General features: G+C 42.3%; 1 protein-coding gene across 1 annotated transcript; it reads left to right on the forward strand.

The window, feature by feature from the left end:
* The first annotated feature begins 7,096 nt into the window (after positions 1 to 7,096).
* On the forward strand, positions 7,097 to 53,716 carry LOC126412481 (uncharacterized). Its single transcript, XM_050082101.1, has 6 exons — positions 7,097 to 7,115; positions 17,760 to 17,870; positions 26,529 to 26,665; positions 38,990 to 39,054; positions 40,092 to 40,175; positions 53,532 to 53,716. Exons 2-6 carry the CDS (start codon positions 17,760 to 17,762, stop codon positions 53,651 to 53,653), a joined length of 519 nt encoding a protein of 172 aa, XP_049938058.1. The 5' UTR covers positions 7,097 to 7,115; the 3' UTR covers positions 53,654 to 53,716.
* The last annotated feature ends 18,373 nt before the right edge of the window (positions 53,717 to 72,089 follow it).

A 72,089-nucleotide genomic window follows, 5' to 3' on the forward strand; every position in this document is an offset into this window, starting at 1 on the left:
CTAGAGAACACCAGTCTTTGTGACAGTCCGTCCAGATGTAAAGTAACACCATGATAGTACAGAAGCGATCAGACAGTCCTTAACGTTTGTAAACTGAACTTAATTACAATAATTGTCTTTCAAATGTTATGGGACAACTAATTTTGTCACATAAATCGTTCAGTAATCCTTAGGCACAATTAAATATTTGAGACACTATATGGATTTATAAAGTTGTATGGCAATTGGAAACAAGTTCTTTGCTGTCTAAAAGGTTTATACAACACATGCTGAACGTCGTTCAACGTTCAACGGGTAGTGGGTTCGCATCAACTTTATGTAATACTAAGCAGTTAAAAGAAAACGTGATTAATGGCGGCAAGCACTCTACGGAAATCCCAATATTAACAGCGAATCACAAGTAATATCATTGTTCGCATTACTCATCAACAGTTACTTGTACACATAGTTGTACTTTAAATGACATGACCAACATCTTCGTTCTGGATACGGATGCAAACCCAGAACGTAAACCCTTTGTTAACCAAGTAATGTTTTGTGCCTTATGGAGTCTCGATCATGAGGCAGAAAGAGACGTCAAATATTGACGTTTGCTCCAGTATCAGTTATCAATTCTCAACTGAACGTAAATTACGATAATGCTTGTACAAAACCAGGAATCCTAACATGACAATTACCTTCTTGGTAATTAACCTCGAAAGAAGTGGTATATTGTTGCATTGTCAAGGAAAAAAGGATGCACATGTTTAAAACTGAAATGCCATAATGTAATGCTGGTGACAAGGATGCGAACCCAACACCTAATCGGGTTGTTGAATAAGTACGTAAAATCAGAATGTAGATATCACAGTTTGTCACCAGTAGAGAGGTTGGAACCTTAAATGACGACTGAAGTTGTATTGCCTGACCGATATTCGAACCCGGCGCCTACCGCCGTCGTTGTCTAACCAGGAACAGACAAGAAATGCCCAATGTTGGTCCACCATTAGCGAGATGTGCGCACGTGTAACTGGAAATAAAGCGACGAAAACGTCTATGCTGACTGAGAGTCGAACGCCGCACACATGGTTATGAAGACACATTAATAATCTAATTCTTATTCAGTAGTAGGTAGGAGTAGCATGTTTAGTTGCAAACCTTAAGACCTTTCTCGTCCCTACTAACGTGTAGCGTAATATCTGCGATATCATGGTGTTAATTTACAAGTGGATTGACTGCCGTAAAGAACAATGTTCTCTAGTAGTCGTGTATCATTGAGATGTAAATGAAGTGCCTCAGCAGAAAGTAATTTCCCTCGCGCAGCACGTATTGTTTGAGAGACACTGAGTACATGTTATAAGTGCACAAAACTTGTATTATATACTACGTATATACTATTATTTGGAGAAGCTGCCGCCAAACCTGTTTACTTTTACGTTCCCCTTAGTTGTCGTGGTTGAATACACGTTTCCTTAAGGCTACATCTAATGCAGAGCGCTTGCAAGAAACAATGGTTTCCTGTGTCATGCTATTGCTAGCTAGGTGAAATATTTTATAGTAGCTATGTTTAAAATGAATGTATTTTTGGACGTATTGTTCGTCAAATATTTGAATGAATCGTCAACTGTAGGTGTGCCTGCACATGTTATACATAATAGCTGTAGCTGCGTTAGTTTATACTACAGAATTGGGTAGGTTAGGTGTAACTTTTGATCCTTCAAGGGGTGATCGTGGCCTTGCGGCCCTGGTCTGTACTAGCCGCGGCTCGCGAGCTACGGGCCAGCCAGGCTGGCCGAGACGAGACGGAAGTGAGCGAGCTGGCGGTGGCGTTGGTGGGCCAACAGCCCGGGACGAGCCAGCACGGCTGCGCCGCATGCCTCTGCCTCTGCCGCTCTGTTTGACGTAAATACACTCCTGGAAATTGAAATAAGAACACCGTGAATTCATTGTCCCAGGAAGGGGAAACTTTATTGACACATTCCTGGGGTCAGATACATCACATGATCACACTGACAGAACCACAGGCACATAGACACAGGCAACAGAGCATGCACAATGTCGGCACCAGTACAGTGTATATCCACCTTTCGCAGCAATGCAGGCTGCTATTCTCCCATGGAGACGATCGTAGAGATGCTGGATGTAGTCCTGTGGAACGGCTTGCCATACCATTTCCACCTGGCGTCTCAGTTGGACCAGCGTTCGTGCTGGACGTGCAGACCGCGTGAGACGACGCTTCATCCAGTCCCAAACATGCTCAATGGGGGACAGATCCGGAGATCTTGCTGGCCAGGGTAGTTGACTTACACCTTCTAGAGCACGTTGGGTGGCACGGGATACATGCGGACGTGCATTGTCCTGTTGGAACAGCAAGTTCCCTTGCCGGTCTAGGAATGGTAGAACGATGGGTTCGATGACGGTTTGGATGTACCGTGCACTATTCAGTGTCCCCTCGACGATCACCAGTGGTGTACGGCCAGTGTAGGAGATCGCTCCCCACACCATGATGCCGGGTGTTGGCCCTGTGTGCCTCGGTCGTATGCAGTCCTGATTGTGGCGCTCACCTGCACGGCGCCAAACACGCATACGACCATCATTGGCACCAAGGCAGAAGCGACTCTCATCGCTGAAGACGACACGTCTCCATTCGTCCCTCCATTCACGCCTGTCGCGACACCACTGGAGGCGGGCTGCACGATGTTGGGGCGTGAGCGGAAGACGGCCTAACGGTGTGCGGGACCGTAGCCCAGCTTCATGGAGACGGTTGCGAATGGTCCTCGCCGATACCCCAGTTGCAACAGTGTCCCTAATTTGCTGGGAAGTGGCGGTGCGGTCCCCTACGGCACTGCGTAGGATCCTACGGTCTTGGTGTGCATCCGTGCGTCGCTGCGGTCCGGTCCCAGGTCGACGGGCACGTGCACCTTCCGCCGACCACTGGCGACAACATCGATGTACTGTGGAGACCTCACGCCCCACGTGTTGAGCAATTCGGCGGTACGTCCACCCGGCCTCCCGCATGCCCACTATACGCCCTCGCTCAAAGTCCGTCAACTGCACATACGGTTCACGTCCACGCTGTCGCGGCATGCTACCAGTGTTAAAGACTGTGATGGAGCTCCGTATGCCACGGCAAACTGGCTGACACTGACGGCGGCGGTGCACAAATGCTGCGCAGCTAGCGCCATTCGACGGCCAACACCGCGGTTGCTGGTGTGTCCGCTGTGCCGTGCGTGTGATCATTGCTTGTACAGCCCTCTCGCAGTGTCCGGAGCAAGTATGGTGGGTCTGACACACCGGTGTCAATGTGTTCTTTTTTCCATTTCCAGGAGTGTATGTTTACCTCCTCTCCTGGCATCAGTATAAGAGCGGCAGGTAAAAATACACATCAGGCTGTCTGCCGTAATGGCTAACTGGGAGAGTTCTATTCGAGATAGTCGTCGCTCTCATTGAAAAAGGAGGATGTTCCATCAGAGAAATTGGCAGACGGTATGGCGTACCACATACCACTGCAACGAGATGGTGGAGGATCTGCCTCGAAAGAGGCACCACGAACAGGGCTCCTGGCTCAGGCAAGAAGAGAGTGAGCTCACAGCAGGAAGACAGGGACCAAGTGTCTAGGAGCAGAGAAAATCCCTTTCTGAACGCGAAGCAGTTGCGGCGGGAGACCAACTTCCCCGGCTCCAGTGACACGATTCGCCGAAGGCATGCACGACGATCCGCCGTGAAACAAGAGCTCAGCGAAGACAACGTTTTGCACCGGCTAGCGTTTGCGGAGCTCCATCTGACGGCGTCGTGGGACAACGTCATTTTCACTGATGAGAAGGTGTTTTCCATCAGTAACGACGATCCACGAATCGTTTATAGGCCGCAAGGGACTCGCCATCGACGCGAATATGTAACCACGACGAGAAGAAGTGGCCGGCTACCTGTTACCTGCTGGGGTTGGATTTCTGCGAGAGGGGCGGGAATTCTTCACAGGATAGAAGGAACTATGGACAGCGTGCAGTATGCCCACATAATGGAAAAGGTTATGCTTCCGTCAGCGCGAATGCTGTACGCAGAAGGGGATGTCACATTGCAAGAGGACCATTCTCCCATTCAAGTCTGCATTTGTTTAGCAGCGGCTCTCCAAGATTGGCGTCAACGTTGTGGACTAGCCGCCACGCCTTCTGATATCAACCCCATGGAAAACATGTGGGCTGAGGTCGCCAGAGCATTAACAGAGAACTGGCCACGAAACCAACCAACTACTGCGTACGCTCTTTGGGACTGCGTCCTTATATTTTGCAAATGGTTCAAATGGCTCTGAGCACTATGGGACTTAACATCTATGGTCATCAGTCCCCTAGAACTTAGAACTACTTAAACCTAACTAACCTAAGGACATCACACACATCCATGCCCGAGGCGGGATTCGAACCTGCGACCGTAGTAGTCGCGCGCCTCCGGACTTAGCGCCTAGAACCGCTTGACCATATATTTTGCACTTCTGCACTTTTATCCATTCCTAGATCCCGCCCTCCTTCCTGTTGTTACCCGTCCCTTGACATCTGCATCTACATCTAAATGAATACTCTGCAATTCATAATTATGTGCTTGGTTCTGTGGTCTGGTGGATTAATCTTGTATCGATGTGTAAATCGTGTAGGTTCACATCTCACGTCAGACGTAGATTTTTAACACACACAAGTAACTCTCCTTCACCCCTAGTAACGCCAAGTGCAGAACGCCAGTAAGCTCCGTAGTTCAATATCCGCAGTAAAGATAACATCCAATCGCTGCCGACTGGGGCAGAGCGGCATTCGTTTGAGCTGTGACAGATGGAGAAACCCCGGAAGGCAGAGACTCTGTCACCAGCAAGCCGTCGTAAACTACAAAGCGTATTTCATTTAATCAACCAATGGCCATGTAAGTTCACAAGGCTCTTACTTTATTTGAAACTGAGACGTTGAAAATTGTGGTGCTGGACTGGGATTCGACTTCGATTTCACTGTGTTCCCCAAGACTGCAAACTCTTCTAGGCCTCCTCGAAAGGCACGTATCTGGATTCGAATCCTGATCAGCATTAAATATTCATTATTTCATTTCAAGCCCTAGCATGTGCACTCCGAACTACCAGTGAAAAATAATTGTATTTTCAACGTCTCTTCGTGCGTTGTCAGCTGTTACGTGTTCGTTTCAACTCACAGCCACATGATGAGCTCTTTATCACAACATTACAAGATCTGTTATTGAAAAAGAATTTGATAGTAAAAGTGTCTTCATGACCACGTGTGCTGGGTTTGAATTCAATTCAGCACAGAACATTTCGTCGCCTGATGTCTAGGTAAACATGCGCACATCTCGCTACTGGTGAACCAACAATAGCTATTTATCGTCTAATCCTGGCTAAAAAACGACGGCGCTAGATGCCGGGTTCGGATCCTAGTCAGGCAAAAACAATTCTATCGTCATTTAAGGTTCCAACATCTCGCTATTGGTGAAAACATTTGATATTTAACTTCTGATTTTACGTACTTCGTTAACAATCCGATTAGGTGCTGGGTTCGCATCCCTGTCGCAAGCTTTACATCATGGAATTTCAATTTTACAGATGAGCATGCCTTGTTGCTTGTGAATGACACCATATTAAACGTCGTTGGGGGTAGTTCCCAGGAAGGTAACTGTTATGACAGGATTCCCAGTTTAGTACAAACATTTTCGTGATTTGTTTTCAGGATCTGAATTGATAACTGATACTAGTGCAAACGTCTATACTTCACGCCTCTTTATGCCTAGTTATCAGGTCTCAATAAGGCACAAACAAAGCTTAGCTTAGTTAGCAATGGCTATAGGTGCTGGGTTTGAATCCAGATCCAGAACGACGACGTTGGTCAGGCCATTTAAAGTTCAAATTTGTGTACACGTAGCTGTTGATGTGTTACGAGAAGAATGATATTGCTGGTGATTCGCTGTTAATGTTGAGATTTCCGTAGAGTGTTTGTTGCCGTTAGTCGCGTTTTTTTTTTACTGGTTCGTCCCATATCCAGTTTCCAGAGCCACTCGCCGTTGAGCGACGTTCAGCACGTGGATGGAAAACCTTTTCGAGAGCGAAAAACGTTTTTTCCAATTGCTGTACAGCTTTGTAATTCCATATATTGTCTCAAGTATTTAATTTTGACTAAAGATTACTGTATGATATATGGAAAATAATCCGTTTTCTCGGAACTTTTGGAATGTCACTTGTTGTAATTAAAGTTAGTTTATGAGTGTTATGGGGTGTATCATCGCTATGAATGCGTTTTCTAATATGTTTTGTATGACGATATCTATTGATGCTTAGACTGACTGCCATAAAGACCTTTGGTCTCTAGTAGTCTCTAGGGGTACCCATTGTGTGTAGTCAAACGACTGTACTCCACAGGGTTTTGGTGTTTAGAGGACCTGCAACACAGCTACGTTATGTTGGTCGTATTCGGCAGTGACCCATTTTTTTTTTTTTTGCTGTCAAGTGTACGTGGAACTTTTGTAGTGCACAGTGCGACGAGAGAAAGTGATCAAACATTTACGGTTCATTTTTAACAAGCCACGCCGCAATAAAAGTTTGACACGGAAAAGTGTCGCTGAGAAATGGTACCAATACATGAGTGTTGCTTGCACTGAATTGCTTGAAAATGGTACAGTACTGTTTTGCCATACCTGTACATAAAACAGCCGTAGAGTTAATATTTTCTCGGCTAAATGTTCAGTAGACGAATGAGCGGAATAAGCTCTTTCAAACTCGTTGTTGATTGTGGTGTACGACATGAGAAATGTAACGTGTGTTTAGTACTACTACAGAATTATAGGTAAAAAAAATCCTAAAACGGATTCAAGGAAATGAAAAAAAAAGTCAGATAAATCACATTATCTGATTTCCCTCAGTGTTTGATCATGAAGATATGGTAACCCTAAGACTGTGAGCCAGGCAAACAACGGAAGCGGCTTTGTCCCGTGTGTAACGGTGTCTGTGAAACAACTGCAAATCGCTTGGCCTTGTTTTGACAGCTTGTCTACATGCGCCGCACATATGGAGCATCACACCGACCTTGAATACTACTGTATAAAAGAGAACCCTCGCACCCTGTCAAGCACAGAACAACGCCCAATCACTAAAAGTAAGTACTTGTCTGCCACTGTCTGCCTCATGCACTCTACCAGCTTCCCGGAATAGTGCACAAATAATCGGTACGCATGCGACAGCATTGCTCCTGATATGTTCCAAAACGCCACGCATAAAAATGAGATTTTCGGTGGCTCATAGCTCGAATTCTCTTGGTGACAGAAAGGTAGGATAGAGCGTTCTGGATAGCGCTTGTGCTAGGGACCATTTGTATACTCGTCTTACCGTAAGTATCCTACAGTACACGGTTCAATTTTGAGTGTAACAGTCTTCTTCTCCAGTTTAGGGGAATGGAGCAAATCGGTTGATTCTCTTTTGCATTAGACGTGGTCTCCGCCGCGCCTTATGAGGCTTATGGAGACATTATTTAGTTCATAGGCGATTCCTGAGAAAACCCGAAAAACATGATTTTCGGGTACCACAACCGCGCCGAGGATTCAAGGATGGCTATGCACAGCAAATGGCTGAAATTTTTGCGTTAGTTGTGGTTTCTGGTGCATCATATGGGGCTTATGGAAGCACTGTTTAGTTCATAGGCAGTTCCCGAGAAAAACACGAAAAACATGGTTTTTGGGTATCAAAACCGCGCCGAGGATTCAAAGACAGGTATGCGCAGCGAATGGATAAAATTTTTACGATATAATCCTGAGTTCCCTATCTCGAACAGCTTCTAAAACTGTTTCTTTTCTGAGATACAGAGGTTCAAAGTGACCCTACTTGATACATAAAATACGCACGTACAATCCGGTGGGGGGGGAAAACGTAGTCGTAGTTTATAAAGTGACGTACCACGGAGAAATACTCTCTACAGTGTCCCCGTTACCGTCAGAAGTGTTCTGAGAACACTATGATGATGTAGTACTGAAGTACATGCAAAATTATTGTGCACATAAAATCCGGTCTGAGCTGTAAGATTATATAGTTTTGCGTTATTTCTATTTCACATAAGTAAGCTATCAAAATTTTACTGATTCATGGAGTTCTTCCATATGAGTGACATGCCGTGCTGTATCAGGGAAAAGAAGGGAACCAGTGGAAAATGTTCCTGTCGGAACACAGGAAAGGCGAATATGCTCATGTTTATTACAAGAGAGTTGGGTACCAACTGTTTCATTCCACATTGCTCTGTTTCTATAAAAAATTTCCGAAAGCTCTGGCACGCGAACGCATTCGCGCTTTTTTATGTTGAGGGAGGAACAGGTAGTGGAAAAGAGAGGGAAAGTAATGTGTACTGCTTTATGTCTAAGTGGAGTGGCAAACGTAAGTTGGAATTGGTAACAGGACGTGACCGGGGTGTGACGCAAGATCTCATGGCCGAGAAAAGATTAGTCTCAAAGTGAGGCGCCAGCGATCAGGAAGATTACTTATCTTTATTCTCCATACTGAAGCAGGCACCGACTACTGCTCTCATAGCAAGTAGCTACGTAATTAGGTTCACAATACAAGTCACAAATCCACAGTGCAATCCAAATCGTAACTAAGTTCTAAGCCCAAGGTTGTCATATAAGATCTATACAATATCACTTCGATATTAACACAGCTAGCGAGCAAGAGCGACTGGTCATCGTCAGGTCTGTGCTCCCGTTATATCTTGTGGCCATAGAGGGAGCTTCAGGCAGGAACCATTGAATGGCGCGACGTCTTCAGCCGGAGATAACGCCAAGAACCTCCGGCGGCCGCGACGTGAAGCTAAGGCCGACCACCGCGCAAGTGCGGCCGGGCTGATCGACGGCAGGGTGCCGGTGATTCGGTTAGGTCCGCGGATGTAGCATACTGGATGATAATAGACAGTGGTTGTGGTAGAGAAAGAGCGAAGGAGGCAATCGCTGTGTGAAAGAAATAGAGGGACGCAGTGGCAGTAGGACACAGTTGACAGTCAGAGAATAGCGCTAGGAAAAAAAGTGAAGGAGACAGTGCCAATGGGAGACGAATAACAGTGACAACGAGGAACAGGAAGATAGTGACAATGAGAAGAGATAGCAGCAGCGGGAAGCAAGGAATGAACGAGATTTTAGTAGTAAGAGAGAGCAAGAGGGAGACAGCTACAGTGAGAGGAAACTGTAGCAGTAGGAACAACGAAGGAGACTATGACTGTGATGCAGGGGACAGTGACACAAAGAGATAACGAGTTGAGCTGAACGAGTGAGAGGGAGTGGGAAAGTAGTGGTGGGTGGGTATGAGAGACTTACAGCTCTGGACTAGTGGGTATGAGCAAGTTACAGCTAGGGGACCTTGTGGAAGTGAGAGCAGAGTCGGATGTTAAAAACAGCGCGTACAAGTTGGAATACCAAAATTTTGGGAAAACTTTTTAAGACGCTGAGGATGGTAGAAAGAGGCAGCTGGTACCCCACTTTTCAGTCACAATCTTTTAAATGAACAGGAACGTGTTCGCCTTTTTTGTGCTCCGATAGGAGCATTTTTCCGCTTGTTTATGACACTTTTATATTTCCCACTTCCGTAGCAGAGGTCGCTAACGCACGCCGCAGCTACCTGATTTGAATCTTAGTTCTGTATGAAAATTGTCCCCACCATATTTGGCCAGCATAGAGAGAAGAGGCTGTACGTTAAGTTTCCGCATACATGCCTTAGTGTCAGTGCTCTCGGTTAAATTCCAAATCTCTCAGCACCACATCACTGGGTCACGACTCTTGGCGCTATCGATTTACATGTTCAGACGCTGTTCGCAAATCCTTTTTTCGTAAATCAGTGTCCAGTACCGCTTCTGGGTGGTCATATAAAGACTCCAATACAGATGTCACAAATGCAATATTTGCCGCAGGATTATCTCTCCCACAATCAAAATTCGCTCCCATGTAAACGCTTACCGTTTTTGATTAACCGCAGCGACTTCGTCTCCATCGAAGGGAATGACGAAATATCGCTCTGAGCAAGAAATTATCCTCCTCTTACATTTAACTTGAAGATAAACGCGCCGGCCGGAGTGGCCGTGCGGTTCTAGGCGCTACAGTCTGGAACCGCGAGACCGCTACGGTCGCAGGTTCGAATCCTGCCGCGGGCATGGATGTGTGTGATGTCCTTAGGTTAGTTAGGTTTAAGTAGTTCTAAGTTCTAGGGGACTGATGACCTCAGATGTTAAGTCCCATAGTGCTCAGAGCCATTTTTTGAAGATAAACACTCATCGTTCTGAGTAACTTTTAAACCGAAAGAGCTGATTTTCAGAGGTCATTCGTGCGAAACAGCTATTGGAAACTGATATTTGACTCTGCTAGTAAAAGCGATTCAGGATTTAACGCGTAATCTCGTCAGAGAATATTGGTTTCCGGCGTTTGGTTTAAGTCGTCCACAAACTGTACTGTGGATAAACGTAGCAGTGAAGACTTCAAGCTCGGCGTTCCCCTTGGTGCTGTTCGAGAGGCATAGGCTGCGTGCTGGCACTGAAGTTCATTCACTCCCTTCTCTCATAATCATACAAAGCAAACGTCAAACGCCACTCACACCCACTTAAGCAGAGCCTTCCTTGTGCGTTTGAGAAGAAAGTCCTCTATAACTAGAGGGTTGAACCTATCCCTAAAAGCTGTCGACACACGGAAAAAGTTAGGTAACGTTGACGCGAAGCTCTACTTGTTTTTTGACGTCACTTCCTGCTATTTCTGGCCGGCCGGTGTGGCCGTGCGGTTAAAGGCGCTTCAGTCTGGAACCGCGTGACCGCTACGGTCGCAGGTTCGAATCCTGCCTCGGGCATGGATGTGTGTGATGTCCTTAGGTTAGTTAGGTTTAATTAGTTCTAAGTTCTAGGCGACTGATGACCTCAGAAGTTAAGTCGCATAGTGCTCAGAGCCATTTGAACCATTTGAACCTGCTATTTCTGGTTGAGATGCCACTTCGTAAAGTGAAACACAAAACAAGTTCTGCGGTATTTCGGCAGTGTCCCATGTAAAGTAGAACCAACAGTAAGCAAGAACGCTCCCTACGTCACGAGCAGAAAGCAAGACGTCATACTATACCTGTCGTGTTCAGAAGAAGCTCATATTCGATACACGTTACACCCTACGAATATATGCTGTTTCTAGTCACCAGCACGCTGATGTGTCGACGACGTATCGTTCTTGATACGATTTGTTGTAACAGAATGACCGGAAATGTCATATTGGTAGTTAAAGAATTTTCACATTTACTTATTCTCAACTCGTATGTAATGAGAATAAGCCCTTTTAAGACGATGACCCATTTTAGTTTCATGAAAACATGTCGTCCTTATTATGATTTGTTATACAATTCTCAATAACATTTCGGGAACAAAATTAAAGGTAAAGAGAGATGTTTAGAGACGACTTGCAGCATACCGTAGTAAATAAAAAGCTAATAAAATGAAATCGGATGACGGTTCTCGTCCCGGTAGGTCGAATTTTATTTATTTGTTTGTTTTTTCACCTTCGTGTTTCCCGAAACGTTGTGAGAGTTTCACATGAAACCACTAGAAATAATTTCTGTAATAATTGATGTTGTGTGAATAGAAGTGCGTTCTCTGTCAGGAATGACAGTGATTTGATGAAGCTGACGGCTTTCCTGAGTGGACACGGATCTTCCATTTTTATCTAATTACATGTTCACGGACGTTAAAGTTTTTATTTATATGTGCCACAGAGAGAACAACGGTACTACCATACGGTCAGGAAAGGAAATGTTCGTTTTAACAGAGCTAACGTAGGAATTCTACTCACTTCAATTTTTGTGAACTAACTGTATGGTTTGCGAGTCAAATACGTGCGACAACCACCGCTGGAGAGAGTGCAAAATCACGTCAATAAACGCGTCCCGTGTGCCGACGGCTTAAGATGTCTAGTCAGCCACGAGATACACTTTCTTCGTAACAGATTTCCCACTGTGTTTGCTACCTATTTATCAATTTTTGACTCGAACAGTATTCTGCCATGCTGCAGGAACCAAATTTTTCATTTGTAGTAGTCAGTTGCTTTCGCATTTCAATTGCAGTTGCTTAAGCTAGTCTAAAAATATAGCACAGTCTTCAGTTAGTCCTTCCCACAACTTTAGCTGTGTGGTAGTTCTAATTTAAGTTGCTCGTAATTTTAATGCTAAGGTAATAAGTTGAAGATAGAGCCTTTAGATTTGTGTAATTTATCGCGTAAGCTGCATTTTGGTGGATTCCTTTTAGTAGGCCTACTCATGTAGATGACCTCATATTTTTCATTATTTAGAGTCAATTGCCACTTTTCGCACCATACAAATATCTTGTCTAAATCATTTTTCAATTGGTTTTCATCTTCTGATGACTTTACTGTATGGTAAATAACAGTATCGTCTAAAACAATCTAGGAAGGCTTCTCACATTGTCTCCTAAATCGTTTATACCTAATTTGAACGGCATAGGTTCTATGTATAACAGTTCCTTGGGGAATGTCAGACATTACTTCCGCTTTATTCGATGACGTTCCGTCTATTACTACGAACTGAGACCCTTCTGACAGGTAATCACGAATCCATTCGCACAACTGAGACGATATTCCATAGGCACGCAGTTTAATTAGAAGCGGTTTCTGAGAAACGCTGTCAATAGCCTTCTGGAAATCTAGAAACCTGAAATCAATTTGAAATCCCCTATGGATAGCACTAATTACTTCGTGTGAATAAAGAGCTATTGGTGGTTCACAAGTACGTTATCTATATGCAATACTGGCCATTAAAATTGCTACACCAAGAAGAAATATTGGACAAATATATTATACTAGAACTGACACGTGATTACACTTTCACGCAATTTGGATGCATAGATCCTGAGAAATCAGTACCCAGAACAAACACCTCTGGCCGTAATAACGGCCATGATACGCCTGGAAATTGAGTCAAACAGAGCTTGGAAGGCGTGTACAGGTACAGCTGCCCATGCAACAACAACAAGATACCACAGCTCATCAACAGTAGTAACTGGCGTATTGTGACGAGCCAGTTGCTCGGCCACCATTGACCAGACGTTTTCAGTTGGTGAGAGATCTGGACAATGTGCTAGCCAGGGCAGCAGTCGAACATTTTCCGTATCCAGAAAGGCCCGTACAGGACCTGCAACATGCGTTCGTGCATTATCCTGCTGAAATGTAGGGTTTCGCAAGGATCGAATGAAGGGTAGAGCCACGGGTCGTAATACATCTGAAATGAAACGTCCACTATTCAAAGTGCCATCACTGCGAATAAGAGGTGACCGAGACGTGCAACCAATGGTATCCCGTACCGTCACGCTGGGTGATACGGCAGTGTGGCGATGACGAATACACGCTTCCAATGTGCGTTCACCGTGATGTCGCCAAACACGGATGCGACGATCATGATGCTGTAAACAGTACCTGGATTCATCCGAAAAAATGACATTTTGCCATTCGTGAATCCAGGTACTGCGTTGAGTACACCATCGCAGGCGCTCCTGTCTGTGATGCAGCGTCAAGGTTAACCGCAGCCATGATGTCCGACCTGATAATCCATGCTGCTGCAAACGTTGTCGAACTGTTCGTGCAGATGGTCGTTGTCTTGCAAATGTCCCCATCTGTTGACTCAGGGATCGAGACGTGGCTGCACGATCCGTTACAGCCATGCGGATAAGATGTCTTCATCTCGACTGCTAGTGATACGAGGCCGTTGGGATCCAGCACGGCGTTCCCTATTACTGTCCTGAACCCACCGATTCCATATTCTGCTGACAGTCATTGGATCTCGACCAACGCGAGCAGCAATGTCGCGATACTATAAACCGCAATCGCGATAGGCTTCAATCCGACCTTTATCAAAGAAAGTCGGAAACGTGATGGTACGCATTTCTCCTTCTTACACGAGGCATTACAAGAACGTGTTTGTGTATGAGAAATCGGTTGGAAACTTTCCTCATGTCAGCATGTTGTATGTGTCGCCACCGGCGCCAACCTTGTGTGAATGCTCTGAAAAGCTAATCATTTGCATATCACAGCATCTTCTTCCTGCCGGTTAAAATATCGCGTCTGTAGCACGTCATCTTCGTGATGTAGCAATTTTAATGGCCAGTAGTGTACTTCGGCAAATTAAGAGCTATTTGTGTTTCACAAGAATGATATCTATATATATTATAAAAATGAATGTACGTGCGTATGTGTAGTTCACATCTCCTCCCAGATCACTGGACCGACTTCAACGTAACTTGCTACACATATCACGTACTGTCTGGTAAGAATCACTGTGGGGGTAAGTATCACACGTCTACCAAAGAGGTGGCGGTGAAAAATCAGTGTAGGCCACGACGCATGAACACCCTTATTTTAGTCATCTAGTATCACACAATTTAAAACCTTTGCGAAACTTTTTCTCGCCCCACAAAATGATGAAAGAAGGAAAGTTTATAGCTTATCCCATTTTCGCTGCTCTTGCAGTAGCACTGCTACATGTAGCATGACAATCAATTTATTGCTTCTTTATTACTAACTATATTCGTGACACATTTTGCACACAGCATTCATATGTACCATTGAATGTCCCAGGAAAATTTTATAATTGCACGACACTTAGTTCAGGAGATATGATGTCGTAAACAATGAGATGAGTAAGGAACTACCGCAACATGCAAGAGGTTTACATTTACTGCTACGTTGCTACCAATTCTACTCGCAACACTTTTCGCAAACAGTACGCACATCTGCTGTTGCATGTACCTACAAAAATACATATTTGTCCGAGACATACTTCAAGGGATGCAACAGCAAATACTGAGATAAGTGAAAAACTCTGGAATGACGTATGAAGTTTTAATCTATTATCTTTTTTTACTACTAATCCTATTCACAACGCATTACGCACATTGTAGGCACATATACCAGTGCATGTAACTGGAATATTATATCATCGTACAGCACATAGTTCAAAATATACGACGCCATAAACATTGAACAGTGTAGAAATCAAACTATAGGGCGAAAACCGCTAGACCTACACGTGAAATAAGTGTACATATACGCATGATATATGTATAAAAAGTTCTCGGTTTACTTGCCGCGTCAAATTGGGATAAAATCCCAAGCTTTCGATGACTACCTCCGTAGTAAAACTGACTGTCGTGGACCGGTGACGTTTCCGATTTTATAAGTAGTGGACGGCTTCTCATTGGCTGGATGACGTCACGGTGAAAAGACGAGTACGGAGGTGGCGGCCTCTATGTTCATAGATTCTGTTTGCGCGCTTTATCCAGCGTTGCTTGCAGCGCCATCCATCGCAACAGGCGGAGAACTTCCAGGAATGTAAGAAGTCTCCCTCTGCGCTTTTTCTTTGTCAATTGCGCGCTTCCATGCATTGCTGAGTGCATAACCGGAGTCTCTACTGAAATTATTTTCACAGAGTCTAATTTCAACTGCTTCCCTGATGACAAAGTCCCAATAGTTTGAAGCGTGAGCAAGTAATTTTGTTTCATCGAATAAAATCTTATGTTTATTTAACAAACTGTGCTCAGCCACCGCTGATTTTTTCTAGATACCTGTACTTCAGGTGACGCTGATGTTCCACACAGCGATCGGCAACAGTTGTTATAGACTGGCCCACATAATTTTTGCCACACTCGCAAGGAATGCTGTAAATTCCCGGTACTCTCAGGCCGAGATTACCTTTCACGGGTCGCAACATTTCCTAAATCTTCCTGGGTGGCCGGAAGACTGGTCTGATTCCCTGCAGGCCGAGGACTCTGGCGATCTTGCTGGTCGTTGCACTGCAGAATGGTAGCCACGCGATGTGTTGGTCCTCTTGATCTGTTCGAACAGTATCCTTCCTAGGTTTATTCGCCAGAGTAGATCTGATATCACGATTAGAATATCCAGTTTTTCTTAATACCGTCGTCAGATGGTTAATATCGGAGCCGATACGATTCTTGTCCGAAATAGTCCTTGCTCTGTGTACCAAGATATTCAGCATAGCTCTCTTCTGAGCTGGGTGGTGAAAACTACGCGCGTTTAGATATAAATCTGTATGCGTCGGTTTTCTGTACACAGAATGTCCGAGACGCCCATCTGATTTTCGCACCACCAGCACATCTAAGAAGGATAACTTCCCATCCTTCTCCACCTCCACTGTAAATCTTATGTTCTGGTGTATACCATTCAAATGATCAACAAACTGTTGCAGTGCCTCATTGCCATGTGGCCAGATTAAAAACGTATCGTCAACATACCTGAAGAAACAGGATGGACGTAAGGGAGCACTGTTCAGCGCTCGTTCTTCGAAATACTCGGTGAAAAAGTTAGCTCTGGCTGGTGACAGTGGAGAACCCATGGCTGTTCCGTCAGTCATTTCATAAAGAGGTGGTCGTCAAAGTGTGTCGAAAGCTTGGGATTTTATCCAAATTTGACGCGGCAAGTAAACCGAGAACTTTTTATGCAAGGACTCCGTCGCGAAAGACTTCGTAGTCACGCCTAATATATGTTAAGTATGTGAAGTATATTTGACATATTTGGCATGAGCGTGTGAGGGCAAAGCCATGGGTAAAAAGCTCATGCGAAACACCTTGAACGATTTCAGTAGAATTTGGTACACGTAGTAGTTAGGATCTGGAAAGAAATACTTTATGGGGAAAAACTACCAGCCTCCTGTTGGGGTGAGAGAAGGGAGGACGTGGAGATGGACAGACAGGGGGAAGGAGGAGATGAGTATGGTTAGGACGAGGAGGAGATGGACAAAGAGAGGGAAGAGGAGGAGTTGGATAGAGAAAGAAAAGATGAGGAAATAGAAAGGGGGGGGAGGAAAAGACAGGCAGAGAGAGGGAGAGGATGAGATTAACAGACCGAGGAGGAGGAACAAATGGACAGAGAAAGGAGAGGAAATGGACATGGAGAGGGGAGAGAAGAAGGCAGATATAGAAAGAAAAAGTGAGTAGATGGAGAGCGGAAGGAGTTGGGCAGAAAGAGGAGAGGAGAAGATTGACAAAGAGATGGTGAGGGGGAGTTGGAATTAGAGAAGGAAAGAGGCTAGTGACAGAGGGAGAAGGAGCAGATGGACAGAGGGGGAGGAGCAGATTGACAGAGAGGGAGGAGGTGATGGACAGAGGGAGAGGCAGATGGAAATGGACAGAGTGGAGAGGGGTGGAGGAGATGGACACAGAGAGGCAATGCTGAAGATGAAGGTGAAGGAGGAGATAGAGAGGGGTAAAGAGGAAATGAACTGATAAATGATTGAAATAACGCCAGGTACTCAGCTAGTTTTCTTTAATAAATGTGTCAATCATTCATTTTCTTCAAGATACTGTCCGAATAAGATATTTGTCCAATAACCCTACAGCGAATCGACGTCAGTGATATGGGTCAGCGGATTACTGCTAGGTCCTTTCCTGAGTACTGGTGAGACCGGTGCTGCTTTCCACTCTTTAAGTACGTACATTTTGTGGAGAAGATGTCGAAGGAATCCACTGTAACTCCATACCACTGTAGATGTTACAGCAACACGACTTGAAATCGGAAAAAAGTGAGAGACGTTTCAGTAGTTACTAGTGAAGGCATAGCAATGGCCCGAGAGTATAACTGCAGTAAAGCTTCGTATGGAGCTTAGTCTCCCTTAAAATTAATGATTTTAGTGGTCTTTTAAGCAAAGAAGGCTGTGACATTAAAGTCGCTGTGAGCTTGCTGCACGACTGCATTTGTGTAACAAAAAATCCTGAACTTGGCTGCAGATGTTCCTGGGTGTGCTGCTGCTGCTGCCTCTGCTGGCTGAGGGTTCGTTCCTCAACGACCTCTTCTGCAACCTGCCTGATGCCTCCACTGAGAGCCTCAACATCACCACGGTAAGCTCTGGAGAAAGTGTAACGGAGTAAGATGGATGCTCTCAGTAAAGTGAACTGTTTTTATCCTGTCTTCCGACCTATAGACAGTGGTTTGAGTCATAAACGTGACAAACGAATTACCAAAGCAAACCAACAGATTCAGCCTCAGACAGGAATGCAAATAGAGCTAAAGAAAATTCCAGACGCCTAGTTATTATGTGCTGGATGCATACCATTGAACAAAATTGTCTATTGGAAAAAGGTTGTGGGATTTGTTACTTGTAATTTAATATTATCTCACATGATGATGCTTTGACCCATAAAACTGATCTAAGCACCACTGTGTATGGAATGCAGAAATATACCTCGAACTTATGGACTTATATAAAATAATGAAACATTGTAAGTCGTGGGTGTAGTATTGTTAGATACATGTCATGGATTTCGGAATTAGTCAACATCGTTATGCTAGAACTGGCGTTTGTAGACTGAAAGAGCCGTGTCATATATTGTTTAGATGGTTGTTCCACATGTGGTCTACTGTAGGGTTAGAACTGCCTCAGTGCCAGGTTTGAACCTCGCCACTCTGCTTAAATTTTGAATAAAAATCACCAGCAACGGCAGCCGATGTCTTCCGGAATACGAAGTCACCCTTGTTCTGCCAACGGCCTTGTCAAAGAGGACGAAGGAACCGAAAGAGGTTCACAGCACTCTCTTGCTGTTGGGGTGGGAAGCTGTCCCTAAAGGCAGAAGAGTCAGCAATGATCAACGGCATGAAGATGCAGATTGCAATGGAAACCACTGCATTAAACACACATAATGTGTATCCACATGTCACATGACCGTTAATTGGAAAAAATGTGTCATGATGATCTCTTCATAGGCAAAAGACGCCGGACTAGTCCCGTATTCGGAACGCCTGGAGGGGCTGCAGTAGGGCAGGTGACCATGAGGAAAAGACCGAATAACCAACGATAGGGTAACATTCTACGAACCGTGGCGTGGAAAGTCAGAAGTATGAAAGTGGTAGAGAAGTAGGGAAGTTAGAAAATCTGAAAACTGCAGAGGCTTAATCTAGATAGGGGGGAGGGGGGCGGGGGGCACTGAAGCGAAATGGAAAGAAGACAAAGACTTCTGGATATATGAACATAGGATAATACCAACAGCAGCAGAAAATCATATAACGAGAGTAAGATTCATTATGAATAGGAAGAAAGGGGAGAAAGTGGGTTACTGTGAACAGTTCAGTGGTCGTGTTGTACTCATCAGAATCGACGGCAAACGAACAGCGACAGCAACAGTTCAGGTGTACATACCAACGTCGCAAGCAGCGGATGAACCGACAGAGAAAGGATATGAGGGTAGTGAACGGGCATTTCATTACGCAAATAGAGATGAAAATCTAGTAGTCATGGTGGAATGCAATGCAGTTGTATGGAAAGGAGAAGAAAAAAGAAGAATATGGGCTTGGCAGGAGGGACGATAGAGGAGAACGACTAATTGTGTTACGCAATAAATACCAATGAGTAATAGCGAATACTCTGTTTAAGAATCACAAGAGGAAGACGCACACTTGGAAAAGGCTGGGAGATACGGAAACATTCTAGTAAGATTACATGATGGTCCGGCAGAGATTCGGAAATCAGATACTGGATTGTAAGGCTTACCAAGCAGCAGATATACACCCCAATAGCAATTTAATAATGATGAAGAGTAGGTTCTTTAGTTAGTTGATTTGTGGGAGGGGACCAAATAGCGAGGTCATCAGTCCCATTGAATTAGGGAAGGATGGGGAAGGAAGTCGACCTTGTCCTTTCAGAGGAACCGTCAGGGCATTTGCTTAAAGCGATTTAGGGAAATGAAGGAAAACCTAAACCCGGTTGGCCGGACACGGGTTTGAATCATTGTAGTCCTGAATGTGAGTCCAGCGTGCTAACGACTGCGCCATCTAACTCGGTATGAAAAGTAGGCTGAAGTTTGAGGGTGGCGAGCACCAACCAGGAGTAAGTGAAACCAATTAGTAAGTTACAAAGAGAGATGGAAATCGGCGACTTCTAGTCGATAGTACTGAACTAAAGGAGTAAATTACTCCATGAATAAATTTGTCATTTGCTTCGGAAGTAAACTTATTTACTCCATTACTGGTGGAGAGCACCATTTAAGAGTACGCTACTGCGTTAGTAACATGAGGAGGAAATAGGGCCAAAATTTACTCCTACGCAGTAGTAGGAGTAAAGTAAGAGAGTTAGGTGCGATCTTTAAGTTCTGTGTTTTAAATATCGAATTCTCTGTATTGACTGGACTACGAAGAATATATGGAGATGGAGGAAGAGGTGAACCATCCCAAGAACGAGAGTAGTAATGAAGAGAAGAGACCAGTTTGTGACGTATAGAGGCAGTGATTTCAAAGAGGGGTTTGGGTTTCGTAAGGAATCTTTTGAGATGCTGCTCGGTTTGCTGGAGCCGTTACTGCAGCATAACACTGACAGCAACTGTGATTTGTCTCCTATGCTGCAACTTCTTTGTGAACTGCGAATCTTTCGCACAAATACTTATCAAATAGTAGCAGGGGATCTCATTAATATCCATTGTACTACAGCTGGAAAAGCTTTTAATAGTGCAATAAACAGTTTAATTGCCTTAAAGCCACTGTAAGTGTCCATGCCACAGAGCCAAGAAAATATATCGAAGAACAAAAGGGAATTCTATCGAACTGGCGAATTCCCAGGTGTTATAGGAGCCGTAGATAGTGTACTTATACCCATACTTTGTTCTTCTGAAGCACAAGCAGAACTATACAGAAACTGCAAGAATTTTTTTCCTATCAATACAGAAATCATCTGTGGTGCCAATAAGAAGATTTTGAACGTGGTAGATCGTTGTCCGAGTTCCACGCATGATGCACGCATTTGGGACAATAGTAGAGTTGCTGTAGGATTGGAAAATGGACAATGTGATGGGTTCCTTGTTGGAGATATTGGTATGCTCTCTCCAAACATCTTACGACGCCTGTGTTCCGAGCCCAAACAGGAGCCGAACGGCGCTGCAATAGAGCCCATATTGCTACCAGGTGTGTAATAGAGCGAGCGTTCGGTGTTTGGAAGCAACGTTTCCAAATTATCACTAAACAATGCTATTTAAATCAAACAAGTGTGGGAATGATATTGTGGCTGCTGCAGTTCTACACAGCTATGGAATAGAAGTTAGAGATGTGTTTCATCCTGATGCTGTGGAGGTGTATGACATCGAACAATATGCAATTCAGCCAGAAGCAAATGCTGCAGGCCCAGCTGCCAGAAGATCTATGATACATAATTACTGTATTTAAAATTGTACCTAGTTTGCTCGTAAAATTAGAAGTTAGTGTAAATACTTTCCCTTCTTAAATTAATAAATAAGCCAACGTATTGTCACTACTGGAGAGAAAAGTGATTTATATTATTTATGTGTAATTTTATAGTTATACTGTTTTTTCTGTTTTTATTTTTTGCTAGGGGATTAACATTCTCATTTTATTTCTTAACTGAGTATACAGAGTCATACAATGTTTCGATTATTTCTAGAAAACGGGCTTAGTTTATAATATTACAAATTCAGATAAATATTAGAATGTGGTATTAACTAAAATTAGTACCGCTCCTGAAATGATAAACACAAATATTATGCCTTACAAGAAACAAGAACATATTAACCATTGGAAATAGTTATCAAGGAAATAGAAGATGTTTCATGCATGTGAATATTTTCTAATTCATTCACAAAAACTTACATTCCTCGAGCTGATTGTATGAAGAACTGGGGTCTGAATTTTACTCCATTACTTTCTTGAACTTATTCATAATTTCCATTTTACGATTCTGCTCTTCTTCCATGATTGCTCTATGTGTTTCTATTTAATTTTATTCCTCTCGTACTAAACACATTTTTAAGGAATGAAGCTCGTCACCTTTTTTCAACAACTCTCGGCTCTTCACTTCAATCGCATGATCCCTCCCTCTGGGTGCACCTTCTGCTAAGCTCACACCAGAGAATGCAGGCCAACTTCTATCCATGACTATGGGATAAAGTTCGACCTTTAGCAGTTTCATTGCAGCCTTATGAGCAGTTATCGTCATCGAAGTTGCTTGAAAGTATCACATTATCTTCAGATGTGTCATTGTCGTTAAGTGTAGCTATCCCCTCGAAAACTTGAGGAATCATATCGACAACCATTTAGCTTATATCGTCAATCTTCGTCTCACCTACTCCACCGTCAGTTTGAAATTGTTCTCATTATATTTAGCTTTCATTTTTTGCTTTCGCTTTCATGTCATTCCAAATTACTTTAAGCTGCTCTTGTGATATTTGCGTAACATATTCTGCGTTGTACTCAACGTGTATTTTTCTACAGGAATCCTGTTTCCTTTTCGACATGTTGATGTCGTGATTTCTAGATTCAATAGTATTTATGTTCTTTTGCATTATTTCAGCAAATCGCTCTCTTTTATTTTCTGGTATGTTTTTGGACGTTTCCTGGCTATCTCCATGTTTCTGCCATCTCGTATCCAAAACTGCCACTTAAATTAATACCTGTCACCAAACAACAATGGACGTTGGTAGCTGTAGATGGCGGGGTTAATAATAAATTCACCCATTAATAGCACGTTTCTTTTTCATAATACACATATCTTACCATTAATTGGTACAATAGTATTTACGCTTTCCAATTTTTATAATTCAATTTAATAATCCTTTCTAGCTTCTAAAATTATAGCAATGAACATAAATTACGCAAAAGGTAATGCAATGATGTCTGTCGACAGTTAATATTTTCCGAGAGGGAACGTGAAGCACGTGCCAGCAGAGTGCAGAAACGGCTTACTTCTTTAGTAAAAAGGCGCTTCTATTTTAGTTACAACTAAAGAAGTAAATAGAAATTTACCTCTTCAACAGCTACTAAAAGAGTATATTACTAAAGAAGTAATTTGCTACAGTAGTCCAGACTAAATAAGTAAGAGTTACTACGAGAGTAATTTACACTAGGTTGATGCCTTCTACCCTAAGAGTTAGCCAGGAAGAATCAATGCTCAAGAAAGTGGGATACGGAAGACGGAAGTGAATATACATACTGCCATGATGAATACAGCACAGTAGGCAGTTAAGCTGAAGGGGACTGGATATCTCTAAAAAGGGCAGTCACATAATCTGGAAAGAAAACCGCAAGTACAAGGAAGGTAACTGCGAAGAAATTATGGGCAACAGAATAAATACTTCAGTTGATCGACGAAAGAAGGAAGTGCAAAAATGTTCAAGAATACAGAAATACAAGTCACTTAGAAAAGAAATAAATAGGAACTTCACGGAAGCTAAGGCTACAAGGATACATGTAAATGTAAAGAAATGATTGTTGGAAGGACAGACTCAGCCAGCATATAGAAAAGTAAAAAAAAAAACCTTCGGTGAAATTAAAAGCAGCGGCGGTAACAGTAAGAGTGTAATGGGAGTCCCGTTGCTAAATGCAGAGGAGAGAGCAGACAGGTAGAAAGAATATACTGAAGGCCTCTAAGATGGCAAAGATTTGTCTGATGACGCGACAGAAGAGAAAACAGTAGTCAACGGGGAAGAGATAGCGGATCCAGTATTACAATCAGAATTGAAAAGAGGTTTGGACGATCAAATAAGGCAGAAGGAATAGATAATATTTCATAGTAATTTCTAAAGTCCTTGGGCGAAATGGCAATAAAATGACTATTCACGCTCGTGTGTAGAATGGATGAGACCTTCGATATACCCAGACTTTCGGCAAAACATCACCCACACAATTCTCAAGATTGCAAGCGCCTACAAGTGCGAGATTTACAGCACAATCAGCTTAACAGCTCATGCATCCAACTTACTGACAAGAATAAAATACAGAAGACTGGAAAAGAAAATTGGTTTTACGAAAGGGAAAGGCACAAGAGAGGCAGTTCTGACGTTGCAGTTGATAATGGAAATACACACAACAAAAAAGTTTTGCATGACCCCGGTTCCCAGAACTCCTGAAGATAGACGTTGACTGTAGATACTGCATCACAGACACAGTCCCTCTGACTGTTCAGAGATGTCACTAAACCCGCCCAAAGATGTAAACAACCATGCATGAGCAGCACCTATTAAACGGAAGGGATCCGACAGCAGATCCGTTCCAGTCATTCCACCAGGAAGGAGGTACACGGCTCTTGTTGTCTGTAGTTCAACCATGCCTAGATTGTCAATACCGCGGTTAGATCGGGTCCGCATTGTTACTTTGTACCAGGAAGGGCTCTCAACAAGGGAGGTGTCCAGGCGTCTCGAAGTGAACCAAAGCGATGTTGTTCGGACATGGAGGAGATACAGAGAGACAGGAACTGCCGATGACATGCCTCACCCAGGACGTCCAAGAGCTACTACAGTAGTGGATGACTGCTACCTACGGATTATGGCTCGGAGGAACCCTGACAGCAACGCCACCATGTTGAATAATGCTTCTCGTGCGGCCACAGGACGACGTGTTACCACTCAAACTGTGCGCAATAGGCTGCATTATGTGCAACTTCACTCCCGATGTCAATGGCGAGGTCCATCTTTGCAACCACGACACCATGCATTGCGGCACAGATGGGCCCAACAGCATGCTGAATGCACCGTTCAGGATTAGCATGACATTCTCTTCATCGATAAGTGTCATATATGCCTTCAACCAGACAATCATGGGAGACGTGTTTGGAGGCAACCATGCCAGGTGAACACCTTAGACACACTGTCCAGCGAGTGCAGCAAGGTGGAGGATCCCTGCTGTTTTGGGGTGGCATTATGTGGGGCCGACGTACGCCGTTGATGGTCATAAAAGGCGTCGTAACGGCTGTACGATACGTAAATACCATCCTCCGACCGATAGTGTAACCATATCGGCAGTATATTCGACGACGACAATTCGACCCCCCTTTGTGCACATCTTGTGAATAACTTCCTTCAGGATAACGACATCGCTCGACTAGAGAGGCCAGCGTGTTCTTCAGAGCTGAACCCTATCGAACATGCCTGGTATAAATTGAAAAGGGTTGTTTATGGATGACGTGACCCACCAACCACTCTGAGAGATATACGAAGAATGGCCGTTGAGGAGTGGGACAACCTGGACCAACAATGCCTCGATGAACTTTTGGATTGAATGCCACGACGAATACAAGCATGCATCAATGCAAGAGACGTGGTATTGGGTGTTAGAGGTACCGGTGTGTACAGGAATCTGGGCCACCACCTCAGAAGGTCTCGCTGTATGGTGGTACAATATGCAATGTGTGGTTGTCATGAGCAATAAAAGTGCGGAAATGATGTTTATGTTGATCTCCATTCCAATTTTCTGTACAACATGGAGAACTCTTGGAACCGAGGTGATGCAAAACTTTTTTGATGTGTGTAAGACTGAAGAAAAATCAAGACACGTTCAATGGATCTGTCGACCAGGCAAAAGCGTTCGAGAATGGTAAAATGTTGCAAGACGTTTGAAATTATGAGAAATATAAAGATAAGCTGTAGGGAAAGACAATTTGTACAAGAAACAAGATTGAACAATAAGACTGGAGGACCAAGAACGAAGTGCTCGGATAGAGAAGGTTGTAGGGGACGGGAAGGAGTCTAGTCTTTTCCCCTAATGTTCAATATGTACACTGAAGTAGCAATGAGGGAAGCAAGAGTGGTATTAAAGTTCAGGGTGAAAGTATATCGATGATAAGATTCGCTGATGACATTGCTATACTCAGTGAAAGTGAAGAAGAATTACGGGATGTGTTGAATGGAATGAACAGTCTAGTGAGCACAAAATATGGATTGAGAGTAAATCGAAGAGGACGAAAGCAATGAGAAGCGACATAAATGAGAACAACGAGAAACTTAACATCAAAATTTGGGGATCACGAAGTTGGGGAATTCTGGTACCTAGGCAACAAACTAACCCATGACGGCCGGAGCAAGGTGGACGTAAAAAGGAAACTAGCAGTGCCAAAGGAGTATTCCTGTCCAAGAGAAGTCTACAAGTATCAAACATAGATCTTAAACTGAGAAAAAGTTTCTGAGAACGTACGTTTGGAGCACAGAACTGTGTGACAGGGAGACATGGGCTGTGGGAAATCCGGAACAGAAGAGAACCCAAGCCTTTGAGATGTGGTGCTAGAGAAGAATGTCGAAAATTAGGTGGACTGATAAGGTAAGGAATGAGGAGGCTCTGCGCAGAATCGGTGGGGAAAGTAACATATGATGGAAGGGACAGGATGACAGTACATCTGTTATGTCAACAGAGTATAACTTCCATGTTACTAAGGGGAGTTGTAGAGGGCAAAACTGTAGAGGCAGATAGAAACTGGAATAAATCCAGCGAGTAATCGAGTATGTTGGCTGCAGTTGCTACGCATGGTGAAAAGTTTGGCGCGGAAATTGGATTCGTGGCGTGCCGCATTAAACCAGTCAGAAGAATGATGACTCAAGAACTGTTATTTAGGTGTAATATACGGCATGCAGCGACTACAAGCTAAAGAGCCACAAATAGCAAATTACTTCACATACGAGTACTTCTAATAAATTAATCATCGTATATTGATACATGTTACTTTAAATTATATTCGCTTTCCTACGAACGTCATTGCTTGAATGACAACCGGGGAGTTTTTCACTCGTTTACAGGCGGAGAAGACGTGGTACGCGCAGTACCAGTACAACATCCCCGGTGCGTCGCTGCTCGGATGCCTCACTGTGGTACAGTCTCCGGGAGACAGCAGCGACGAGATGAACATCAATGGCACCTTCAGCAGCCTGCCTCTGTAAGTATCCGCTTTCTGGTGTTCCACAGCAGTCGTGTCATTTTACGCTTCTGCCATCGCTCTATTCAGAGCAGTTACCCTTTAACGTAACATACTTAGGCAGACAGCTGTACGCCCGGAAAACATTAATGTCAATCACTTTTTGTCCAACACTCTGTTTACCCCGCTACATATCGCTGCCTCCTGCATGATCTTTATTTTTGTGTTCTCCTCGTGTCTGGAAATTGAGAAGAGTCTGGAATAGGCTGACGTATCCAGCAAGACGACGATATTTTATGATGTTAAAGCATTTCGTGAGGTGTTGACGTTTAGAATTTACCAGAGATGTTTTTTAGTTGTTTATGTTTTTGCCATCTTCCCCTTCTCTCCACGCCCCCTATTCGTCCACCTGATCACCTCCTGGTTCCTTCTCCTCCCCCTCCCCATTTTTCTCTATTTCTGTCTCCAACGTCTCCCTCCCCCTCCCTTCCTGGTGTATTGCATTGTTTTTTATTTGCATTACCTCACAGTTTACTTAATTTCACTTTACCATAATAACTCGTTCTTAACTTATTAAGTGCTACCTTTTTGTCAATTTTGCACATGTACACTTGACAGCAAAAATGTGGGTCACTGCCGAATACAACCAACATAACATAGCTGTGTTGCAGGTCCTCTAAACACCAAAACCCTGTGGGATACAGCCATATGACTACACACAATGGGTACCACAAGAGACTACTAGTGACCAAAGGTCTTTATGGTAGTCAGTCTAAGCGTCAACTAATATCGTAATACAAAATATTTTAGAAAACACGTTCTTAGCGATGAGACACCCCATAACACTCATAAACTAACCTTAATTACAACAAGTGACATTCCAAAAGTTCTGAGAAAACGGATTATTTTACGTATATCGTACAGTAATCCTTAGACAAAATTATATACTTGAGACAATATATAGAGTTACAAAGCTGTATGGCATATGGAAAAAGGTATTTCGCTCTCGAAAATGTTTTCCATCCACGTGCTGAACGTCGCTCAACGGCGAGTGGCTCTGGAAACTGGATATTGGATGAACCAGTAAAAAAACGCGATTAATGGCAACAAGCACTCAACGGAAATCTCAACATTAACAGCAAATCACCAGTAATATCATTGTTCTCGTAACACATCAACAGATACGCGTACACAAATTTGAATTATAAATGACATGACCAACGTCGTCGTTCTGGACCTGGATTCAAACCCAGCACCTATAGCCATTGCTAACTAAGCTAAGCTTTGTTTGTGCCTTATTGAGACCCGATCACTAGGCATAAAGAGAAGTGAAGTATAGACCTTTGCACCAGTATCAGTTATCAATTCAGATCCTGAAAATAAATGACGAAAATGTTTGTACTAAAAAAAATGGTTCTAATGGCTCTGAGCACTATGGGACTTAACATCTTTGGTCATCAGTCCCCTAGAACGTAGAACTACTGAAACCTAACTAACCTAAGGACATCACACACATCCATGCCTGAGGCAGGATTCGAACCTGCGACCGTAGCAGTCGCGCGGTTCCGGACTGAGCGCCTAGAACCACGAGACCACCGCGGCCGGCTGTTTGTACTATACTGGGAAACCTGTCATAATAGTTACCTTCCTGGGGACTACCCCTATGGTGTCATTCACAAGGAACAAGGTATGCTTATGTTTAAAATTTAAATGCCATCATGTAAAGCTTGTGACAGGGATGCGAACCCAGCACCTAGTCGGATTGTTAACGAAGTACGTAAAATCAGAAGTTCAATATCAAATGTTTTCACCAATAGCGAGATGTTGGAACCTTAAATGACGATAGAATTGTTTTTGCCTGACTAGGATTCGAACCCAGCATCTAGCGCCGTCGTTTTCTAGCCAGGAACAGACGATAAATAGGTATTGTTGATTCACCAGTAGCGAGATGTGCGCATGTTTAGCTAGACATCAGGCGACGAAAAGTTCTGTGCTGAATGGAATTCAAACCCCGCACTCGTGGTCATGAAGACACTTAAACTATCAAATTCTTTTCCAATAATAGCTAGGAGTGGCATGTTTGTACTTTCAATGATGTGATGGAAAATACTCTGCTGGCTAGAAGTTGAATCCACAACATATCGTCGTTGGTGATCACAACGAACACAACGTCAAACCTAAATCCGTTTTCGGCAGTAGGATGGAGAGGAATGTTTGAACTTGAAAAGATGTAAGGAAACGCTTGATCTTGTAATGTTGTGATAAAGAGCTCATCATTTGGCTGTGAGTTGAAACGAACACGTAACAGCTGACAACGCACGAAGAGACGCAGAAAACGCAACTTTTTTTCACCAGTAGTTCAGAGTGCACATGCTAGGGCTTGAAATGAAATAAAGAATATTTTGTGCTGATCAGGATTCGAAACCAGATAGGTGCCTTTCAAGGAGGCCTAGAAGAGTTTGCCATCTTGGAGAACACAGTGAAACCGAATTCGAAACCCAGTCCAGCACCACAATTTTCAACGTCTCAGTTTCAAATAAAGTAAGAGCCTTGTGAACTTATATGGGCATTGGTTCATTAAATGAAATACGTTTTCTCATTTACGACGGCTTGCTGGTGACAGAGTCTCTGCCTTCCGTGGTTTCTCCATCTGCCACAGCTCAAACGAATGCCGCTCTGCCCCAGTCGGCAGCGAAGGGAAGTTATCTTTACTGCGGATATTGAACTACGGAGCTTACTGGCGTTCTGCACTTGGCGTTGCTAGGGGTGAAGGAGAGTTACTTGTGTGTGTTAAAAATCTACGCCTGACGTAAGACGTGAACCTACACGTTTTACACATCTGTACAAGATTAATCCACCAGACCACAGAACCCCCTGCCAAGCACATAATTATGAATTGCAGAGTATTCATTTACATGTACATGCAGATGTCAAGGGATGGGTAACAGGAAGGAGGACGGGATCTGGGAATGGATAGAAGTGCAGAAGTGCAAAATATAAGCGTGAATGCTTGCAAAGTATTGCTTACTTAGATGTGTGCCACAGTTCGTTTTACCTTAGGACCGAGAGATAAGAAAGGACTGTTCTCAGAACGAAGAATGGGTTATAGGGAAGGGGAGGTCAAAGAATACGGTTTCATAGGTGTTGAGAGGAATGATAGAGAGTAAAGACAGCAGCAATTAAAAGAGAAAACGTAGCGTCAATGGAGACCGCTAGATTTGTTTATAAAGTTTTGGGGGAATAGCATAGAAGGGCACTAGCGGCGATAGTGTCAGAGAGAGAGAGAGTGTGTGAGAGAGAACAGAAGAGATATTAACAACGAGTAAACATAATATGAAATCGTGTGGAGGACGGAGGGTATATTCATGGATGGAAGGGAAGAGAGAGACGTATTTGAAATAACAAGGACTCCTGTGACAGAGTCCATCTACGCTGATTAGTTTCTAGACAGGGTATAAATGAAATCAAAATAGAATATTTAACAAAATGTATATTCAAAAAAAAACCACTTGAATTAAAGAGGCAACTCAAAGGAAAACTAACCCATATTGTATCTTTTCTTTTGCCACGCCATCTTCCACTAGCTCCCAATCAGGAAAAATAACGAAAAAGAAGACATAACAAAACATTTTAAGGACTCTAATATTTTATCCAGAATCCTTCATTATTTTGTACTTCTATCATGGGTCTTGACATAGAATGTATAAGCCGTGGGACGTAACAGCCTGAAGAAGCAACTTCCTCCCAGGCTTCCAGGACACAGTCCCAAAGAGCGTCTGCAGTAGTTGGTTGGTTTCGTGGCCAGTTCTCTGTTAATGTTCTGGCGACCTCGTCCCACATGTTTTCCATGGGGTTAATATCAGTCGCCCGTGGCGGCCAGTCCATGACGTTAACGTCAATCGTGGAGAACCGCTGCTGAACAAATGCAGACTTGTGAATGGGAGAATGGTCCTCTTGCAATGTGACGTCCCCTTCTGCATATAGCATTCGCACTGACGGAAGCATCACATTTTCCAATAGGTGGGCATACTGCACGCTGTCCAGAGTTTCTTCTATCCTGTGAAGAATTTCTGCCCCTCCCACAGAAATCCAACCCCAGCAGGTAACAGATAGCCGGCCACTTCTTCTCGTCCAGGTTACGTATTCGTGTCGATGGTGAGTCCCTTGCGGCCTGTAAACGATTCATGGATCGTAGTTACTGGTGGAAAACACCTTCTCATCAGTGAAAATGACATTGTCCCACGACGCCCTCAGATGGAGCTCCGCAAATGCAAGCCGGTGTAAAACATTGCCTTCGCTAAGCTCTTGTTTCACGGCAGATCGTCGTGCATGCAGTCCAGTGTCCCTCAGCCTTCGGCAAACAGTGTCACTGGAGCTGGGCAAGTTGGTCTCCCGCCGCAACTGCTTCGCGTTCAGAAAGGGATTTTCTCTGCTCCTAGACACTTGGTCCCTGTCTTCCTGCTGTGAGCCCACTCTCTTCTTGCCTGAGCCAGGAGCCCTGTTGGTGGTGCCTCTTTCAAGGCAGATCCTTCACCATCTCGTTGCAGTGGTATGTGGTACGCCATACCGTCTGCCAGCTTCTCTGATGGAACATCCTCCTTCTTCAATGAGAGCGACGACTCTTATCTCGAATAGACCTCTCCCAGTGAGCCATTACGGTAGACAGCCTGATGTATATTTCTGCTTGCCGCTCTTATACTGATGCCAGGAGAGGAGGTAAACATATTTACGTCAAACGGAGTGGCAGAGGCAGAGGCATGCGGCGCAGCCGTGCTGGCTCGTCCAGGGCTGTTGGCCCACCAACGCCACCGCCAGCTCGCTCACTTCCGTCTCGTCTCGGCCAGCCTGGCTGGCCCGTAGTTCGTGAGCCGCGCCTAGTACAGACCAGGGCCGCAAGGCCACGATCACCCCTTGAAGGATCAAAAGTTACACCTAACCTACCCAATTCTGTAGTATAAACTACCGCAGCTACAGCTATTATGTATAACATGTGCAGGCACACCTACAGTTGACGATTCATTCAAATATTTGACGAACAATACGTCCAAAAATACATTCATTTTAAACATAGCTACCATAAAATATTTCACCTAGCTAGCAATAGCATGACACAGGAAACCATTGTTTCTTGTAAGCGCTCTGCATTAATGTAGCCTTAAGAAAACGTGTATTCAACCACGACAACTAAGCGGAATGTAAAAGTAAAGCCGGCCGCGGTGGTCTCGCGGTTAAGGCGCTCAGTCCGGAACCGCGCGACTGCTACGGTCGCAGGTTCGAATCCTGCCTCGGGCATGGATGTGTGTGATGTCCTTAGGTTAGTTAGGTTTAAGTAGTTCTAAGTTCTAGGGGACTGATGACCACAGAAGTCCCATAGTGCTCAGAGCCATTTTTGTAAAAGTAAACAGGTTTGGCGGCAGCTTCTCCAAATAATAGTATATACGTAGTATATAATACACGTTTTGTGCACTTATAACATGTAGTCAGTGTCCCTGAAACAATACGTGCTGCTCGACGGAAATTACTTTCGGCTGAGGCACTTCATTTACATCTCAATGATACACGACTACTAGAGAACATTGCTCTTTACGGCAGTCAATCCACTTGTAAATTAACACCATGATATCGCAGATATTAGGCAACACGTTGCTAGGGATGAGAAAGGCCTTAAGGTTTGCAACTAAACAAGCTACTCCTAGCTACTACTGAATAAGAATTTGATTATTAACGTGTCCTCATAACCATATGTGCCGGCGTTCGACTCTCAGTCAGCATAAACGTTTTCGTCGCATTATTTCTAGTTACACGTGCGCACATCTCGCTAATGGTGGACCAACATTGGACATTTCTCGTCTGTTCCTGGTTAGACAACGACGGCGGTAGGCGCTGGGTTCGAATCCCGGTCAGGCAATACAACTTCAGTCGTCATTTAAGGTTCCAACCTCACTACTGGTGACAAACTGTGATATCTACATTCTGATTTTACGTACTTATTCAACAATCCGATTAGGTGCTGGGTTCGCATCCTTGTCACCTGCATTACATGATCGCATTTCAAATTTATACGTGTGCATCTTTTGTTCCTTGACAATCCAACAATATACAACGACTTTCGAGTTTAATTACCAAGAATGTAATTGTCATGTTACGGTTCCTGGTTTCGTACAAACATTATCGTCATTTACGTTCAAGTTGAGAACTGATAACTGATACTGGTGCAAACGTCAATATTTGACGTCTCTTTCTGCCTAGTGAGCGAGTTTGGATAAAGTACAAAGCTTTGCTTGGTTAACAATGGCTTTACGTTCTGGGTTTGCAAAACGAAGACATTGCTCATGTCATTTAAAGTACAATTTTGTGTACAAGTAACTGTTGATGAGTAATGTGAACAATGATATTACTTGTGATTCGCTATTAATGTTGGGATTTCCGTAGAGTGCTTGCCGCCGTTAATCATGTTTTCTTTTAACTGCTTAGTATTACATAAAGCGATGCGAAACCAGTCCCCGTTGAACGCTGAACGACGTTCAGCATGTGTTGGGTAAACCTTTTAGACAGCAAAGAACTTCTTTCCAATTGCCATACAACTTTTTAAATCCATATACTGTCTCAAATATTTAATTGTGCCTCAGGATTACTGAGCGATTTATGTGACAAAATTAATTGTCCCATAACATTTGAAATGTCACTTATTGTAATTAAGATTAGTTTAAAAACGTTAAGGACTATCTGATCTCTTCTGTACTATCCTGGTGTTACTTTACATCTGGACGGACTGTCATAAAGACTGGTGTTCTCTAGTAGTCTCTAGCGGTACCCATTGTGTATCTTATGACGACTGTACTGAGGAGGGTTGCGACGATGTGCAACACAGATATACTATGTTGGTTGCATACATTCAGGTGCAGCCTACACGTTGGAATTCAGGCGTGACCCACTTTTTTTGCTGTCGAGTGTACATAGCTACGTATGATATGGTTTTTAACTCATTTCTGCCTGAATTATTTTTTTCTTCTGATTTCTTCATATTAGATATTTATGTGTTTATTGTCATCAAAGGAAAGCAATACAACAATCAAAACAAAAAAATAATCAATAACTGAAACAGAAAAGGCCGTAAATATATGTCACGCTAGGCAGAACATACGTTTTAGGCAGAATATGTGACAGCAAATAAAATAATACACTAATGTGATTTATAATCAAGTTCAGGCGACAGTACTCACTTTCCGTGATTTGGCACAAAACATTTTATGCACAAACCCACATCACACTTGCAGCACACTGTTCTTGGGGTTCCTTTGCAGTTTTCCGCTGCACAGCGTCTTTTTTTCTGTGGAACCATGGCTGCCAGATGATTTGTTTCATCCTATCTAATATCATGCAGCAGTCTACCTTGGTTTGAATTACCTGCAGGACCTCTTGGTACTGCAGCATTGGAAGTCAGGTAACATTTCACAGTGTAGCGCCGGAAGTGCAGCTGAGGCATATTTATACCAGTCTTTCTATGAAGAAGTCACCCATTATGTATAGAGATATCTAGAAGCCATGTAAAAATTGGCCACCATCATTTATTTCCTCTGACACTCGCTCTATATAACGCTACATTTTCATCCATTCGGTCAATTCCTCCCATATTTTTGTTGTATTCTCCAATTACAATTAGGTCGAGGTAGAAGTATTCTTTTCTTCTCTTGTCTGGAGTATCGGGAACGGTGCTGACTGGACTGATACCATGGCTTGTGGAAGCAATTGTTACTGTAGAATTATCTAGCCATCTGACAACGATTATTCCACTTTCCTTGCTGCTCTTGTAATCAAAATCTCCTCTCTTATTCCTTTTGGACATAGTGTTAGAAGGTATGAGATGACACTCTTTAGCAGACGACTTTCACGAATAGTCCCAGTTGCACCAAAACCTCATTGCTTCAGGTAAATCAACAATGTTTGTGATGTAAACAGGTTGACAAAATAAAACCTGTAGGGAAGATGTTTGTTCTTTTCAGGAAGAGAATCGATCATTTGAATCAAAGGAGCAGCACATTTTCCAAATGGTTTCTCATATTTTTCAATCCTCGGAGGATCAGCTCCTTGGTATATTTAAAAGTCCACTAGATAACCCATGGTTGTGTTTAGACACCATGCTTTGTACCCAAATCTAATGGGCTTACCTTTCAGAAACTGTTTACATCCATGTGTGCCAAAATACTTTATCATGCTCTCATCGTAAGACAAATCTTGCTCAGGCTGAAAGTGGAGAGCAAACTTTTTTCTTAGCATATTTGTTAATGGACGAAGTTTCTATATTCTATAATTAGCACCTATTTTTGTGTTGTCACATGAGTGAATGAATCTCTTAATTGTTTCAAACCTGTCCCTTATCATCGTGGTGTGGACCATTTCATTTCTAATGTCCAATCCTGAATCCCAGTAATAAAATAAGCTAGGTAAAGGATTATAGCCAGAAAGAATTAGAATTCCTAGAAAACCTTTTATCTCTTCATATGTTATTTCTGAATCTGAACAGTTCTTGAACAAAGCATACTTCGTCGATTCAGTGAGAAGAAATTCAATTACTTCGTCGATCGAAAATAATTCGGTGCACTGAACTGGAGACAAGTTTCTGTATTTACGATAATCACTCTCAGGAAATACAGAACTAACACTACGCTGATCGTCTTTTTTCCAACTCTGATTACAATTTTTAAGATCTGTGACTTTTTCCTGGTCATTTGGATTATTATCAGGAGAGAAATTAATCTCAGGTTCACTACCTAACCTGTTTCTACTTGCTAAAACCACTTCTGCACCAGCCTGGCATTGCTTTGGTCCAAGATTATCGACGTTTCCTCCCCTATCTTCCTGCCCAGAATCTTCATCCGAATCCACATTAGCTTCAGGAGGTTCAATAAATATATCTAATGCATCTTCTTCCTCCCCTTCAAGAACAGCCAGGATCTCAAGGAGAGATAGACCTCTAAAGGGAACGATTCGTTATTTTCACTGTTTTGCCTAGCGTGACATATATGCAACACAAAATTAAAACTGTATTTGGAGCCACAAAAATAAGAATTGCATTTTGTAGATAAACATTAACATAAATTTCAGTACTTTTAACATTATAATCAACCATAATTTAAACAAATTGTATTATAATTTGCGATAAAAAATGATACTTACTTCTTATTCCAAGACATAATCTCACTCAGAAAAATCTTCGTACTTATGCACCAGTCAGTGACCAAATTATGCTTGCAGCAGACTGAAGCATACCTAAACATGAACAACAAAACCTCCTTATCTGAAAGCCATACAACAATAGCAACTCCAAACGCAGGCATTGTTGCCAACGAGAGAAAACAATGACAGGTTGTTCCGTGACATATATGTTACACTAGGCAGAAATGGGTTAATGTCATAATTTCAATTTTAACGTTTCAAGCAAGTTTAGCACCCCTCTCATATACCTCTAGTGCCCTCTGTCGCAAGTAACTACCCTTAGCACGCGACGGTAGTGGAGCTATTGAGAATTTTGGTGGTCTTCAAAGTTTTAATAGTCGTGACGTCATTACTTAATACTGGTGAAGTTTTCAAAAGGGATATTGGTTCGTCTTACTTTTAGTTTACGATGTCTTTCGTTGTTAGGACACGTGGTCGGTGTAAGGTTGACGAGGATGAAGCTGTGTATGTATGGTGTAAGAGTCAGTGCATATGAAAATGTAAATTTTGGTGGAGATTTGGCTTGTATTATCAGGAATAAAGACACCTTTTCCCAAAAATAAAGATACCTTTTCCAATTGATGTTAAAAAAAGCAGAGGAGCAATTCTTTTTGGTGTTGTAGCTCTCATAGGCACCCTATGGTGAACTTTGTGTGAGGCGCCCCTTTTTTCTCTGTGAGTCGTGCTTTGAACTATGTAGTCTTCTGCGTCGCGGAAATGTACTTCGTGTGAGTGTTGGTCAATTACTAACCAATGACGACCAGAATGTTGTGCATGCTTTTAATATTACAGAATGAAATTTTATATTTTACTGACCCCTTCTGACCATATTTCAACGTACCTCCACTACAACATGTAACTCAGTAAGTTTGAATAATTTTTGTAATCGAAACGAATTATTTTTGTTACTGTGGTATTGGCTGTCAAACTGTTTACGCTGCCATTACTTTCCTTTTGAAGAAGACTTTTTATAAACGTTGAATCCATGTTCACGACGTTTAAATAAACCTTCCATTTTTCAACTGATTGGATGTATATTATTTCTTCACGAAGATGTTTCTTGTTAACATTTGATGACTAAAACTTCTCACCATCTGGTACGGCAAAAGAAACAAGACCTAATAATACTAAAAAAATTTAATCATAAAAATTTTAACAGAACGAGGCAATGGAAAAACGGATACAAAATGAATAAAATTTTAAAAAATGGGTTTCTTTTACTGTTACTGAATTATGTAAAAGAGGAGACAATTTTTAAGTAATCTGATATCAGACATTAGGATACTCTTCTTTCACTTTCTATTTCATAGCCGCGCGGGATTATCAGAGCGGTCTAATGCGCTGCAGTCATGGACTGTGCGGCCGGTCCCGGCGGAGGTTCGAGTCCTCCCTCGGGCATGGGTGTGTGTGTGTGTTTGTCCTTAGGATAATTTAGGTTAAGTAGTGTGTAAGCTTAGGGACTGATGACCTTAGCATTTAAGTCCCATAGGATTTCACACACATTTGAACATTTCATACTAGTCACAGCAGCTTTGTGGATCCTACGTCAAATATACGGGGTGCTGTTTCCCCGTCTATGTGGTAGGTTAGGTACTCGAAATGTAGTCTTCCTTTCAAACTCGGTTTCAGATTTTAATACAAATTACAGGTTTGTTCGACCTTGTCCCCTTCATTGTATTTATTCATCCTTATTCTGGCACCTAGGCGTTTAGTTACATTTCTCTATGGTATGTAATATCATTCTGTCTTGGGCATGCATTAGTTCAAAAAATGTTCAAATGTGTGTGAAATCTTATGGGACTTAACTGCTAAGGTCATCAGTCCCTAAGCTTACACACTACTTAACCTAAATTATACTAAGGACAAACACACACACCCATGCCCGAGGGAGGACGCGAACCTCCGCCGGGACCAGCCCAAGCATTAATTAATTGGCACGTTCTATTTTGCCTCTCTCTGGGGAAGTAGCAGCTATTGCGTCCAGTGAACTAAATTTTGCATCATTGCACAGTGCCTTATAGACGGGGGTGCTCAATTGCTGCTGTCTCCCTTCTTCCGTGAAGGATTCACAATCACAAATCGGTTGCTGTGTATTTTTCTGTGTAAATATTCATGGTACGCATTGTTTCCTGTCAAACCCCGAACAAGATAGCGATTCAATCATTTAGATTTTCTCCCTGAGAACCAATGGCAGAGGGCTTCCGATTCTCCTCCCATAAATACATAGAACGCCCTCTCACAGAGATTCTATTGTCTTCTTGAGTCCTAAGAATTTTATTTACTCTACTGTTTCCAAATTTCTTCATTTTGAGTAGTTGGCTACAATTTCTCTGATATACAGACGAAGAGAACACATAATGAATAGTAGCGTCGTATACCACTTGAAAAATAAAAATCCGAAGTGGTAGATCGGTACCTGAACTTTGATATTGAGATTAACAGGTATCCATTCATCACATGGTCTATCCGATTGGTCCATCCGAAGGGAGCTTTCATCCCTCAAAAATTAAGAGACACCCGCTGTGTTAACTGATTGTTTCTCTTTTTATCTTACCTGTCAAAGTTCATTTTCTTTACGAGATCTATCGTAGTGTTCTTTCGGGTGTTGATTCTATTTCAAGTTCAGTATTCCGACGACCGACTCATTCGTCTTCTGTTCGGTGACCAGGCAGCGAGCACGCACAACAGCTAAACTCGCAGAACCTGAAGAAACTGACTGGGTTGACCGTCGAAAAATGGTTCAAATGGCTCTGAGCACTATGCGACTTAACTTCTGAGGTCTTCAGCCGCCTAGAACTTAGAACTGATTAAACCTAACTAACCTAAGGACAGCACACACATCCATGCCCGAGGCAGGATTCGAACCTGCGACCGTAGCGGTCGCTCGGTTCCAGACTGTAGCGCCTAGAACCGCACGGCCACTCCGGCCGGCGTTGACCGTTGAAGTACTCGTATTGTGCATAAAATGGAACACCAGAAAACACACCATGAATCATTAACGCCGAGGAAACCCGGTACATCTCATCTTTTAAAGATCTGTTAAAGTGGAATATCGAGACCTGTATAATATGTAGCTATAATTGTAAGATGACCAAGGGCATTAATTTTTGTAAAAAATTTATTTTCCAGTCTTCCTTGGCATGCTCTCGGCAAATTCAACGGCAACCGCATGGACAGCAAAGTGGACGGCATATGTAAGTGAGACTTCTCTGTGCAGCGAAAGAAACAATTTATGCGAACATATCGGGTCCAAGGTTCTTTGTACGCTTCATATTCATGACGGATGCCATTTTTGATAAGCAAAGATCTTCCATCTCTGTACAGAATACTTATTCCTCGACAGATGTCCAGCATTTAATCACATCTACATAGGCAATATGTACAATGATAGTAAATTCGTCTGAGTCCTTTAGCAGCGTCATTTCCTTCTTAAAAATTCCTTCAGTGCAAAACAACAATAATATTTTGGTTTCACCTTCTCTTTCAATATCGGCTCTCAGCATTTTACCAAATAACGACAGCCTCATGGCAATGCGAAAATTTGTGCCCAGTAACACCAGTTCGTGGGCTGTAAAAGCGCAGGAAAAATACCTATTTATTATAAGAGTTGAGCCGTCTATGGGAACAATTGTAACCCTAAAGAAGATCGCAGCAGAGAGATTGAAAAGTTGTACACTGAAGAAATTTAAATGTGAAGACAAGGATAAGTAACGATTGAGAATATTTTACCATCAATGACAAAGCAGACGAAAGCATGCAAACTTAAAATATACACTGCCTAATAGCACCTAACGTTACTTTCATCAGAAAGAACGGCAGACACTCGTGTATATTAGCTGATCGCTTTTAGTGTATCAGTGTAAACCGCGGGAAAGGTGACATGTACTTTTGATTCCACCTTGTGCTGCTAGTTGCCATCTATTAACACTGTGTTTTTTTCAAGTCCCTTATTATCAAATTAATGTTGAGAATTACTAAGCAGAGTACACATTGCGTACCTGGATGTGATTAATACCATTGTAAGTTTCATGATAATCGGGTAGCAATCAAACACAGATCAAAGAATAAATATTGGGCATGCAGCTTCGTGTTTGCTTGTCCAGAATTTCATACATCACACACATTCCAGCTGAAATTACCTCTCTGTTTTACAATTAATGCATGGTTTTTTCTTTGTACAATGAGAGGTAATTTGTGTCAACCTTTACACTCTAACTGATTTGTGCTGCAGGGGACCTTCCGCTGAGCGGCCCGCATAACATCGTCTACACCGACGCCGAGATCTTCATAGAACACTTCTGCGTGGCGGGAGTCGGTAAGTTTCAGTTGCCAGCAGAAGTTGGACCACGAGCGCCGTGAAAATGGCGAGAGAGGGTGGGGGAGGAGTGCATCACACGATGTGAAGAATGGCTGGAGGCTTCTTTCGGTATTGTCAGTTTAATTGCCACATGACTACTGCGGCTTCTGACCATGACTCCCCAGTGAAGGCAGGACTTGATACTGCTCTGCAGACATACTAGTAACAGTTGTTTCATTTCAGTTAAATGTTCTCGACTTCATAACACGGACATTGGACAGATTACAGATGTCTAAACCGACTCACTGGTGAAAAGGTGAAAATCGTGAAGACGAAAGAGACGATAGACGCTATGTAGTATGTGAGCGTCTATCGAGCCTCAGGCCAACATTGTCAGAAGTTACTGGACATCCTGATTCAGTGTGATTCCTGAAATCACAGGCTACGTATCCGAGGGTACCTACATGCAGGCTGACTAATACAAGCGTTAACTAATACGTACAGGGTTATTACAAATGATTGAAGCGATTTCACATCTCTACAATAACTTTATTATTTGAGATATTTTCACAATGCTTTGCACACACATACAAAAACTCAAAAAGTTTTTTTAGGCATTCACAAATGTTCGATATGTGCCCCTTTAGTGATTCGGCAGACATCAAGCCGATAATCAAGTTCCTCCCACACCCAGCGCAGCATGTCCCCATCAATGAGTTCGAAAGCATCGTTGATGCGAGCTCGCAGTTCTGGCATGTTTCTTGGTAGAGGAGGTTTAAATACTGAATCTTTCACATAACCCCACAGAAAGAAATCGCGTGGGGTTAAGTCGGGAGAGCGTGGAGGCCATGACATGAATTGTTGATCATGATCTCCACCACGACCGATCCATCGGTTTTCCAATCTCCTGTTTAAGAAATGCTTCTGCTTTAGCCTTTTCCGTAAGATTTTCCAAACCGTCGGCTGTGGTACGTTTAGCTCCCTGCTTGCTTTATTCGTCGACTTCCGCAGCTACGCGTGAAACTTGCCCGCACGCGTTCAACCGTTTCTTCGCTCACTGCAGGCCGACCCGTGATTTCCCCTTACAGAGGCATCCAGAAGCTTTAAACTGCGCATACCATCGCCGAATGGAGTTAGCAGTTGGTGGATCTTTGTTGAACTTCGTCCTGAAGTGTCGTTGCACTGTTATGACTGACTGATGTGAGTACATTTCAAGCACGACATACGCTTTCTCGGCTCCTGTCGCCATTTTGTCTCACTGCGCTCTCGAGCGCTCTGGCGGCAGAAACCTGAAGTGCGGCTTCAGCCGAACAAAACTTTATGAGTTTTTCCACGTATCTGTAGTGTGTCGTGACCATAAGTCAATGAATGGAGCTACAGTGAATTTATGAAATCGCTTCAATCATTTGTAATAGCCCTGTATGTTCAGAGGCAATTCCGACTTCATGTCTCTTAATCTAAGCAAGACTTAAGGAAAATAAGGACGCTCTCATGTTGCTGTTGTAGTGATCTTCAGTCCGAAGACTGGTTTGACGCAGCTCTACATGTTATTCTTCCCTGTGCAGGCCTCTTCATCTCAGAAGTACTACTTCAGCCTCCATCCGTTTGCACCTCATTACTGTGTTCATGCTACAATTTGTATCCTCTTACACTTCCCTCGATGATACTTTGATTGCTCAGAATGTGTCAACTTGTACCATAATTTACTTTTCACCCCAATACGGTTCGGTAACTCCTCATTAGTCACGCGATCTATCCATCCAATCTTCGACTTTCCTATTTAGCACCACATACCAAAAGCTTATATTTTCATTTTGTCATAGTTGTTTGTCGACCAAGTTTCACATCTCTAGAAGGTTACACTCCAGACATTTACCTTCGGAAAAGACTTCCCAACACATCACTTTATACTACATGTTAATAAATCATCAGTGTCTGCTACCTTTAGTACCTCGTTTCTTCATCTAATTCTCTCAGCGTTGCCTGGGCCAATTCGACTACGTTCCATTACCGTCGTTTTATTTTTGTTGGTGTTATCTTATAACCTCTTTTCTAGACACTATACACACCGTTCTACACCCACATTTCTACATCTCTACTCCGAAAGCCAGCATGCGGTGTGCGGTGGAGGGTACTTCGTGTACTACGGTCACATCCGCCCATTTCCTGTTACAGTCGCCAATGGTTCTTGGGAAGAACGGCGGCCGTTACACCTCCACGTGGACTCGAATCTCTCTGATTTTACTTGTATGGTATTTTTGTGAGATATACGGGCATAAAGGAGGAAGAAATATATGTTTTGATTCTTCTAGGAAAGCACTCTCTCGGAACTTGAACTGTAAGCGAAGCCGTTATACAGCGACTACCAATGAGGTTGGTTGTCTATCTCCGTGACGCTTTCGTACTCACTGAATGAAGGCGTAAATAAACGCGCTGCTGTTCTTTGTATCTTCTCTACTTCCTCTATCAATTATATCTAGTATGGATCCAACACTGACGAGTAGTATTCAACGACGGTTTAGGAAGCTACCTCCTTTGTTGAGGAACTAAATTTCCTCGCGATTCGTCCAATTCCTGCGATTAGTTTTACGTGGTGGTTGCACTTTAAATACACTACTGGCCATTAAAATTGCTACACCAAGAAGAAATGTAGATGATAAACGGGTATTCAGTGGACAAATATATTATACTAGAACTGACATGTGATTACATTTTCACGCAGTTTGGGTCCATAGATCCTGAGAAATCAGTACCCAGAACAACCACCTCTGGCCGTAATAACGGCCTTGATACGCCTGGGCATTGAGTCAAACAGATCTTGGATGGCGTGTATAGGTACAGCTGCCCATGCAGCTTCAACACGATAGCACAGTTCATCAAGAGTAGTGGCTGGCGTATTGTGACGAACCAGTTGCTCGGCCACTATTGACCAGACGTTTTCAGTTGCTGAGGGATCTGGAGAATGTACTGGCCATGGCAGCAGTCGAACATTTTCTGTATCCAGAAAGGCCCGTACAGGACCTGCAACATGCGGTCCTCCATTACCCCATAATTATTTGCATATCACAGCAAATTCTTCCTGTCGGTTAAATTTCGCGTCTGTAGCACGTCATCTACGTGGTATAGCAATTTTAATGGCCAGTAGTGTAGCTCCGTACACCTAGCCCTAGATATTTTGTGGAAGTAACTTCTTCCAGTGATTGTTGTACAATTGTGTAAGCAAAAAGTAATGGGTCATTATGTATATGCAATACGTTACGTTAGTTACTATAGGTTACCCGTCTTGAGCTGACTGCAGTTTAATTAAAAAGAATTACACCAGACGCTTTTCGGCCAGCCGCTGCGGTCGAGCAGTTCTAGGCGCTTCAGTCTGGAACCGCGAGACCGCTATAGTCGCAGGTTCGAATCCTGCCTCAGGCATGGATGTGTGTGATGTCCTTAGGTTAGTTAGGTTTAAGTAGTTCTAAGTTCTAGGGGACTGATGACCACAGTTGTTACGTGCCATAGTGCTCAGAGTAATTTGAACCAGACGCGTTTCGCTTTCATTTATAAAGCATCTTCCTTGGTTATTCTGAAAATTGGATACATACTTTTGTACATAATTGGCTGTTTCAGGTTAAAAACAGCGTTTTGTGTATAAAGTTGATAAGCAAGTGACTTACTGTGTTTCTCTCCTTGTTAGCAGCGGTTGGCGTCGAAAGATTTCGTTTCACATTTGCACTTAGCAGTTTTTGGCATTCTGCAATATTGCGTGTGCTGCGCTATTTACATTTCACTTTTGTAAGTGTTTCTCATTCCGCACTACGACAGTGTTTATGTCTGTTCGTTTCCTTTCATTCATCTTGTGATTGTTGCCAACCTGTAAAACTAATTTGTGTGTGTGTTTGTGTGTTTGTGTGTGTGTGTGTGTGTGTGTGTGTGTGTGTGTGTGTGTGTATGTGTGTGTGTGTGAGTTAATGAAATATTTTTTTTAATTGTCAGACAATTACAGATACAGACAATTTGCAAAAAAGAAATGAACACCATAATACAAACAGCCACAAACAATGGATACAAAGGGAACTTAGTAACAAACCTCAACAAGAAAATCAAGAAACAGAAAAGAAGAAATACCCGGCTGTCACCAACACAAGGACAAAATCACACACAAACGAATACACAAAATACAAGAATAGAAACAACACAAAGTGTGAGATAAACAGAAAGTAAAAGATGGTACACAATGACACACAACCACAAATACACACTCAAAAAAACGAGGCATAAAAATAACCTACCAAACCAACAACCCAGTTCAGAAAGGGACCAATGACCCACGAGTTTGGTCCCTTCCCCCAACCCCCACCCCCCCCCCCTCTAAACCTACCAACCAATCAATTCAGAAATACTTATCAAAAATGATAGGAAAAAATGATCTGTATCAGAAAACAGAAATATACCAACTGAAATGCAGTACATGTGATGGAAGATACATAGATCAAACCAAGAGGACATTTGACTCCAGGTACAAAAAACATGTAAGAGCATGGAAATATAGAACAAATTCAACTTCTGCAGAACGTCTACATCAACACCGACATAAAATTACAACCAGAGACACAGACATGGAAATATAAGGATAAACAACAACAAAAAACACCGCCTCACCGTACAAGGAAACTACCACAACCATAAACCACAACAGACAAGAAACAACTCATAAATAAGTTTCCTTTAATTTACGTCTATGATCACAAACTTTTTATTAACAGATTATCGGTTTCGGTCTTTAACGACCATCATCAGATCTGTTTCATAAAAACAAAGTCCTACTGTTCTGCAGCCATAGTGGCAACGTAAAATGTAAAATGCGGAATCAGCATCAGCATCGTCAAATACATATAAATAACATCACATGCATTAGTCATGCTGCTGACAACATATGCACGAGTCATGCTACTGACAACATGACTCATGCATTTGATGTGATTGATATGTATTTGACGATGCTGGTGCTGATTCCGCATTTAACATTTTACGATGCCACTATGGCTGCAGAACATTTGGACTTTGTTTTTATGAAACAGATCTGATAATGGTCATTAAAGACTGAAACCGGTAATCTGTTAACAAAAAGTTTGTGACCATAGAGGTAAATTAAAAGAAACTTATTGTATATACGCGTCACTGTTTTTTCGCGACAATGTCGCAGCTTGTGAAACAAGTCATAAATGATCGGACCAACTTGGCAAATCACACACTCTTTGACTGACTGACCACTTAACATAACACTAAATGTACACATAGAACCACAGGCTCCATTTACCATCACCATCTCCTGCCAGATTCTGTCCTTCCCCCCCCCAACCCACGCAAAAAAAACAAAGAAAAGTTAACCTCTCGCGTCTCTATCTACATAAAAGATAATTTAGCATATTCACTAGCTCTCTCACACACACAGACACACACACACACACTAAAGAAACAAAGAAGTAGTTTCCCAAGTTGGAAACACTCACAAAGTGAACGAAAGCAAAGTAACAAACATAAACACTGTTGCAGTGCGGAGTGCGAAACAGTTAATGTAAGTGAAGTGTAAGTAACGCAACGCATGAAACGAAGTCTTTTGACGCCAACCGCTGCTGACAAGGAGGGAAGGAGCAGAATGTGCAAAGAAACACCGTACGTCACTTGCACACCAACTTTATAAACAACACGCAGTTTTTACTCCAAACCAGCAAAAAGTGTATCCAATTGGCAGAATAACCACGGAAGATGCTTTATAAGTAAAAGCAAAAAGTGTATGGTGCAATACTTTTTTATTAAATTGCTGTTCGCTCAAGATGGATGACCTATAGTAATAGATTTTAACAGCTACTGCGGAAGATGGGTACGCAAACGAACGTAATACGCCACATTTGTTTGTGTTGCGGATGAATTGCCACTCCCTGCACCAAACGACGATCCTCTGCAGATCTGATTGCACGTCGCTACAACTTTCTAGTGCGGCGACTTCTCTGTATACAACAGCATACTCCGAGAAAACCCTCGTGGAACTTTGTATGTTGTCTACTATGTCATTTATATACACTGCTCAAAAGTAATGGACCTATAAAAATCTCCCGGGGTAAGGCCGAAGTCGCTTGTACGTCTGAAGACTTCTTTAAATTGAGAATGACATGGTGTGTTTTATTTGCTCTAAAATCTTCAGTCCAGTCACACAGTTGCTCTATTATTCTGTGCATTTGTATTTTGTTCGCTAGGCGGCAGTGTGAAATTGTATCGAATGCCTTCCGGAAGTATGCGGCATCTACCTGGGAGCCCGTATGTGCTGCCTTCTGACTTTCTGAGTCCCATGGGTTTCACACCATCCTTGTTTTCGGAACCCATGTTGATCCCTACAGAGAAGGTTTTGGATCTTCAGAAATTTCATAACATGCGAGCACAATACATTTTCCTAATTCTACGACTGACCGACGTCACCGATGTGGGCCTATAGTTTTTTGCGTCAGCTCGACAACCCTTTTTGAAAATAGGAATGTCCTGTGTTTTTTCCAGTCATCTGTAACACATTTCTCTCCCAGAGACCTACGGTACTCTGCCGCTAGCCAAGGGCCAAGTTCTTTCACATACTCCATGCAGAATCATACTGGTATTCCGTCAGCATCGCCTTTCCTAGTCCTTTGCGTGTCTAACAGATCTACAACGTCATCGGCAAACCTGTAAGTTTTTATTTGCTCTCCCTAAACTTTAATTTCCTCAAATTTTAATTTCATTTCCTTTACTGCTACTTTCAGAATTTCAAGCAGTGTATTCAACATCCTCAAAAGTTTTACCTAAGTGTACAAATACTATAAACGTAGGTTTTCTCTTCTTTAATCTATCTTCGGATCAGTCGTATCATGTCCGTACATTTCTCTGGAACTTAAAATGGTATTCTCAGAGGTCGGCTTCTACCAGCTTCTCCATTCTTCTCTGTAAATAATTCCTGCCAGTACTTTGCAACCTTGACATATTAAACTAACAGATTCACAATGTTATAACTCCCAGTAATTACTTTCATATCACCAAGAAAGATGTCCGATAATGTTCAGTGATGTAATACTCTTAACATTATCATAATTTACGTTTAATACACAATATGAAGAGGCAAGGATAATTATGGAAGAACGAGAAAGTTCGCGCATTAGTTAAGACGTAAAACAGGATACATACAGTCTTTCTGAAATACTGTATAACTTCTATATAGAACAAGCAAAGAGGGTAAAGAAAAGATCGGACGTGGGATTACAGGCTCAACGTACATCAGTGATAATACACGCTGATGACATTCCTATCGTTTGTGAAAGTCACGAAGAATTACTGCGCCTTTTAAACTGAATGAACAGTCTGTTGAACAAAGTATATGGTCGAAGAGTAAAACGAAGAAGGAAGTTTTTTGTTGATTCGGGCCTGCAGAAAAGTTTCCGTCAGATAACGACATTATCATAAAGAAAGTGCAAAATAGCTGCAAAGTAGTTAACAGTCTTTATTTCACTACAAATCTGTTTGTTTTCATTGTCATTTTCAAGTATCCTCAGAATACAAAGTTGGTAAGATCGTTTCCGTACTTCATACCCGTTGTATTTTTGGTTGATTACATATTGGTACTTACGTCTAGGTGAACTACACCTCCATATTACATGATACTAAACTGTCTCGTAACTGACACTGGTTAGTTGTTAGTAAAACTATCTAACTGTAATATTTGTTATGCGTTGAATATGTTTTGACTACATTTCGTCTCGTTATGCCGATATAGAAGTTACTGCAGTTGTTTCACGTGATTTAATATGTACCTGGATATTCTGAGGGTTTCGTGGTACATGAAAGTACTGTTTGACCTAGGTGATCAGTCGTTGTGTACATTGTATATAACTAGGTCGAATATCCAACAAAATAAATGCACTGTTCAAAATCACAAATATACAGCTAGACTCTCCTACTAAAAGCCACCTCAAAATAAAATTACATTCGGGCAATGGTTCATGGTGTGGTTCAAATGGCTGGCTCTGAGCACTATGCGACTTAACTTCTGAGGTCATCAGTCGCCTAGAACTTAGAACGAATTAAACCTAACTAACCTAAGGACATCACACACATCCATGCCCGAGGCAGGATTCGAACCTGCGACCGGAGCGGTCGCTCGGTTCCAGACTGTAGCGCCTAGAACCGCACGGCCACTCCGGCCGGCCATGGTGTGGGTTCCTGTAGTCATGTCCTAGTTCATGAACCACGGGCAACGTATGAGTGGCCAAGTAAGTGGTCCCGACAGTCGGGATACCAGTTACTTTGGAATAAGGCTGGACATCTCGGACATATTCTGAGTTGTGGTCACCTTTGTGCTCATACGGCAAAGACTACCAAATCCACCGGTTAGTCTCTCAACCGTTAGGGGTAAAACTCAATGGGACTCGGGGCAAGTAAGGTCAGCAACCTGCTTCCCTGGTACTTTAAATATGATGCTGGCAACAATCAGAGCAAAATGCCTCGGACCTTTGTAGGTGAGTCCCACCTCTAATTGACAAACCAGGGACTCCTAAGATACGACTCGGCAAAGAAATTGTAATGAGATGGGGAGCTATTAATATCAATGGGAGCTACTCTGGGAAAAAGGTAGAGCTGGCAGAGGCTGCAAGTAAAATGGGGCTGGATGCTTTAGCTGTTAGTGACATTCGGGTAAGGGGTGAGAAAGAAGAGGAAATGGGAGAATACAAGGTCTACCTGTCAGGAGTCAAAGCAGGAATAGCACAATGGGGTGTAGGGCTTTACGTCAGGAAAAAAATGGAACCCAGCGTAGTTGCAATAAGGTATGTAAACGAACGACTGATGTGGATAGATTTGACAGTGTCTAGCAAGAAAATTAGGACTGTGTCAGTATATTCGCATTGTGAACGGACAGATCAAGATAAGATGGATAGTTTTTATGATGCACTCAGTGATGTAATTGTTAGAGTAAAGGACAAGGACAGAGTTCTGCTCATGGGTGATTTTAATGCCAGGATTGGAAATCGAACAGAAGGGTATGTAAAGGTTATGGGTAAATTTGGAGAGGATATGGAGGCCATCAGGAACGGGAAACAACTCTTGGATTTCTGTGCCAATATGGGCTTAGTAATCACAAACTCCTTTTTTAAACATAAGAACATTCACCGGTATACTTGGGAAGAGAGGGGAACCAGATCTGTCATTGACTATATAATAACAGATCAGGAATTCAGGAAGGCTTTGAGGGACACACGTGTATTCATGGGATACTTTGATGACACTGATCATTATTTAATCTGCAGCGAAATTGGTATTGTGAGGCCGAAAGTGCAGGAGGTCAGGTCCATATGTAGGAGGATAAGAGTGGAGAAACTTCAGGATAAGGAAATCAGGCACAAGTACATAACAATGATCTCAGAAAGGTACCAGTTAGTTGAATGTAGTCAGTTACAGTCATTGGAAAAGGAATGTACAAGGTACAGGGACACAGTACTAGAAGTAGGCTAAAGAATGTCTTGGAACAGTAGTGTGTAAAGGTAGGATGAAGCCAACAGCTTGGTGGATTGACACAGTCAATGCAGCCTGTAAAAGGAAAAAGAAGGCGTATCAAAAATGGCTACATACTAGAACTCAGGTAGACAGAGAAAGTTATGTTGAAGAAAGAAACAAAGCCAAACAGATAATTGCAGCATCCAAGAAGAAATCTTGGGAAGACTTTGGAAACAGGTTGGAGACTTTGGGTCAAGCTGCTGGAAAACCATTCCGGAGTGTAATTAGCAGTCTTCGAAAGGGAGGTAAGAAGGAAAGTGGATTCCTTGGGCAGATGGAGGGAATATTTTGAAGAGTTGCTCACTGTAGGTGAAAATACGATCAGTAATGTTTCAGATTTCGATGTACAATGGGATAGGAATGAGGATGGAAATAGGATCACATTTGAGGAAGTGGTGAAAATGGTCAATAGATTGCAGTGCAATAAAGCAGCTGGGGTGGATGAAATTAAGTCGGAACTCATCAAATACAGTGGAATGTCAGGTCTTAAATGGCTACACAGCATAATTGAAATGGCCTGGGAGTCGGGACAGGTTCCATCAGACTGGACAAAAGCAGTAATCACACCAATCTTTAAACATAGAAACAGAAAAAATTGTAACAACTACAGACGTTTCTCTTTAATCAGCGTTGTGGGTAAAATCTTCTCAGGTATTGTTGAAAGGAAAGTGCGAGTAATAGTTGAGGACCAATTGGAAGAAAATCTGTGTGGGTTTAAGCCTCTTAGAGGTTGTCAGGACCAGATCTTTAGCTTGCGGCAAATAATGGAGAAGTGTTATGAATGGAACAGGGAATTGTATCTATGCTTTATAGATCTAGAAAAGGCATATGACCGGGTTCCTAGGAGGAAGTTATTGTCTGTTCTACGAGATTATGGAATAGGAGGCAAACTTTTGCAAGCAATTAAAGGTCTTTACATGGATAGCCAGGCAGCAGTTAGAGTTGACGGTAAATTGAGTTCATGGTTCAGAGTAGTTTAAGAGGTAAGACAAGACTGCAATCTGTCTCCACTGTTGTTCATATTATATATGGATCATATGTTGAAAACAATAGACTGGATGGGTGAGATTAAGATGTGTGAACACAAAATAAGCAGTCTTGCATATGCGGATGACTTAGTTGTGATGGCAGATTCGATTGAAAGTTTGCAAAGTAATATTTCAGAGCTAGATCAGAAATGTAAGGACTATAGTATGAAGATTAGCATCTCCAAAACGAAAGTAATGTCAGTCGGAAAGAGATATAAACGGATTGAGTGCCAAACAGAGGAACAAAGAACAGGTGGACAGTTTCAAGTACTTCGGATGCATATTCTCACGGGATGGCAACATAGTGAAAGAACTGGAAGCGAGGTGTAGCAAAGCTAATGCAGTGAGTGCTCAGCTACGATCTACTCTCTTCTGCAAGAAGGAAGTCAGTACCAAGACTAAGTTATCCGTGCACCGTTCAATCTTTCGACCAACTTTGTTGTATGGGAGCGAAAGCTGGGTGGATTCAGGTTACCTTATCAATAAGGTTGAGGTTACGGATATGAAAGTAGTTAGGATGATTGCAGGTACTAGTAGATGGGAACAATGGCAGGAGGGTGTCCACAATGAGGAAATCAAAGAAAAACTGGGAATGAACTCTATAGATGTTGCAGTCAGGGCGAATAGGCTTAGATGGTGGGGTTATGTTACACGCATGGGAGAAGCAAGGTTACCCAAGAGACTCATGGGTTCAGCAGTAGAGGGTAGGAGGAGTCGGGGCAGACCAAGGAGAAGGTACCTGGATTCGATTAAGAATGATTTTGAAGTAATAGGCTTAACATCAGAAGAGGCACCAATGTTAGCACGGAATAGGGGATCATGGAGGAATTTTATAAAGGGGACTATGCTCCAGACTGAACGATGAAAGGCATAATCAGTCTTAAATGATGATGATGATGATGATGGCAATACTAAATCCTCAGAATATGCTGACCCATGTCCACATAAAATCACATGCAACATCTGCAATAATATCTGCATCGGCCAAACTGGACGAAATGGTCACTATATTATGAGTAAATGAGTACTAGTCAAGTCTAATACTTTCCAGTCTGCTTTGTATGCCTGATTTTTTCCCTGTTTACCTCTCTGGTCTCTGATGTCCCCTCTTAATATAAACTTCATCACTAATTTTGTTTCCCGTACTACAGAATGCGAATGTAATTCTTGTTGCTAATCCTGGGAAGAAGGTCCTTCTTTCTGCTGACAAACGTAATTACGTTGCACCACTGCTTACAGCGTCTAAAACTGTGACCTTGGCTTTACACTTCATGCATTATGTTTCTAAAATATCCTTATCAGCAGTAGCAGTAATTTTCCAAATTGCTGCATTACGACGGTAATTTACAAAATCAGTGATCTCATGTTTGTCACCAAACTTCATTACTTCACCAAGCATTTGCCTGATACAGTGTAATTTTCTCGGAATGATACCTCCAGTACCTTTCTTCCCATAGATCACTCCAGTGTTCCTGTGGAGCAGAGATTCAATTCTGCTCTTCAGAATAATTTGAAAAAGAAGCAGACAAATCACTCTGAATATGTGCAAGTGCTATTGTTTGCTTGATAAGCGCAGTCATTACGTTTGCTTCACTGTACAATTTTCTTTAATATACGTAAGGAACCATGTATCGTACTAATGAAAGTAAAAAGCGAAACCGTACAGTGTACACCCTTCCCTAGACATGTGAGACAACTGGAGTCTTCTACTAAAACTCGTACCGGAAACGGGGTGTCATGACGGGCGCAAATTGGTGTATATTAATTTCATACTTACTGCAGCTTTCTAACACCATAAACATGGTTCAGCATTTGCATATGGATACAGTCAATATGGTAATGTGTAGAGGATGATTCCGTGATGATGTTACAAACTTTCAGGGACGTCGGAGAAGGGTAAATGTATCTGTTTGAGATAAGAGTTCCCAGTACGGAAACGACCGAACCGTAAAGTGGAAGCGAAAATCTACTCAAGTTATGCCTAAGCGAGACCGAAAATACTAAGTCTACGGTACAGCAGTAATGAATTTCATTTCCTGCTGCATTTGCAACTTTTATTCAATATGGCGTCACCAATTTCAATGCACGCATTGGACCGTCGCACAAAGTTCTATCGTACCAGCTCTAATACCCCGGCGTCGTTTTAACAGTGTCACAGGTACCAGGAATTCTTACCGGGAGATTCTCTTCAGTCTCGACAGACGTTTCGTACCCAAACTTTCCACATGACCCGAAAACAAGAAATCAGGTCGTTTGAGATCAGGTGAACACATTCGCCACGAAACAGGACCTCCTCTGCCTATTCACTTTTCAGGGAGTATCTGATCCAGGTGCTTCAGTCCAAAATGAGGTGGGACTCCATCATGTTGGAACTACGTCCGTTGACGAATAACAAGTGCGATATATTTCAGGAACTTGGGAAGAATGTTTTTTTTAAACACTGTGTACGCTGAAGCACGTATTACGCTGTCAGAGGTATCTGAGCGATTTTTGCTTATAAACTTCGACTCGGTCGTTTCCCAGCTAGAGTCCGTTACCACAGACCGGTACATTTATTCTCCATCTCCGCTGAAAGTTTGCAAAATCGTAAAGAAATCATCCTGTAATATTTTCTTTTATATTCCCCAAATAATGTCGTGTTGAGCAAACAGTTCAATCAATCTGAACAAATAGCACTAGACCACTGCTGTCATGAAGTGAGGTTTCCTCACAAAACAGTTTTTAAGTTTCATGTCATTCAAAGCCTATGGAAGTAAATAAAAGTTCTGCTAACAACAAATTTTCCTTACAGAGACTTCGTTTATTCTGACAACCGAAGAGACTCCCAGCGACGAATTGGAAGCCAAGATCTGGGAAATCGTCGAGAATCATCCTGAGGTGAGCAAGTCGAGATACATGAAAGTAACCTGCTGACGACCTACGAGTGAAATCTACGAATGTACTTTTTTATGACAAATAAATACTGATTTCAGCATACCTTTATCTTTAATATTCACAGATCTTAGTCTTCCTTGCCGTTCTGAAATGAAATGAAATGGCGTATGACGAGGGCCTCCCGTCGGGTAGACCGCTCGCCTGGTGCAAGTCTTTCGATTTGACGCCACTTCGGCGACATGCGCGTCGATGGGGATGAAATGATGATGATTAGGACAACACAACACCCAGTCCCTGAGTGGAGAAAATCTCCGACCCAGCCGGGAATCGAACCCAGGCCCTTGGGATTGACAGTCTGACCACTCAGCTACCGGGGGCGGACGCTTACCGTTCTAACAGCCACTATGTAAAATGCACTACAACGGTTTACTGGTCTACCAGTGTTAACTGCCTTGTTTCACCGAATAGCATTCCAGAAGAAGAAAAATTGTCTTTACTCCGATGATTCCTACGCATATTCACTGAGCATGTCCGTTCCATTTTCGTGTTTATATTACTAAATAATTAGAAAAAAGTTCGGAAAGTAGGACGTCTGATGTCCGTCAAATGACTGACTGAACACTTTCAATAGGAACAATATCTCACCACCCCACTCGAATTGGGAATTCGAATAAACTTCATTGCTGTCCCAGCTCATTGTAAAGGCTTAGGATATTTAATTTTGGCTATTACTTTGTCAACTCTTCGTAAATAATGATTAAAAAACACCGAAGACCAACGAATTTTTTCCAGCGTTCGGTTGCACTTTCGATTCCAGACGGCCTTTTTTACTGAACATGTTGATAATCTATCGCACAACCAATAACATAAAACCAGCAGGCATTTTCTGTAGTCTAATGTACTGAATACTTCGCATTCGATTTTTTTACAGATTTGAAATTTTGTGTCTTGGCGGGAACAACTCAAAAGCTTTCTGAAAGATTAAACCAGTCTGAGGGACCGAGACCTGGAATCGTACATTGGCCTTTTGTGGCGAATGCTATGACTGACTCCGCAATCCAGGTACGCCTGACGCCCTACCCGGAAGTTAAAATAACGCAGTAGCTCTCATGTAACAGTGTAAACTTAATAACGTGTCGGGAAATTTCGGGAGAGTATACAAGCCGCTGCCGAGTGCCGAGAGAAAAGTTCATTTCAGTTTCCGCGTATTTAACTAAAATAGAGAAGGTTCGGGATTGGGGGGGGGGGGGGGGGGGAGAGAGATTCATCACTTTGTAGGTTGCGTGTCTAACGTTTGCCATGGGCAACAAAAATTTGATGTTCAATATTTCGCGTGATTATCGACAGAATTTGAAAACTTTAAGTACTGTGATAATATACCCATTAAGGCTTATAATAGCGTATTACAAATTTAACACAACATGTGACGTTTTACAGTTAGAAGCCGTTTGTTTATCTTGAGGCAGTGCAACTGACGCCGCACAAATACCTAGACTTAATACATCCAGTATTTGAGATTGAAGGCATTGAGCGACTTCCAACAGACTTTAAGCATAATTTCAATAATTTCTAAACTTTTCCTCGTTTACATGCTTAATGTCAAATATTTAACACAATAATTCATTCATAATCAGGGGTTTTGTTGTAAGTGGGAGTTCTATTCTTTGAAGAATCGGATGTTTACTGGTTCACTGCTAATGTACTTTATAGGGGACGTGCTCCAGTTCTCTTCTACCTTACATTGACACATCAGTAACAGCGCTATCTACCAGTGATGGACCAATAAAATAAATCCTGGAAGATAGATATCAAAATAAGCAGAGTTCGGAATAACGCGTTACTTGTACGCCGTTACTAGTATCAGTTACTTATCAAAGGTAACGGTTGGTAACGGCGTTATTATTTCGATAAAGTAACTTTAGCCGTCACTAAGTTAGTTTTATGGGTAACGATTTAACGAAAGTTTTTTTTGTTATGGTTTTAGGGCGCAAAACTGCTACGGTCATTTAACGAAAGTGTCGTTACTTTTTTATCGCAAGTAACATATTTGGTTGTGGCAGTCTTAGAAAGAAAAACACTATTTGCTTGGAAATTAATTTTTTTCGATAATGAGCGCATTGCGCTTGCTGAAAACTTGAGTTCGCTGCGGCCGCCGGTCGCACATTTCCTCCCAGAAAAGCAGCTGAACACAGCGCCTAATCGTTTCGATCCTGTACAAGTGTTCTCATCTGTACGTAATATTCTAAAACGCAGGCCCCACTTCAGAAGTGTCTGGCGTCTGAATTAAAATTTTTAGTGCTGTCATTGCATTTAATTCTTGTTCAGTCATTCATATGAAAATTATTTACGCAATAATGAGTGTTTTCTACCAACGTTTTGGAATATTACGTACAAATGATAAAATTAATAAACAGCAGACATATTGGTGACATGGTGGCCAAGTGACGTCAGGAAGTAAAAGGTAGAGAAACATCTAAACATTCTGCGTGGTGTCTGTTTGTTCTATATCGTGTCTCCCTACCACTTTCGCGCAACGACGCTCTGAGCGTGTTTTTTAGGGATTTGACTAGTTTCAACCTGGGACCTGTTGCTGGTAAGGAGACGTCAGACCACACATGACATGTAGAATTCAGAAGAGTTCAGTGAGACTAACGATGATATAACCAAATACTTAATGATTTCAGCGTCAGCTCCACTGCACTCCCTGTAAAGGAATCTTAATACTAACTAAATTTAGTGGAAGGGGTTCAAGGCTTTCCTATTTTTAGTTAGCTGGTAAAATAACGTCGAAAAAGCAGTTAAGTTTACCATTGGAAATTTTGTTCTATTCACAAAACATCGTTTATAAATTGCACTATTGATAAAAGGAAATGTTTTAATACAGGATGGTAAAAACCAACTGCGTTCAACAAAAGTGTGAACGAATATTCCCTGAATGGGTTTCCAAGTTCTACAATGGCTCGAAGGATGACCTATGCCATATCACATCTATAATCTAGGTTTAAATTAAGTTTCACAAGAGAGAAAACTATCAAAATGGTCTACAGTGACCCTCAATTATCTTTAATTACTTATCTAACTTGTCGTAAATTACAGTGGCTGATGTGGCTTCTCAATAACTATATAACAGAAAAATCATCGCGTTTCAGATTTTTACTTCAAGTGGCAAATGTGAACACCATGAGCTTTAATTGACGATCGACACTAGTATTACGCAGAAAGGGGATGTAACAGATGAGACTTCTGCAGTTCTGAGTGAAGCCTTATGCGCTCAAAAATGCGGCATCGCGTGCGTTAATTACCTTGTCGGTGTTCGTCAGCAGGCGGCGGCCGGCGCAGCTCCGTCCAGCTCGCCCTCTCGGAAGCAACTCTCTCCTAACTTCCCCTTACTACAGTTTACCGAAGTTGGTTTACAAAAACAACTATCTGGCTGTGTTTTCATCTGACCAATCAGGGTCTCAATGTTAACCTTAAGCTCCGCCTAAAAAAATTCTGTCTATCCAATGAGAAACGTTATACTTTTTGTGGTGGGGCAATGTTTTTAAAGTTAGCAACATAACAGAGACGCGAAAAAGTCTCACGCTAAAACTTGCAGCTGGTGTGGTCCTTTTAGCGTTATCGTAAGATCTATACTGTTCTTCTGGAGGGCTCTAGCTTTTAACATGGGCTGGGGGGGGGGGGGGGGGTCCTAAGGTAACAGAGACGCGAAAAAGGTCTCACGCTAAAACTTGCGGGTGATGTAGCCCTTTTTGTGTTCTCGTAAGATCTATACTGTTCTTCTGGAGGGCTCTAGCTTTTACCATGGGCTGGGGGGGGGGGGGGGGGGGGGTGATCTTGACGTAACAGAGACGCGAAAAATTCTCACGCTAAAAAATTTGCGGGTGGTGTGGTCCTAGCAGTTAGCTGGCGACGTGGGTGTCCGTCCGTCCCTTATCGTAGGGCCTTCTCGCTTAACACGGTTCTGCTCTCGGCTTCTGTTCTCGTTTCTCCCCTCGGAACTGCGTCTGTCTCGCGGTGGGAAGGTATGACATGCATTTAGGTATTCTTGTGTTAGTCTGTGGTGTTCCATTTGCTCACTCGTTACTCGTATTACTTTGGTTAATTTAATGTCACGATTTATTCGGAGCTATGTGACATACTACTGGATTTGCTTATGATGTCACGGTTTTCTTGGAAGGTGTTGGATTTGTCTGACACCTTACGAACACCTGCGGAAAAAAACCTAAGGAGTTGTGTTCAGCTGGCCTGCGGGAAGGAAATGTGTGACCGAAGGCCGCAGCGAAGTGAAAGGTTTTCAGCGAGCATAACGCGCCCTTTAATTTCAAAACAACTAGCGATTTTCTTTCGAAGGAAATGCCATACAGGTCGTAGTTGCCGAAGATGGCGGACATGTGTGCTTGAGGTATGCTTACTTGTGTGAGTGATAAGCATGTAGCGATATTATGATCAAAACATATATTTATTAAATTTATGCACATAATTTGCTTTCAGAAGGCCTTCATACAAATAGCACTGCGTCTATAAAATTAAGCAACAAAAGCTTTTCTTAAAAAAGTATAACATATATTCTCAACAGGGGGTCCATTGATAGTGACCGGGCCAAATATCTCACGAAATAAGAACGAAAAAACTGCAAAGAACGAAATTCGTCCAGCTTGAAGCGGGAAACCAGATGGCGCTAAAGTTGGCCCGCTAGATGGCGCTGCCGTAGGTCAAACGGATATCAACTGCGTTTTTTTTAAATTGGAACGCCCATTTTGATTACATATTCGTGTAGTACGTAAAGAAATATGAATGTTTTAGTTGGACCACTTTTTTCGCTTTGTGATGGATGGCGCTGTAATAGTCACAAACGTGTAAGTACGTGGTATCACGTAACATTCCGCCAGTGCGGACGGTATTTGCTTCGTGATACATTATCCGTGTTAAAATGGACCGTTTACCAATTGCGGATTAGGTCGATAACGTGTTGATATATGTCTATTGTGATCAAAATGTCCAACGGGCGTGTGCTATGTATGCTGCTCGGTATCCTGGACGACATCATCCAAGTGTCCGGACCTTTCGCCGGATAGTTACATTATTTAAGGAAACAGGAAGTGTTCAGCCACATGTGAAAAGTCAACCACTACCTGCAACAAATGTTTATTCACGAATTAATTTCAACTAGACTTCTATCGTATGGGACCTCCTAAATGAGTTTGTATTTAGCCATTATGTTTATTCACGAATTACTTTCAACTAGACTTCTATCGTATGGGACCTCATAAATGATTTTGTATTTAACCATTATAATATGGTTATACAGCCTTTACTGCCAATAAACTCCTCTACGATGTGCAACGTATGTTGTCGTTTATATGATGTTTATTTAAAAATACGTTGGACTCAGTATTCCATGGATATTACGAATAAGACTTTTCACAGCAGAACATCATCCTTGTAGCAAAACCTGAAGACGTGATAAATCGCCTTTTCACAAGGGAGCCATCTTAATGCACAGGTTCATAGTACAAAATGACGATCACCAGCAACCTTTCAACGCACATATGGCGTTTAGTGCCGGGAGTCGCAGAAGAGATGTTCGGATCGCCATCGATGCATCACTTTGCATTGAAGCAGAGACCTTGCCTTTATAAGGGAACTGAAATCTGTCAGGAAAGAAACGAATTCGGAAGGAAATGACTGTAGCCTATATAAGGGACCCGCCCCGGCATTTGTTGGAAATGGGAAACACCGTAAAACGATTTTCAAGGTTGCTAGCTGGTGGATTTGAATCACCTCACCTCCAGAATCCGGGGTTCGCTGGCTTCTCAAGACGTACAGTACCTTGCTCGGTCGATAATTTGCAAAAACTGTTTGTTGTACGTTGTTTCCAAATAAAATAAAATGCATCGCAACAAAAGATGGAATTCTGATACTGTGTGTTTAATTGTCTACGTTTTGTCATTTGATGACATGGACGCATATTTTAAGATTTAATTGTGCAGGGGACTCGGGGCTTCAGTTATTATAGGATTACAAGAGCGTAAATATATTTTGGAAGAAAGGGGGGGAGGGGGGCGGCGGGAGAGGATGCAGAACGCAGTCAGCTCTCGCGAATTCTACCAGCCCACATTAAAAAAAAATTAGTAACGAACGAACTGTAGAATGTGCCGCCAGCATACACCCCTTCGGCTGTCCACAAAACCCTCCCCATCGTTCCGTATCGGAACCGGTTTTCATAACTGAGTTCAACCCTGGCAACCACATAGGGCGATATTTTGCCATTTGGGCTAATCATGATAGAATTTAGTGTAAGTTTTTAAAAGAAACGCAACTATCGTAGTTTAGGCAATGTTTTTGTTTATCGCAGCGATTTTTGGGCGACACAGGATATCCAGTTGTACTTTTATGTACTGCTTATAATTTAATGTAATTTGTAACGATGTTTACCGCTCCGCTGATTGTGAAACACTGAAATATTGCAACCAAAAAGGTCTATCCGTTTGTAAATAATGACTCCAGTGTTAATATTAGACTGCTATAGATATTTAAGTAGATTATTATAGTAGCGCATACATATCTTTAAGTTATAAGTTAGTAGACGAATGAGACTCGGTTTTCCTCTTCTTTCTACTTACAATGTTTTTGTTGTTATTGTGGTCTTCAGCCCGAAGACTGGTTTGATTAAGCTCTACTGCCACTCTATCCTGTGCAAGCCTCTTCATCTCTGAGTAACTACTACAATCTACATCCTTCTGAATCTGCTTAGCGGTTCTAGGCGCTACAGCCTGGAACTACGCGACCGCTACGGTCGCAGGTTCGAATCCTGCCTCGGGCATGGATGTGTGTGATGTCCTTAGGTTAGTTAGATTTAAGTAGTTCTAAGTTCTAGGGGACTGTCGACCTCAGAAGTTAAGTCCCATAGTGCTCAGAGCCACTTGAACCATTTGAATCTGCTTACTGTCCTCATCTCTTGGTCCCACTCTACGATATTTGCCCCCCCCCCCCCCGCCTCCCCCCACCAAGCTTCCCTCCAGAACTAAATTGTTGAACCCTTGATGTCTCAGAATGTGTGGTATCAATCGAGCCCTTCTTCTAGTCAAGTTGCTACTTCTTGTTACAAACATATCCATAATTAGAAACTATCAGAACAGCACAGAGCACAAAAGCAATAAACGGCAGCACTTAAAGTAAATTTAACTGTAAGTACGAATTTAACCGCTTAAATAAACAGCAACTGAGCTCAAATAAGGTCAATACTACAGACCTAAAGTAACTGGCATTGGCTAAAGTAGGGATAGGTGATAGTCTATGGTGGTTGCGATACACGCATTTGAATAATTTGTATCTTTGACGTTACTGACTATCGATAGCGCCTATCCATTTTTCGGCGTATAATTGAAAATCAAAATATAATGAGCGATCAAAACGTTTCCGTTCCAAGGCAATAGAGTCCAGAACTGTTATGCGTCTCAAATCAACGTGGGAATGCATCACCCCAGCGACGCACCAGGCTGAATACACTTGTTTGGTAAAACACCGTGACCTGCTGAGTGAAGACTGCCTGCTGCACATCCTCATCCGAGAGGAATCGTCGACCCTTCAGGGCATTTTCTCATGAGACCGCAGACCAGATAACGGCACGGGGAGAGACCAGGACTATAGGGCGAGTGCTCGGGTGTCTCCGACGTGATTTGGCGAATATTCTGCTTTAGGACATTTGCGGTGTGGTGACACGCGCTATCATGAAGCAGCCGCACTCTTTGACGCACCGCTCCACAACGGTACTTTTCGACGGACCTGCTGCTCCATACATATTCTTCATTCTCCGATGAGTAATTACCAGTGTTTTTTCTTCGGAGGCCAAGGCAAGAATAACAGCACATTGGTTCTGTTTTGCTGCGTTTGGTAACGATGACGCCGTAGTCTGTGTTTCCGTATGCACGTAGGGAGGACACGAACACCACTTTAATCCCTTGCCCACTTGTGATTGTATACTGACACTGGAGTCGCACTGCGTTGCATAATCTCTCTAGTGACACTCTCAAACGGAACCTTCTTTATCTTTCCCTGTGTCTTTTAATTTCACTGCAGGGTAGCTGGGTCGTGTGTAATTTCAAAAAAAAATGGCTCTGAGCACTATGGGACTTAACTTCTGTGGTCATCAGTCCCCTAGAACTTAGAACTACTTAAACCTAACTAACCTAAGGACATCACACACATCCATGCCCGAGGCAGGATTCGAACCTGCGACCGTAGCGTGTAACTTCATTTAGGTGATGGGGGGGGTGTCCGCACCTCCCGGACGCCCCTACCCTATCGTCTACGTCCTTGTGAACAAATGTGGGTGTATATCTTTTTTCTGCAGAAGGCTTTGTTCGAAAGAAATTTGTAACATTCTTTTCGTTGAGGTGATGGCTGGGGGTGGGGGGAGATGGGGGGGAGAGCGGGGGGGGGGGAGGAGAGTACTGCACCTCTCGGACCCTTTCCCTTTCGGCTACGTCCTTGTTATTGAATGTGTGTGTGTGTGTGTTTCCTTTTTCTGAAGGCTTTGGTCGAAAGGTAAATGTGTAACATTCTTTTCGTGGTGCCTGTCTACAACTCAGTGCCCCATGTTCTACCGATGACAAACAGGTCAAAATTTCAACATCAGGTTCGCAGAGCACTTTAAAGCCGACACACACAACAGACACACCATATCAGCCATAGCAACACGCACATATATAATACAGGACACCCATTTGGAAAAAATAAAGCAAAATGTTAAAGTACTCCACCGACTAAATAACGGACAAAAAATGGATTTGCTAGAAGACCTGGAGATACATTCACATTAAAGAAAATATGAATATAAAATATTAAGCGAAAAACCTGAAAGTGGATCAGTGAAGCTCTTCAGATGTTTCAATAGTATACTTAAATAAAAATGGTAACACATAGAAATAAGCACAATTGTAAAACTGATATAAGTAAATTCTGATCCAAATTGTTAAGATAAATAACCTCTCTAGAGAAGCATATCATGCTCTGTGGAAGACCTAGTGACTGCGCGGTTTCAGGCGCAATGTCTCGGATTGCGCAGTCCCCCCCGCCCCGAGGTTCGAGTCCTCCCTCGGGCATGGGTGTGTGTGTACGTATGTGTGTGTGTTGTTCTTAGCATAAGTTAGTTTAAGTAGTATGTAAGTCTAGGGACCGATGACCTCAGTAGTTTGGAACATCTTTGTAACTGTTTTGTTTATCTAAGATATATTCGATGGCTAAACTATACAGCAAATTGTGTGTGAGACTTTGCACAAATGGACCATAAGAAAACTGCAAGTACAAATTCTTCAAAATTTTGCCACTAACTTAACAAAAAGATCGATAACCAACTAAAAATCACGTGTTGTATTGCAACAAAGTCACCGAAATGAAGCAGACTCTCACACATCAACAACATCACATAAAAATGGCATAATACACACAAAAAACGCACTTGAAAATGGGAATCATTTCCCGAAATGCTTCGTGAGAAAAGTAAATAAATAAAATCGTGACTGGTAGTAGAAGAATTATTTATAAACAAACCCATTGTTTTCACAGTCGCAGGCTTTCAAAAACCCTTTATAGTGGATCAAATCAGACTCAATGTTGAAATTTTCTTCGGATTGACAGTCTGGAATTGGAACTGGAAACGATGTATTACAGACCACCTTAAACAACAATATCCAGTAGCTTTACTGGAATTCCACGATGAAACTATCAGAAAGCAAGCTTATTTGCATATTTACACTCAAACATTTCGTAAAGAATTAATATTACAGTACAATTACTTAATTTCGGAACATTTATTCTCACTGCCATCATCACTGATTACACCAAACAAAGATTTCGTAGGCATGTAGTGCGGAACCTACATACCTGCTCTTCACACATTTTTCTTCAATTTTAAAATGATTAGTCGCTAGTACCTGTGTTCCTTGGTAAGAGCAAATGTAGGAGTTAGATCACAGATTTACGATGCACGAGTTGGTAATATTTGCCATGAGAGCTTGTACATTAGTCGACAATGAACTATCGATTGTGGCTAATGGTTCTGATATCTTATGATCGCAAAAACGTTTGAAAGTAGCGAGAGAACTTTATTATTAAGGACGACAGGAGGAAAGTAAATACACTGAGTTGCAACGTTAAACTAACTGGACAAAGGCGGTTTAACGATTACTTTACACAGCGATCATATTCTCGCAGTTGCAACACCATGGAAATGGTATTAATACTAATAGATCGCAGTCACTGCCCTGTGGAAATTTTCCGCCTCACCAACACATTTAGACCGCAATAGACCGGTGATGCTGTATTGTAACATATCACCCAGGACTACAAGTCCATTTAAAAGAGTAAAATACAAGTTATACATGTAATGCATATGAAAACGAGTGACTGTTACTCTCCTGTCCCTGTATGAAAGCACGATTGCTGTAGATGTAGTTGTGATGTTAAATCGTGTGAAGAGCCCTTGTAGAGCTACGATGAAAAGTAATCTAAACATCATCTGAAAAGAGCCGAGAATCTGTAGCTATAACTCCAAGTACAGGATCGCCAAATGAGATCGTTGACATCAAGAACTTCGGGATACAGACATGAGGCATCATCAAGTTGCGATGATAAATAGGCAAAACACCATCTGAAAGGTGCGGAGGAAACTTTGCAGCTGCAACCCTCAAATAAAAGATAGCCGAATGAGATAGTTGTCTTCAGGAACTTTGGGATACAGCCATGAAGTAAAACGGAGGCGACGCAAAAACCTCTGTGTCAATCACAACGCTATGAGGGTAGTCATAATGCCTGTAATTGTAAAAGCAATACTGAGGAGAAAATGCTGAAACAACGTCAATTCCAGATCTACAACCCAGACAAGCAAAATGTTCACCCCGTAGTGTTTATAAGAAGTTTTAAGGGAGTATTGCCAAAAATTTGGAGTGAGTGGCAAAAGGTTAGTTTCGTGACCGGTTATATTCAGGGGTCAGGAGCTATATGGGCATCTGATATGATATCAACTTGGGACACATATGAAGATTTTGAACGAGCATTTTTATCCAAATACTGGTCCAAAGGAGTACAAGAACGTTTAAGGCAGGAGGTATTATACCCGGAACCTTTTTCCTTTTCACGTGGGTCTTTAAAGAAATACTTTGAGAAATATATAAACAAATCGCGGTATTGGGATAAGCCTATGCCTCTACAAGACGTGATTGGTATATTAAAATCTCGACTTCCGGCCAGCATCAGAAATAGATCGTTGATATCAAGAACTTCGGGATACAGACATGAGGCATCATCAAGTTGCGATGATAAATAGGCAAAACACCATCTGAAAGGTGCGGAGGAAACTTTGCAGCTGCAACCCTCAAATAAAAGATAGCCGAATGAGATAGTTGTCTTCAGGAACTTTGGGATACAGCCATGAAGTAAAACGGAGGCGACGCAAAAACCTCTGTGGCGTCAAATACAAGATCGCCGAATGGGGTAGATGTCTTCAGGAATTTTGGGATACAGCCATGAGCTAAAGCGGAGGCAACGCAAAGACCTCTGTGGCGGATTGTTAGCGGAGCACGCTCCCATACGTACAAATTATGGATTAATTGCTCTCTATTCAGAAATGGTAGATATTTCTTCAATAAGAAATCAAAAGTGGTGTATCCGAAGATTGTTGGCCTCGTATTTAAAAAATTTCTTTCTTCCTCCCCTATCAACTTACATTGTTAGTTGGAACAGAGGTTCTTAGTACAGGAAATGTGATATTTCATTGTCTCTAGCACTGCCGTTGCCAGTAGCATTCAGTGGGAAGAAAGTGATTGAGTCAGGTACTGCTTATATTACTGTGCGGTCTGGAAGTAGCTAGCAGAGCACAGGGATACTAATGCAGAGGACATTGAATTTTGGAAATATGATTTTGTAAAGATAGATTTGAGAAGTGTGAAGATGTACAGTCAGTGTTGTCGTTTCATTGTTTGGCCGGCGTAATTTATGACAAGTTTGTGGAAGGCAAAATGTCGGTGATTATCTCCTTAATGGGCAACGGCCTTGCAGCAGTGGATACACCAGTTCCCGTGAGATCCCCGAAGTTAAGGGCTGTTGGGCGTGGCCGGCACTTGGATGGGTAACCATCCAGCCGCCATGCGCTGTTGCTATTTTTCGGGGTGCACTCAGCCTCGTGATGCCAATTGAGGAGCCACTCGACCGAATAGTAGCGGCCTCGGTCACGGATACCATCATAACGACCGGGAGAGCGGTGTGCTGACCCCATGCCCCTCCTATCCGCATCCTCCTCTGAGGATGACACGGCGGTCGGATGGTCCCGGTAGGCCACTCGTGGCCTGGAGACGAAGTGTTTTTTTTATCTCTTTTTTGGTTCGGGGCGTTTAGGTTGACTGGCCAGACTTTTTGAATGCTAGTCTCTTCTGCATCATTCAGTAAATGCATCATCTTCCACAGTCTCCTCACGAAAATATTATTTTCTAATTATTGTATTGCACTGGGATTGCTATTGTGCTGCTGCGCTGCATTTTTATTTTTCACCACTTTCGAGCAGTACTGCGTTTCCGATGGCACAGGCAATCAATGAAAATTTGTTACGGCCAGTTAAACATCACCGTCAGGGCACAGTTAAACCATTCACAGTTGAGGATTGTACTTCAGAACTATTATCGGATTCAGTTTAGGTAATATTCAGTTCAGACTTCATTTCTTTGTCAGACAGTCTTATTCCTACAGCGCAGTGTTACAATCGCTTATCCAGCATTTTATGCTGGAAATTTTATTTAGTCAGTTTGCAAACGTAAATTTACATGACATTTGAAGATACGCATTTTGGACAGTTATTCCTTCAAAATTCCTTTTGTAATTCCATGAAGCATTTTTATTTAGTTACTTCTGTGTGTTGGAACTGCAAGTCACGTACTGTGACGTTCCGCATTGTAGAGCTGTGCACTGCACTGCACAACACAGAATTTCATGTGATAGCTTATTTAGTATAGTTTTATGTTTTCTAATTATTTCTGGTAAAAATTACTTACGATTATATAGTTGCAGTTGTATTAGGCTACTCATTTCATCAGACAGCGTTTATGTGATCACACAACTTGCATTGTTCCTGTTCACATTCAATACAGACATACTCAAAAATTAAAGAATAGGAAACCAATTTAATTCACAGCAGACCCAACAAGTTCCAGTACAAAGAACTTCAGTATGATATTGCACCTTGCCCAGCCTGGATACGCGCACTGATTCGGTTTGAAAGAGTGTCATGAAGGTGTCATGAACTCTCCTTAGGCACGCCGGCACGCAACTATTGTAACTGGCTCTTGATGTCGTGGATATCACTGGGGTAAACATAAATACAGAGACGGTAGCATTGATGTGTTACAGCAGACAGATCTGGGGACCTTGCTTTCTATGGGAGTGCAGACAGTTCACAGTGACATGTGTTATCTTTGGACGAGCGTTGTCCTGTTGAAAAATGACGCCATGATACTGTCACTTGTTAATTAGCACATGAGGACGCACGATGGCCGTGACACAACGTTGTACTTTCAGAGTTCCCTCAGTCACCACCTGCCATGAAAATAAAGTCACACCTGACAACTTCCCATACCATGATGCCAGGAGTAACACTTCTGTGCATCACCAAACAATGGAAGAATGCGACCTCTTCCCAGGTTGCCACCTTACTCGACGACGATGGTTATACGAGGTGGTGCAGACGTGCGATTCGTGGCTGAAGACAAGGTGACGCCGTTCATCAGAATTCCATGTTTCCTAATCATGGTACCACTCCAAAGGCAGCTTTCTGAATTGTAACGATAATAGCAGCCTTCTACAAATCTGTATATTACACGATTCGTCCAGCCGGTCGAATGGGGATCCACAATAATGCCACTTCCAAACTCCGACAGGCGCTGATAAAGTTGTCTCAGACAAGCGTGCGGCATCTGTGCATCCTTCACATCCTTCACTCAACACTTGACACTGTTCACGCCTCTTGTACATAAGAGCCTGGTGAAAACACTAAACAGGAACAGCACTTACGCACTCTGATGGCCATTCTACCTCTCACAGAGAATTTCATCTCGACTCACTTACGAAACAGCTGATGTTGAGGTTCGTGTAGAATACCGGTGCAGGTAGATGTGTAGACGGTAGGGTATCCGTGGCGAGAGCGGCATTGGTGGGGGTTACCGGCAGGCGCTGTAGGGGAAATGCTGAGTAGTGGAGGGTGAGTGCCATTCTATACTGAAGCATATGCTAAAATTTTATGTGAATTTTAAGTGGGCCACCTTCACGCCCACATTTGCATGGTGACAATTCAAAAAGATCGGACACCTCAGCTTTGGTTAGTATCTAAAACAATTCCGCTGAAAATGTGGCGATTTATTTTCGCCTTACTTGTTAACCATTTTTCACTTTCACAGCAGCGTCATTATTGGAGAATTGTCAATGAAACCTACACAATTCTCTTGTTGCCGTATTAAAGTTTGCTTCTTTTGCCAAAACAAGGCGATGTCACTTCACTAACATGTTGTGCAGACGCAACTGCAAGAGAATTCTGATATAGTGGTTTATGAAGTTATTCAAGTGAGGAGCTGAAGAAAATTAAGCTCAGCATCTTATGATAAAGCCCATCCTAGGTACAAAATAAACGTGTAATGTCCTCACTTATGTTGTTCCAAAACCCACAGTATTTCTCGTTTCGCCAATTATCGATGGCCCTTAAAAATCAGATTCTTCCATCGAAGACGCCTTTAGTGAGTGGAATAACACGGTAGATAATGAAGTTTCAGATAATAATCATATGGCAAAATACTCTCGTCTCTGTGTGTTATCATTTGCCAAAATCTCATTTTGCTTTCTCAAACCTTTTATGATATATGAGGAATGATGTGCATATTTCACTCTGGCTTTATCGCTGGCGCGGCGCGATCGCAAATGAGTGTTCTACGTCAGATCAATTTCCTCAAGTTGGTGACAGATAGACACCTCCACCCAAGTCTGAAGAAGAATTCAATATATAAGCTACATTTCTTACGCAGTAACATATTATGTAATATGCACCAAGCGTAAGATCATAGCGAACTTTTACGAAATTCGCACAGCGTCTTACTTCCACGTAAATATCACAAAAGTATGTCCATTAACGAAATGATGGGCACATCATCAAAAAACTGACTTATAATGTTCCAAGTAAAGCAAAAATGAAATTTTCTTACCAAAGAGTTTCTGTAAAATCGTTTGAGAAAAATTGCAGGTCGTGAGGATCGATTATGTCATCGCTGACCGGCTGAAAGGTGGCACACATTGTCGGCCTCCCCTTCCGAACAAACGAATGAACTCGCCCAGCGCTCTGGACGAAAACTGATCACTTCAGATCGGCCAGCATATCCTGCGTGGGCTCTACGAAGTTGCTTTGACAGCCGACCATGTCTTCTGGGTGGTTTCTCGCTGTTCAATTCCATATGACTTTAAAGAAAATAGAAGAATCAAGCATGCTCTTAATAGATCTAAAAGCACTGAATCATACAGGGCAGTAATTTACCACATCAGGTTTGTTTAAAAGTACATTCTTTTGTAATCTGGAATTGATCGAAGTTGATTTAGTGACTGTGTAAATATAATTCTACCAATAGCACAAATAGTTAAATACTTGTAATCAATCTCAAAATCGATCGAGTAAATAAATAAAAATAAAAACCATTAACACTCTGACAAAATTACGATCACTGTCATTAACGACACTATAATTTTGCATTACATCAAGAAAAGATTTCCAAATAATGTCTCTAGTTAATTTTTTTTTTTTTTTTTTTTTTTTTTGCAAATTTGCTACAAAAATTTTATTAGAATGCACACTCACACACATATGCAATATTCAGTGCAGATTACAAACTGCCAGGCTGAGATTTTGCATGTAATAAATGTTTCTAAACTTGAAGTGAGCAAATATGCAAGTATGCAACACGAGTGGCTTGATACCAGTGGCTGTGAGCTGGAATAACTGCAGTACTCAAAGTTGACGGGTAGCGAACGTGTTCTGGTGTTTTTGTTTACATTTTAAGCACGTTATGTGTGTTCATCAAATCAGTGTTTCGTTGCACTAAACTAATGCACTTGTGCACTGTATTGTCGATCAGTATTTGTGCTAAACATCTATCGGCAAATAAATTTAATGTCGCTAAATAAAAATTTCATAATGTTTTGCTTCTGTCTTTTCACGGTTGCCAAAATGTTTTGGCTGTATCAGCAAGAAAACAGGACAAGTACCTGTGTTGGGCAGTAAATTATTTTCATTTATTACATTAATTTTAACCAACATATTCTAATAGCAACATCTCCGTTTTTTGAGTATTTCTCATACCTTCTATTTTCTAGCGTGTGTGACTTTGTGGTTTATGGGCACTCAGACATGAAATTATCAGAGTCCTTGTCTTTTCTTTATCAAAGACGTTTTTGGTTTCTAATCAGGTAGTTAATTAAAGAAAATACACTGTTAGTAATTTTATTATAATGTTATGACGACTTCATGACATTTTCGCATAATTATTGTACGACCATAGTCTTCGTTATGTGAACAGCAAATGCCAGCAAATTCGGTTACTTTTAAAATAAGGTGACCAGACTTCCAAAGTCCAAATGTGGGACCAAAATAAGCAGTTGAAATGTATCGATATTTTGTGGAAACTTTCGTTAATACTACACACCACGCACACGCACGCACGCACACACACACACACACACACACACACACACACAGAGTGAGAGAGAGAGAGAGAGAGAGAGTTTTATAGTTTTATATAGAATTTTATTCAACACATGAATTATGAAAGTGGGCCTTCGTTATAATTACTTACTTAAAAGTTTCCGCACTAAACCTGTTCTTTTGATTAGTGCATAAAGTTTTTCTAATAGAGAACATTCTTACTGAAGCAGCATTAGTACCAAGTAGAGCTAGTACAAACGCAGTAATAAAGGCGAAAATTTTTGCAGCAGATACTTTGTGATGCAAAGAAGTTAAAAATGATAAACGGTTTGTCACCAATACATTCACTTCACCCGGCATTTTTAACATGGTTCAGTTCCTCAATAAGGTCATCTTCACATATTTTCCTTAGAATATTTTCATCTAACTCCGCCGAAGTTTTGACTTCGCTGAGCCGACTTCTAAAGCAGAGCATGTATGAGATGAACGCAGTCAAGGAACCTCAAAAATCGTGCTTCGTTCAGTTTAATTTAATCACAGTGTGTATTTTCTTTATTTGTTAGGTGTGATCAAATGGTTCAAATGGCTCTGAGCACTATGGGACTCAACTGCTGTGGTCATAAGTCCCCTAGAACTTAGAACTACTTAAACCTAACTAACCTAAGGACAGCACACAACACCCAGCCATCACGAGGCAGAGAAAATCCCTGACCCCGCCGGGAATCGAACCCGGGAACCCGGGCGTGGGAAGCGAGAATGCTACCGCACGACCACGAGATGCGGGCAGGTGTGATCATATCGCTCCTATATTTGTTTATGGTACACTATACTTGAAACATGATATTTCAAAATATACGAGACGGCTAATTTTGTCGGGACAACGGGACACTTCAGCTAAACACGGGACGATCCCATAAGATACGGACGTCTGAGCACACTAACTTAAGGTAGAAAAGATCGTTCTGTGACACACCGAGTAGCCTTCATAAGTTCCCTCTGGCGTCAGACAGCGTGTTACAGCCGGGGAAGTACGAAATTACACGTAAAACTGCAAAGCTTGAAATCCACAAACCGATAAAAGCTTTTGGAGACGGCGCTTCCGTCTCTCCGACGCTTAACTGCGCCCGACAAGAACCAGTAAGACCTGCGCCTCTGTCGCATAAACTGGCTCGGAGAGTTAAGCGCAAACAGTTGTCTGCACCGTACACAAGAACGGCGACGCGGAGGAGCGGCAAGAAACCGGTGGAACGGCCGACGCTGTATCCACTCCCTCCTGCCGGGACGGAGCATCGCTCAGGCCGACCTCAGACGCAGTTCTCACTGGGGAAACTCTACATCGCATCCCCCTCAGATTCAGTGGTGAAGTGTCCCAGTGGGTAGCCCGTCAAATACTGAACACAGATAAAGCATGAAAACAGGAAGAGGATGCACTGAACTGTGAAAGAAAAGCAAAATACGAGGATCGTTCAATAGTTAGTGCACAAGATGTTTGTTCTGTGCGCCGGTGAAGCTTCGAACCGTTCTGGCAGATGGCAGAGCTGTAGTACAGCGTCAAAGTGACGTCAACATACGACTCACGTATGTAGCGTGCTGTTATTGAATTCTTGTGTGCAGAAAAAGAAAACGTTGTAAACATCTATAAACGTTTGTGTCCAGTGTATGGCGATGCTACAGTTGGTATGAGTACAGTTGGGCGATGGGTAAATAAAGTTAGAGCCTCAGGAAATGCAGAAACAGAGCTCCATGATCAGC

Source organism: Schistocerca serialis, chromosome 7 (genome assembly GCF_023864345.2).
Source record: "Schistocerca serialis cubense isolate TAMUIC-IGC-003099 chromosome 7, iqSchSeri2.2, whole genome shotgun sequence".
NCBI classification, from domain to species: Eukaryota; Metazoa; Arthropoda; class Insecta; order Orthoptera; family Acrididae; genus Schistocerca; species Schistocerca serialis.

Coding starts and splice junctions, on each gene's coding strand:
- LOC126412481 (XM_050082101.1), top strand. CDS start 17,760: ATGTTCCTGGGTGTGCTGCTGCTGCTGCCTCTGCTGGCTGAGGGTTCG. Junction 26,666..38,989: donor ACCTTCAGCAGCCTGCCTCT/GTAAGTATCCGC, acceptor TTTATTTTCCAG/TCTTCCTTGGCATGCTCTCG. Junction 39,055..40,091: donor CAGCAAAGTGGACGGCATAT/GTAAGTGAGACT, acceptor TTTGTGCTGCAG/GGGACCTTCCGCTGAGCGGC.